Below are 72,089 nucleotides of genomic sequence, written 5' to 3'. Positions count from 1 at the left end.
AAGGTTGACATCTGCAAATCGTGTTTTGGACATTACCGAACACAAACGTCGCACACTTGTACAATGCGATAACCTATTGGTTTGTAGAGTATAAAATTCGGCTTAGAAAAAAATAAATGTTTATAAGTTGAGATATAATGAGCTATTTGGCAGTGCCTTTTTGTAGTATTTTTCTGTTTATCATACAACTATATATTATAAATAGGAAAATTGTAATGCATTCCATAAATGACTGTTATTGCTTATATGATTTCTCGGCACCAAATATGCCCTATATAACAGCTACATATAACGTGTTACAATAGTGACGAGGACTAACCAGTACACCGCTTGTCGAAAGACGAAGCAAGTTCATATACAACATGTTAATCATGTTGCTTGTTAATATGTGTGCATGGTTTGAAACAATGTTGTGGACACCTACTTCACCGTTATATCTGCCTATTGTGTCATCGTCAATTAAACACGTTATTTAATCAGTATGAACTCACATACAAATCTGATCAAATTATTAAAGCAGTAATCGTCTCAAAAGTGTGTCTATAGCTCAATGTAATCAAATGCGTAATTTTTAATCCTCTCAACAAATGGAGAGTTAATAGTATACGATAAACCATTTCTCACTCAGAGGCAAAGTTGATACTGCTATAAAGCCTTAAACATTTGTATCGAGTAAGAAAGGTTTTACATTATACATAACTTTCTAAGGCACTACACATGCGTGAAACTACGTATCAAATTGGTAAAGGGTTAAAACGTGTGTTTCCATTCCAATGATTTATAAAATATGCCCATTTGAATTGGGTATTTAATGTCGCATATATAATCGGAAGAAGTCTCGGCAAAATAGAGCTAAGACAGTTGCGCTTTCACATGACTAGGCATCAAGCCGGTATACGCTTTGGGGCATGATAACGTACACCGCATTACACCAAGTTCTACTTGTAAGAAGCATAACTATATGATTCAATCTTAGATCGTTCGTTAGGATCCGAAATTACCATTGGCATAAGTGTGTAAAAGCGATATATCACTCTAAGAAATAATGGCGTAAGCTAAATAAAATTCACATTTAATGTAATTCCGCTCCAGCAAATTTCCCGTTGACAATAAAATAACATTACGAACCAGGAAAGTTTAGTTTGAATTACTGAATTGAAAATGAAACACATCTGATGACTGACAAAATCAGTTGAATTATGTTTCATTAAGATCGTTTGTGTCCACTGGCGGAGATTTGGATACTCACATATACTATGTGTTAACGATTTTACTGACATATGACCGTCAAATAAAGACAAATACGTTTGGTTATTTGGTTTAGTGTACAATATTGTTTTAATATAAACTTACAGTCCGCATTTTACTACACCTTGACTTTAGAACACAAGTGTATAAACTATATAAACTATATATTATATATATAGAGTATATATATTTTGATTGATGGCAAAGATCATATTTGTGAGGAATGGTTAATTCAATTAATATCTGACAATGGACGCTTTGTCTATAAGTTGTATGCAGAACATAAACGAGCGTATGTGAACTTATGCAAATATAACGCATTAAAGCTACCTTATTAGGGGCGTCCTAAGTATGATGGCCATCTAGATCATTGACAAATTGCGATAATTACTCGCATAACTGTTTACGTTAAATGTGAAATCTACAGATATAATGAAACTATCACATCCCTGTAAGGAGGACACGTACGATATAATTACGTGTTAATTATGAATATTTTTATTGAATTGTCAGCAAGTGCGTTATTCATTCTTAACCATCGTACCTACTTTTCAAGATATAAATGAACATACGTTATACCAAGTATGTATCTGTTCGCTAAACATACCAATAGTAAACCCTAAATATTGAATATGTAGCATATATGTGTATATGAATACAGATAGCTGGCTGGTCAAGTTTTATTGAACTAATTTAGACAGGCCTACGGTATGACACAAATGTGTCTCCGGATAACGTTTCTGGGTTTTCATTTGTTCCGATACTGAACGCCAACATCAGAAATTTTAAAACACAACCCTTTAAATGCCTATCGGTATTTGTTTTATACAAAAGGAGCAACATCTGTCGGTTATTGCATTTGTATCCGTATTCTCGGGCATTCTATGACTTATGTAATTTTGAATCTATTGGTAATGCATGATAGTAATTAATGAAGCCAAATATCTTTATTGATATATGAGACCCAGAATTGTATATGATATTTCTGAAAATCAAATAAACATATGTACAAAACTGTGTAATTTCAAAGCCAATCACATTGTTTTCCTTTTGTAGGATTTATAAATAAGGTCATCTATGAAAACGTAATACACAAGCGCTCTAATATCGAGACATGTTTGTATGTATCGCCCCATAGCGATCTTTACACAACATGGAAACTAGCTGAAACACGTAGACGAATATCTCAAATGACCCATACCATAAATATTACAAGAAAAGACAAACTATTGCTGTTGTTTTTTATCGCAATATATAGGTTTCCATTATACCTTTTACTTTTCGTCAAAAGATGCGATGTTGTCCATCAACCATACGCAAGCTTTATTCGTTGGAATACGATATAATGGTATTTGTTTACAACTAAACCGTTTCAATATGCGTACTATGTGTTCACCCTTAATGACTTTATCATAATGTTTGCCTAAGTCGAATCAAGACAAGAAATACGCAACTTCTTTTTAAAAGGACTAGACTGTTTATTGATCGAACACTTTTCATGACTATTTGACTGATATAATATTGATCCACCCCAAACTAATGAAAATACCCTTGAACAAACAACATGTGTTGTATAAATTATAATACATATAGTTAAAACACATAATCGTCACCTTGATCGATTGTGTACATTTTAAACTATGCAAAAACACGTGTAATTAACGTTTGCTATCTTTCGAATATTGATATAAATGTGTTCCTGTTTGTGTGTGATTTTAAATTGTCCTGTAGATTGAACAATTTGAATGTGCTTTGATGGATATTGAAAGAATTGGTCACATGCGCAGGAAACATAAATATTGTTGAACAATATAAAAGCTAATACACATACTTAAACTGGTTTGGTTAAACCATCACTCACGTTCACATATAGTAGTAGTTTTAATGATTCTGTTCATGTTGATGTTTAAATTATTCGCGTTTTTACAATTATAGTACACTTGTCATATTGCCAACTCGAGCACAGTTATAAGGTAGGAGTTATCATTGTGTTGCCATTTATTGTCAACTAACGGTTGTTTTACAACATTTGGACCGTTGATGAAACTCTCTAGACGAATCATTAAAAACACATATAGTTCTAAATATGGACACATATTCTCTATCAATTCTTTGGAACGTTTTAAAGGAAAAGTGAACCCAGACAGGAGTTTACTGACCAATTGTCGCATTTCTATTTGTGTGAATGATTGGTATACCCGAAGTCTAAATGCAATTTGACTTTAAAAGGTTTCATCTTTTTAATAAATAGTTGGTCAGTGTTTGTACTCTAATAGTTGTCAGCATTTCGGTCATATAGTTAAGGAGTTGACATATTTTGTGATTTGGTTACAAAAGCATTTTTATTAATGTAACACATTAGCACTTGCTAATCCAGCAGACGTTGTCATTACTTATTTTAAACAAGAAATCAGATTATTAAGATGCAAATAAACATAAATAAATTAATAAACAAGTATATATACCGTTGGATTTGATTGCTTCTTTTCGGAAATTATGTAACGGTTGTGTATGTCTGAATAAACTCATGATAAAAGCATGTATGGCAAATACACATATTTTCAAATGTCAGTTATAAAAAATAACAAAAGGTACAAATCTTCCTTAACCAAACTCAAGCGTAACATGTATATGTGTGAGCATCCTATATAAAAACATATGCTTTTTTTACATTAACATCCTTTTATTGTCCAAATTCGAGCGGGGTAACATTTACTTATCACCAAAACATGCCTTACATTTGTACGTGATGAGTCTTAACTGAAGAATATCCATGAAAGACTAGACTTTGTATGACATCGTGTATTTTGTTGCACATATCTGAACTACGTATCAAAGGTACTGTATTGTACAACACACTAAAATGCAAACAAAACACTCGGATGTTAAACCCAATGAACAAATAATATACAAATCGTTGTAAACATCCATAAGGATTTCAGATTTTCTATTGGCATAATGGATATAACATTTGTTAATTATATTTAAGTATTATTATCGAACATATTTGGCAGTATAATCATTTAATACACTCGTCTGCTTGTATCATGTATGTTTTAGCACGAATGATAGAAGTGATTGATAATTCGTATATTTCCTTCAATTAAATAATATTTTCGGCGTGTTTTGAGTCATTTGTTGCTAATTCGACAGGCCTCATAATGAGAAAACTCATCCGAAATGACCTTGCTTAACTAGCGCTTAATTTTGTTTAAATTAGTTAATGTTTTTTTTACTTTTACCGTTTATTGTATTTAAGAGATATAACAATGGCAATTGATTTTGACCTTTTCATTTCGATGAGCTGACGTATAACTCCATTTTTACCAAAGATGGCCATGGTTAATTTAATGCCAAACACAATACTTAAAAACGTATTACACAATACTGATTTTAGCTTGAAGCTAGTAATATTTTGTTTTATTTAACTTGACTTTTAACAAGGTAAGTGTTATTATTTGCATGCACTTTTCTGTTTATGGTTAAATGCGCAACAAAATTAAACAAAAACTACAAAATATTTACAACTAAAAACGAAACTGAAAAAGGCGACCGTTATCTTTCTCAGTTATATTTTGTTTATATTTTAATTTCATAAACTAATTTTGTCAAAGTTATCTTTTGATTGAATATGAAATGTTATCTGTTAATTATATGTATTTACCAACTTTATGTTTCTTCAATATGATCACATTTTTGATGTGGAGAAAGTCTTATTTGGAGATTCTAATTCAGGCATTATCTGTCAGTAGATCTATACGGACCTCAATTGGCTTAACTTCATTTCAACTGATTACGTCTTATTTTTGTTTAAAACCATAATACCTTCAGACAAGCCAAATGGAAGATAAAAAAACAGACAGTGAAAAAGCTGTCGAGGCATAAATGATATTCTTGAAAAAATAGTTTAATAATTTACTCTATACATTACATACAAGAAATACTTAGCGTCTCTGGTAAAAGGTTGTGATATAAAAGGGAAGAATTAGAAAGCCATGCAAACAAAAAACAGTTCCCGTCTATCATACTTGCAGATGTTACAATACCAACAATGTTTGGCTAATAACAGCTCATATTACAGCCAGTTGTTGTAACTGTTACATATTAATATCGTGGGCATTATGTCTCTGGGCCATTATTCAACAAACGTTGCATTGGGCTAATAGCTGATGTTACGACATTTCAAAGCTGTTTACAATGAAGTTATGTTCATATTAAAAAAGGCCCTTGGGGCATGTAAAGCTTTGTACCTGCAGGCATGCTTATGACAAATGTTAAGATCTCTACATAATGCTAAATAATGCTAGAGACCAAATTAAAAAAATAGCGTGGATATATGCTTTCACACATTACTTTTTGTGCTATGATACAACAAATATGAACGCTACGCTTAAGTGTTCAAGGCAATATTTTTTAAACGTGTTGCCTTATATTCATTGATATTGTAGCCGCCGAGGAGAGGCCCGTTTAGACCCCAGAGACTACACTTACATAAATAATCTACAGGATCTCTACATGATACTAAATAACAACTTTGTGCTAATGTAATAAAAACGCATGTTTGGGTATTTTTCGTGTCGCACAACATGTTCCGATACATCAGTTGGTTTGATCAGATTAGCCATATTAATACTTTAATGTGTTACTATTATTTGAAAAAATGTGTAGTAAGCAATGTTGTATATTATAACATATACCACATGACGCTATCACTAAATACTCGTGTTGATAAACATGTACCCATAAAAAGAATTATAGATTTGAAAAATTACCACGATACACTTTCTGGCAGTAAGAATATCAGAATCGATTTCAGTTGCAATAAGCATCTCGTGTCATGCCATTTTTTATATTAATGTCTAATGTGGGCAACATCTATATTACTCTTTAAATTGTATTTTCGAATACATATTTTTTCTCCATTAAACTATACGATTGCTTTTATAATAATTATTTATTATGACATAACATGCACAGTGTTATAAAAAGCAAACAATTAAAATAAAATGTTAAAATGTGTACATGATTTAATGCTAATCACCACTTATAAAAGGTTGCCATAATTATGTAACTCTAGCTCAAAGCGAGTGTAGCATAGTGCTGAAAATAACGTTGTTGATTGTGTGAAACCTTCATGTATTGTATTCAATATCTCAATAACATTGATATCGTTTTTATAACATAATACTTGTGAGTGTCGTATGGTGTAGATAACGTTCGTGTTTAGTTTAGTGTTGCTAATTGCAATTATATTTTTTTTAATTATCATTACGCAGTTGGGCAGGTATCGTATAACTACATAGTATCGTGTATATACAGGCTTCATTTAACTGATATTTATTACTGAGTACAAATATGCCGTCTTTGTGGATAACAATGCCGACCAAGATAGTAAGTTAAACGGTTATTGTTTTAATTGTTGGTTACATAAAGTAAGTAATTTGATAAGATATAGAAACATACATTAAAACAATAAATTACATACATACTTTCAGCATATTATAGTATAAATCGAATTGATGATATTTGCTAACATGTCTGCTAGTTTGGTGCGTTATGGTACGTTCTGGTTTTATTGTTTTTGATATATTTGGCTAAAACCTTCAAGTATTTAAACATTAATCCGTGGCTAGTTTAGTAGATCATGGGCATTTGTAGCTACAAAGTGTCATTGTACTATAAATTCAACCCGTATTCACCATGTTAATGATGACTTCTTAATAAATATTTACTCATTTTTAACGAAGAAACTTCGTGACATTGTGTGGCCTTTATTATAGCCTTTAGGCACGCGATGTAATTTTGCTGTCAATTATTGCAAACTTACGCCTGGTACGATATTTGAATCTCTTCGCGTTGTCAAAGACAATTGCTTTCAGTATTGATCACGTGTCATTCTTTAACCTGATTCTTGACGATGTTTTAAAGCAAAGAAGGACACACGCAGTGTAAATGTCATGTTAGGTTTAATAATACAAATGTTCGTGTGTGTACATATCCATAGTAATAATATTTGAAGCAAAACTATTTATGTGTGTATGCTTTCTTGAATTATTACATGTAGCATATAGTTTGGGGTAACATTCTAAATGAGCCAAACAATATATTATACTTATTGCAATAATTTTGTAGTTAAAATTATGTTACACTATATACATAACTCTGTAACGTTAAACACCCCAAAGGTCATGGTTTGCTCCTTCTATTTAGCTTCATTTAAGTTTATGCTTATTATAGATAATGTTAGGTGGCACATATGGCATATACCTTATGTAACTGAGATCTTATTTACATAAGAGTAAATTAATTTAAAACAGCCATCTTATAAACGACTATTGATCGCTTGAGTATATAACTGAATTATATAGACTCGTATGAAATAACGCCTAATACAAACAATAAAAAGTGTAATCCATTCCAAATTAGCAAGCACGTGTATTATATTATGTGTGCAATTATATAATCCGAAGAAAACATAATCACGTGTGTACAAATATTGACCAAACCTATTATACGTGTTGCGAGGATATTCGAGGATATAGGCAAGAACAGAAAAATAAGGAAATATTTTTGATTTACGGTTCAAAGGACTATTCTGAAAGGGAATGAATGACTTAATCATATACTTATACATATCGTTTTAGTACACACGGCAACCGGGAAATAGTTGGAAGTATAAAATAAATCGTGATAAATTGTGATTTGCACAATGAGTACAAACAGGTATATGGTATGATCAGTTCGATCATAGTTTCAATTGTTTGAGTTTAACTTTTAGACCTCATATACTTTATAAAAACGTATTAGTATATCATGATACATTATACATGTACATAACCTGTTCCTATATTAAGCAGGCAATAAAAACCTTACAACAATAAACTTTTATAGAATTTTAAATTTCCATATATTTACATATAATGCGTTTGCTTTACGAACCGATCGTCTGTAGTTAGTTTACCAAATGCAGTTGCAAAAAGAATCCCAAATCATAGCATTTTTAGTCGTAATTAAGTTTAAGAATGTCACGTTTATGCCTCAGACGTGAGTAAATCAGTAACGTTTTACTAGTTTCCTTAGTTCTCTTACAAAACCAAAAACATGTAATCACACTTCCTGGAAGTTGATGATAGGCTTGGTATAGGCTTAACGGATATAGTTAGCTAATAATAATGAGTTTCGTATTTTATACGTTCTTCGTATTGGTAATCAAACTTAGATCAATCTTACTTCGGTAAGAAGTATGCATGTCAACGAACGAGGCAGCTTTTGTTCTGCGGATATATATAAATAACATGTTATTTGGACGGTGAAAACATATCATGATAATTACGTATGATGAATTTCGGCTCCGCTGCAGATGTTTAACTTGCATTTTGTATTTACAATGTACTATCAACCACTAAGCATACTATTATTTATTAATTTAGCTAAATGTATCCGTGTCAAGTAATTAAGAAAAGCGCGTTACTAATTCGAGCTGTAGCAGGTGTTGTTCTTGTTATTGAACGTCAAATGTAGAATAGTTGTTTCGTTATTTTACCAGGTCATTAATTTTCCGACTCAATCCTTGTATACAATATCGTATTATTAATTTAATAGCTACTATTTTAATATGTGAATTACGCCAAACAACTTTGCGTACGAGGCTCTTGGTATCCTCGACAGTCGCTGTGTTCTTTTTTACATAAAACAATACATCATCTTATTATGATTACTTCTGTAATACTCAATCTTTGAAAGTGTTTTTTCGCGTATGATTCACTTACAATTAACGTTTTACAGGAATCTAACGATTACATGTTTATTTCGTTCTTATGAGCGTATATTGCAAGTTATAAAATGACCAGGTTTAAAGACGAGATGAACTACATGTCTTTAGATCAGAGTCGGTTTTGTTAGCATGTGTCGTTTGCACCAAAAACGTGACTTTTCATTTCATAATTTATAGCTTCACGTGACCTGGGAGTCATGTTCTGTGACATTTTACTAAAACAGCCGATGCAATAAGTGGTTTTTTAGGCTTCGTTTTATGCAAACGTTAATCAGAGTGATGACGCGAGAGACTGAACAAGCTCGGATTTTTTTTCTGTCAGGCAGAGCATTGAAATCTGATATTCTAATCATGGTTGGTTATCGCACGTATAAGAAGTCCGCTGTTTGACTGCCGTTAACATTCGACCTAAGGTTAAGGTTCATGTGGAGGCTTCTGTTTGAAAAATGTGGGACTCCTTGCATTGAACTCAAATTTGACTAAACGAAGAGTACCACATTGAACATGTATATATATTTGCTTAAAAGGATGGTTTTCCTTCAAACTGCTAACAATTTTGTGCAGCAACGTCTCATACCATCGACATAATCAATCAAAATACATAGCGATTATAACACAAAAATAGACATAATTTTCAAAAATCTGAATGATGTTTATTCAACGTATTTCGGCGGAAAATTATATAACTAGTTAATAATATCGACATTGATGTGGGCAAGTTACGCTTAAATAGTAAAAAAAAGTTTACATATCTAGAAATATCAAAACTCGAACACATGTCATTTCATGACGATGGGGGCAGCCATTTTTAAATTAATAAAATCGAAGGAACATGCTAGAACTCACTCATCGCCTAATTGACATTCCAAACGGTTGACGATGACAAATGCATTGAATTGTAATCTTTCCGTTGATGTGTGCAAACTGCATGGTCAGACCTCATAAACACTCCAAAAATAACTTTGTAAGAAGCATTTTACCAGTGTTTACAATTGTTATCGAATCACATGCACTTGTATTATTGCGCACAAAAAAGTACGCTTACAGACTGACAGAAAGATCGATGCGAAACTCTGTTCAATTCATCACGGTATACTATATATTGATAATATACACTAATAATTCGCTTCAACAACCTAAATGCAACCTAAATGTAAAAATAATTCTTTTAAACGGAGTTTTTAATAACGAAAGTGAAAACAACGGAAGACGGATGGATATTCTGTGAGATGCACTTCGGCTCCAGAAAAACAATACAAATACACTAAAAAAGACGTGTGGGGGAAATTTTCAGCTGGATAATATTTGAAATGGGGTAAGTGATTATATCTCTGTGTGGTCATTTCTGTTATGAAGCGCTATCTCTTCCTGATTAATGTTAACAGTTGTTTTACTAGTCGCGACCCAACTGTCAAAAAAATGATGTGTTTTCTCAGGTATGTGTATACACATACCACGTTTTCTTACTACTTCACGTGATTTCGACCGATTTGTAATGCACGTTTTTCTACGGAGCACAGCGAGTGCCACGCTTTCAAAATGGCTAGAAGAAATCAATATACAAATGAGTCGGTTTGCCAAAAGGAACACATTATTCAAAACGGTACAAGGACAGTAGTTGTTCAGGAAGGAAGAAAGAAAAAACATGATACCTAGCTGTGTATTTCTATGTAAAACTATGCTTTCTAGCGTCGTCTGCACAAAACTCACAAAATCTTGTTATTGATGAGCAATATCACAATGATTTCTACCCAGCCAAACCTATTTCTTTATATTTATTTACAATTGTATATGTCGTCTGCAATGTCTTTCAATTTGAGATGGTTTAACATTTTCCATTTGGTTATAGCAAAAATATTAAGCCTTTGAAATAGAATGGTGACTCGTATTATCCACCATATCTGGATTTTTAAAAAGTAGTTCAGTTTAGTTATTTTTAGAACTTTGTTTAGGAAAATTATCCAAAAAATGCAGTTGAATAATAACTCATTTGTTGGTTTCCGACAATAATTTTCTGTGAAATGTTGCTAACTTGACCTTGTATATGTATATAGCTTTGTATTTATTCAACTTACGGTCGTGCATATCCTTCCTATCTTTAGATTGAGATTTTGTAAATTAGTGTAAAATTGTATTGGTTTTAAACAAAAATATGAATAAAGCAAAAACATATTGAATGTCAAAAATGTGTTTATGTTATTCTATCCGTCTTTACCTTTAAAATGATATATAGTTTGACCATATTTTACCGCACTGAATAAAGAAAAAACAAAGCAAAGTTTTAATGAATTTTATCCCTCCCATGAACCTTAATCAACGAATATTCAATGAGTTATAATGGAATGTTGACTTTAAAAGCATACGCAAAGGTTAACACGAAATAATAATAAAATAAATTGTATGTCCACAAACTAATAGTAAGTTATGCAATGTTATGCAATTTAAAGGTTGTATATTGCAAAAACAGTACCAATTACGTTGGCACTTAAAATGATATGGACAATATACAATTAAAAACGTTCACGACCTTTGCAAAATATAAGCATGCGATAATAACAATGGCACGTGCGCAAGTTTCGTAAACAAAAACGAATTTCACATGAATTGTTTTCTCCATTTTAGGACAATATCTTACCAAGAAAATTACTGTTAATATTACACAGCTTTTGTTAATATTTCGGAAATAAAACACATATTATAACATTCAAATACTATATACATATATTAATTACGTTATAGTTATCGTTATGTCTTCCGTTATTTACTTGAATGCGTATTAAAGATGTGCCATCCTAAAACGAATGTATCGAAGTGTTTTATTGAAATACCATGTGAAAGTACCATATAGCATATATGATACAAAATACAGTTAGCAAATCACATAAATTCAAATGACCTAACACTAGGCATATATATAATATAGTCAGTTTCACCAAATCAATATCATGTAATTATTGGTGTTGATCATGTTTACAATTTTTCCGGACTACGGCGTATCGTTGCACAATGTGAAAATGAAAATAAAATAAGTCAATTGTAATACACATTTTACATTTAAGCAGAATATAAAAGCACGCATAGTTTAGACGGCAATTTTAACAAGTGTTCGTCTTTGCGTTTGACATATGATACGGCAAAACACAAACATTTAACTTATTCATAGTGGTTCAACCAATGGCGCTTGTAACCGTCTTCTACGATTGTTGTGTGTTGTAACAAATGCACCCGTTAACGGATGGAGCTTTTTGTGACGCAATGCGTAGCGTACCACACACATCTCATCGTTGTAACGATTTACAGATAACCACCATTATACCTTGTAACAAGACGAAATGCCTAGTGTAATCTTTGGATCCTGAGTTACATGTAAGTGACATAATTACAATAAAATGTCATTAATGTTCGTTTTTTGACACTTAAACGTTTCTAAGGACTATACTATTTCTATGAGCAACATGCTTATTGATTGACCCTTCATAATTGAAAAACGACGCCTTGTTCATTTGTTGTTTTGCGAACAATATCGATAATGCCTCGTTGGCGGCACTCATTTAAGATTCTTGAAAAGGCACTCAATCAACGTGTTAATCATTGGTCGTTGTTATGAAGGATAGTGATGTGTAACCTAAAAATATTGTTTATCTTTAATAGTGTACTATAACCATTTTAATCGAATGTTTTACTTGTGTGTGAGTAAATCGAACCAGAAATAGTTATGCTATGCTTCGAGAATAAATGGTGAAAAACAATGAAATATAGTCCTTTACCCCCACAGGTGACACTTATAGATATCCCCCGAACATTTAATGGTAGCAGAGCGAGGTTTGTGTAAAATTGATAACACGGAACAGTGAGGGGAACTCTGTCAAATTTGTTACAGAAAAAGTGTCATAGTAGTCGGACGTGAAAAATATTCGGACAAAATAGAAATGCCTGGCTCTAAAGGTGAACCTGGGGAAATGGAGGATGAGGATAGGCATCTACAAGAGTCTAGAATAGTGGAGCTTAAGATGCGAAAGTCTAGATCGAAAGCTAACTTCACTAGAACTCGAAATAAACTAAAAGAAGAAGTAAATAGTGATACTGTAGACAAAAGTGTCATGAAAGAGCTTTTAGACAAACTTGAATGTGCTATGGATGAGGCAATTGGTACAATACATGAATTATGAACAGAGTATAAAGTTCAAAAAAGAACCCAAGAAATGATTGATGTCACTAAGGAAATAGAAATTATAGAAAAATCCTATGATGATATCATGATTGAATATGAGGAAGCTCAGACCGAAGTATCAAGTACCAGGAGTGGGCAATCTGTTAAAAAAGAACGTGAAGGACAACATGCAGAAAGCAAAGTTAAGAGACAATTGGACACAGATTTGACGCGTCAAATGAAACGTGTGTCGATACCTGTGTTTAATGGAAAAAAGTCTGAGTACCAATTCTGGAAAGCGGCATTTACTGCATGTATTGACAAAACGGAAACGTCCCCAGAATACAAATTTTTGCAATTAAGGCAATATTTAAAAGGTGAAGCTTTGAAATCCATTGAAGGACTTGGACACTCGGCTTTGGCATATGAAAAGGCCAAAGAGAGGCTTGATAGAAAATTTGGAGGAGAAAGGAGGCTTGCAACTAAGTTCATTGAAGAAATAGAAAGATTTCCTACAATTAGGTATGAAAGCGCAAAGGCAATAGAACAGTTCGCAGACTTACTAGATATCGCGTTAGTGAATCTGAAAGAAAATAAAGTTGAAGACCTGCACAGCGGATATATGTACCAGCAGTTATTGAAAAAGTTGCCTGAAAGCATGATATCCAGATATGAAAGATGGTTGTTTGAAAACAATAAGAAAGAATCAGTAGAACTGTTGAATGAATGGGTTTTGAAAGAGGCAGAATTTCAAAACATTGCGGTGGAGGTAAAGCACGGCCTTGATGGCAGAAGTAAAAAAGAGCAAACCTTTTGGGTTAATTCGACACAAGACAAACCAAGACCAATTTGTTGTAAATTGTGTAACCAAGAGCATAGAATAAACAAATGTTTGCAATTTGAAAAAATGGATGTGCCAACCAGATGGGAAAAGGCGAAAGAACTGAGACTGTGTTTTCGTTGCCTTGGGGAAAACCACAATGGCCGGACATGTAGAAAAACTCAGAGGTGTGATATTAATGGTTGCACGAAATTACACCACAAATTATTACATCAAAGTACATTTAATCCAAGGGCCGAAGAATTCTCCCCAGCAGGACAAGATAGGACATTCATAGGAACACAAAATGTTCCTATGTACATTGCTCTTCGTACAGTTCCTGTTGTTCTTTATGCCAACGGAAAAAAAATCACAGTAAATGCATTACTCGACGATGGGTCAACGAAAACATACATTAATGCAGAAGTGGCAGCAACTCTGAAACTCAGTGGAAAAGTTGAGAAAGTGAAAGTGAATACATTGAACAACAAAAGCGAAAGTTTTGAAACAATGTCAGTCAGTTTGAACATTGAAAGTTTGAATGGCCAAGAGAACATAGAGATTGAAGCATCAGTTCTTGATAATGTTACTGGTTCTCTACAAACCATAGATTGGAACAAACAAACCTCAGTTTGGCCACATTTGAAAGGAATACATTTTCCAAATATCAAAGAGAATAGCAAAGTTGACATGCTGATTGGATTAGATCAAGCTAGACTGCATTCTTCGCTTTATGAAGTTCATGGCAAACCTGGTGAACCAATCGCTCGACTCACTCCGCTAGGTTGGACATGCGTAGGCCCTGTTCAGCAGGTTTCAAACCATACAAACATGTTTGCGACATACTTTGTGAAATGTGATCAGTTAGATGAACTGGTAAAAGGTTTTTGGGAAATTGACAACTATGGTCAACAGAAACAGTCAAACTCATTTTCCATAGAAGACCAGAAAGTTATTAAACAGACTGAAGAGACAATGATTGTCAACAATGACCACTATGAAGTTAACATACCTTGGAGGAAAAATCCTGCCGAGTTGCCAAACAATAGAAAAATGGCTGAGAGACGACTCAAACTAGTGAAGCAGAAAATAGAAAAGGACCCATTTGTAGCAGAAACATATAATAGAACAATAGAAAAGTATGTGGAAAAGGGTTACCTTAGAAAAGTATCTGAATCAGAAGCACAGGACAAACTGAACAAATGGTATCTACCTCACTTTCCAGTAGTCAAACCAGAAAGAGAAACAACCAAAGTCAGAATAGTATTCGATGCATCTGCCAAGTACCAAGGTGTTAGTTTGAATGACACTATAAATACAGGTCCAAAACTACAGAATGAACTATTTGATGTTCTGTTGCGTTTCAGAAAACATGACATCGCGTTGGTATGTGACATTAGTGAAATGTATCTACGAGTGGGTATAGCTGAGACTGACAGAAGATATCACAGAGTATTATGGGATGAAGATGAATATGAATTTAATACACTAGTGTTTGGTGTAAATGCATCACCATTTCTGGCTCAAATGGTTGCTCAGACAAATGCACGAAAGTATGCAGACATTTATCCAGCAGCTGCAGAAACTGTATTGAAATTCACCTACATGGATGACTCGATGGATTCAGTCACAAGTGAAGAAAAAGCCATAGAACTCTATCATCAATTGTCTGATTTATGGTCAAAAGCCGGTATGTGTGCCCGAAAATGGCTTTCCAATTCCAAACGTGTTCTAGAGAATATTCCGCAAGAAGATAGAGCATTAGAGGTTGACATAGACAGTAGTTATTTGCCATTAACAAAGGCTCTAGGAATTTATTGGAAGGCTGAAGAAGACAACTTTACATTCAAAGTGAAAGAAAAGGACACTGAAATCCACAAAATAACAAAAAGATGTTTGTTGAAAAGAGTAGCAAGCTTGTTTGATCCTTTAGGGTTTATAACTCCTTATACAGTCTTGGGGAAAATATACATTCAAAAATGCTGGTTGAGAGGATACGATTGGGACGAGGAGGTAGAAGAAGAAATGTCGGGGAAAATTAGACATTGGTTAAGTGAGCTGACAAAGCTAAACCAGCTTGAAATTCCAAGAAGTATGTGCTTTGAAGTTGAAGCAAACAAACAGTCACAGTCACACTTACACGTATTTGTGGATGCGTCAGAGAAGGCGTATGGGACAGTTGTGTATGTGAAACATTCCGAAGAAAACAGTGTTTCAGTAAAGTTTATATGCAGCAAGTCGAGGGTCGCACCGCTGTCTTCAGTGAGCATACCAAGACTTGAGCTCACAGCAGCAGTACTGGGATTGCGAATAGCATTGACTGTGTTAAAAACTTTAGATTTACCAGAAACAGCTGTTACCTATTGGACTGACAGTGCAAATGTCATATACTGGATAAGAAATGAAAGTAGACAATTCAAGCCATTTGTGTCAAATCGGATAGGTGAAATCCATGAAAATAGTTCTCCGAAGCAATGGCGACATGTTCCAGGAAATGATAACCCGGCAGATTTGACATCAAGGGGCACAACAGCTGAGAAACTTGTAACAAGCCAGTTATGGAAAAACGGTCCAGAATTTCTACAAGAAGCTGAGGATAAGTGGCCAAAGAACCTGCCAACTGATGAAGTCAAAGACACTGAACATAAGAAAGAACAAAAGAAATCCAATGTTACCAAAACTGATGAACAGGAGAAAGAAAGTATAAAAGTATTTCTGAGCATTGATGAACAAGACGACAGGTTGAATGCCTCTAGATACTCTGATTGGTTGCGTCTAGTACGAGTATATGGTTGGGTGAAGAGATTTATAGAAAATATGAGAGAAAGAAATAGTGAAAGAAGAAATAAAATGAAAGTATTGACAGTTGAAGAACTAAAAGACAGTGAAAATCTGATAATTCACAGAGAACAGGTTAAGTTCTATCCAGAAGAATACAAGAACTTGGTTAAGAAAAAGCCACTACCAGTTTGTAGTAAACTCCTTCCACTGAATGTGAAATTAGATGAAGACAATGTGATGAGAAGTGATTCGAGGTTGACAAATGCAGACTTTTTACCATATGACACTAGATTTCCAGTAGTTTTACCACAGAAAAGCCATGTGACTAAACTTTTAGTGAAACATTATCATGAAGACGGAAATCATTATGGTGCAAATCAAACCTAAGCAGCTATGTCAGCAAGATATTGGCTCATGGGTGGAAGAGAAGAGATCCGAAGTTGGGAAACTGTGTGCAATGGTTGCAAAAGATTGAAAGCTAAATGTTCCAGACAAATAATGGCCCCATTACCAGCAACCAGGGTGAAGAAATCCATGAGAGCGTTTGCATATTGCTCGGTTGACTATGCTGGACCATTCATCACCAAGCAAGGTCGGGGAAAGGCTAGGCAAAAACGATACTTGTGTTTGTTTACCTGTCTATCTACAAGAGCGGTACACCTAGAAATAGCATTTGCCTTAGACACTGATTCCTTCCTAAATGCGTTTTACAGAATGTCAAGTCGAAGAGGATTTCCAGTTGAAATATATTCTGACAATGGAACAAACTTTGTTGGAGGTCAGAGAGAGCTAGAACAGTTAGACAAGGACAGAATTAGTGAAGTGTGTAGTAAACACAAGGTCAAATGGCACTTCAATCCTCCATTAGCTCCACATTTTGGAGGTATTCATGAAAGTATGGTGAAAAGTGCTAAAAGAGCCATATTCGCAGTCCTGAAAGAAGCAGACGTTACAGACGAGGAGCTGTTGACAGCGATAACTGGGGCAGAAGGGCTCATAAACAGTCGGCCAATCTCCTACCAGACAGCAAACCCTACAGATGAGACAGTTCTAACTCCAAATCATTTTCTTCATGGTCAACTTGGAGGAAACTTTGCCCCAGAAGCAGTAGACACTACGATATGCAATATCAACAGACGTTGGCGATATGTTCAAGAAATCGTCAAACATTTCTGGCATCGTTGGCTACGAGAAATAATACCAATCTTGGGTCGCAGGAAGAAATGGCATGTCCAATCAAGAGATATGCAAGTTGATGACATAGTGCTGGTTATAGAACCAGACAAACCTCGTGGTCAGTGGTCCTTGGGCAGGGTCACACGTATCTATCCAGGAACAGACGGACATACTCGTGTTGTGGATGTGTTCATGAACAAGTCGACGCTGAGAAGACCAATATCGCGGTTGTGTCTTCTGGATATTAGCGAGTCGTAAACTGATATGAAGAACAGTGAAATTGTTGTCATAACTAACTTTGTCATTAGGGTCATAAAAACATGAAGAAAGTTGTGTTAAAGGGCATAATAACTCCCTAAAGCTTTCTTTTCTAATTTAGGTTAAAGCATTTATGGTCAATAAATATCTTTTTAGAGAGGCATAGTGTTAAAGGGCAGAATAATCCCATTGCCTTCTCAATATAAATCCTTAGAGTTTCAGGAAGAAACCAGAGATAGTAACATTTATTGCCATGGGAACGAGACTGTACAACCTAACCTGGAAGGACGTACCAATTGGAAAGACGTCAAGATTATGATTGTATACTTTGTTTTGTGTTTTTATATTACATATAATGTTCAAAGTATGGCTATTATGTTTAAAAAAAAAAAAAATAAAAAAAAAAAAAAAATTTATTGCATTAAATTGTAATTCAACTTTGGGAAATATTTGGAATTTGATTCATTAAGAAGCTACATTTACTTTGTATTAGATTGAAATGATAGTGAGTTTCAAAGAATGGCTTTGTATAATGAACATGTAAATGAGAAATTGTACTTGAATTAAAGTTCTAGTTGTTCTTGAAATTTCTTGGATTATAAGATGTGGTGTACATAGATTGTATTTTTCTTTTGGTTATGTTTAATTATCATGGACAGAGAACATCCATTTTATACTGCAAGAATAGATTTGAAATATGTTGTTGACTAGACATAGCTGAGACTCATTGTTTGTTGTTTACAACATATTTGTGCAAGTGATTGTATATGATACCTATTTGTCTTGGAAAGTCATTGAATTACATCTAAAATGACATATTTATATAGAAAATATTGAGATACATGCATTTTGTAATGGTGACAAGTTCACAATGGATATGTATGAATAATTTAAGAAAGATATTCTTGATTAGACATGTACTTAGAATTGTTGTCTAGTACTGGGTAATGTTTCATTTAATTTAGAACAAATGATGCTTATGTGATGATTTGTTGATCAAACAGGAAAGTTTGAGAAAATATACTGGTTACCTGTTGTAAATTTCTATGGATTGATTTGGATTCAAACCAAATGTACATTTTTATGCTTCTGTTGGAATGAATATGCATCTCAATAGATGTCGGCTGTCAGATATAGTGACAATTGTGAAGAAGTGAGTTAAGGTATACTTACATGTATGCTTATCAATGTTGCAAAGTAGATTGATATGATATGTACACAAGTATGTTGACATATATAATACTTGTAGCATTGTAACTTTGATGTTGAAATATAGTCATTGTTGCCATTTAATCATTATGATATATAGTGTTAATGGATATTGATATAGAAAAGTCGCAATTCGCAAAAACTTCCACTGCACTAGACTAATTTGTTTGGTATCATCGATAGTAAACTTAACCAAACTCATATTCTCATAGGTTTATCGACAATGTGAATTAAAGCAAAATAGTTGCTGCATAGTGAACATTAATGAAGATCGATTATAAATGTGGTTATGTTTGAACAATATTTGTTAGTGTGTTATTATCTGTTGTCTTGTTTGGTTGATGGCTAGGTTCCATCAACGTAGGGGGGTATGTTATGAAGGATAGTGATGTGTAACCTAAAAATATTGTTTATCTTTAATAGTGTACTATAACCATTTTAATCGAATGTTTTACTTGTGTGTGAGTAAATCGAACCAGAAATAGTTATGCTATGCTTCGAGAATAAATGGTGAAAAACAATGAAATATAGTCCTTTACCCCCACAGGTGACACTTATAGATATCCCCCGAACAGTCGTTGTTGTTGTCCTTTGCTTTTTGTTAAATTGTAAAACGCCACGAATTTTGAATATGTTCATTACGTTTGACTGTAATTTCATTAATCTAACCGAAATCCCATGAAATAAATGTACAGTGACTCATTAACAAGACCTGTGAAACTTCAGAAAGAATATCAAGATATACAAACGTGCTAACATATTGCTGGTCATGTATATAATGTATAAAGCAAACGTTAGCAATCGCATGTACACCACATTACAATACTGTGTGTACTTTATTTACCCTTTGTGTACGAAATTATATGATTCGCATACTTCTACAATTATGTTAATATCCAGTGGACAATGTGTCGACTTGAACAGCGGGGACTACTCTTATGAAAAGTCAAGTATGGTCAAGATTCTGCATTGTTAATATCGATCGGACCTTATTTGATTGTGTTTATCATACCTGGTGCCTATGATCAAACCGTTGTCTACCCGAAAAGTTATTGATTGTCGATTTTCTACTGAATAAATACCGATCGGCGTGTGTCTACACATTTGGACATTCTATGACTGTCGGCAAGTTCAGATTAAATTTCCAATGCTTTGCTTCAACTTTCGAATATCATTATATACACGTCCGTACATTCCATGATATTCATTGTTTAGTTTGTACCTATTTATTTTAGCTCAATTGCATTTAAAGTACTAAGTACTTAATAAATGAATCGCCATCGAGTCCTTTTCTTGGGTTTCAAACCCAGTAATAAGTGTCTTTGAAGAATATCTAATGAACGCTCCCGCAGTGAAGATCGAACCCGTGACCTCCCGGTCGCTAGGCGGATACCATATCAATTAAACCACGTCGACATTAATTATTGTTAAGATTCTTTTTTTTTTTTATTCAATATCATACATACAATGTAAACATGTATATGATCATACAACATAGTGATTGTACAAAGCAATAAAGTTCAGACATGTTATACAAGATATGCTAATATATATTTATTTTTTTAGAGAGAAAAGATAAGAACAACAGATGAATAGTTATGAAAAATGATGAGTTGTATAAAGTCGGAAGAAAGCATACTGGACTTGTGTGTTTTTTTGTATATTCACAATGATCTTGTCAGATTGGAAAAAAAAAAAACTATTTTAGAGAGATAAACTTACATTAGAGTGAAATGTATATAAGTGGACAAAACATTATGAGAATTTTATCCGATTCCATTTTTGTTCAAAGATTTGTAATGTGTCATTACTGAGGGCTATTTCTTTCTCAATCTGTATTTTTAGTTTAAGACTATGGACAAAACAATTAAAATTTGGTACTTGTTTTTGTACTTCATGTTTAAGATAAAATATTTCATCAATATAACCATAAATATTATTACAGTCTATTGATTTCAATGAGTTAATTCCGAAACTTACATTTAAGAATGATAGTTTAACGTTTAGTTGATGTTGTTCAAGAAAGGATATTAATTGATTCCAAATAGGCTGGATGTGTTTGCACTCCCAAAAAAGATGTTCTATAGTTTCAATGTTTTCACTGCAGAAGTCACACAGATTTGAGTTAGATAATTTGCATTTAAAGATATTTTTTTTTGTAGCTATAATTCTATGGATGTATTTATATTGAAAATTTCTCAGTGTGCTTTCAATAGTTGCTTTATATGGCATGGTAAATATGTGTTTCCAATTAAGCTCATTTTCTCCAAAAAGGACTTGCCATTTATTTTGGATTTTGGAGTTTTCTGTAGGGTTTTTAATTTGTAGTGTGTAGAATATTGTATTTGTTTTGTTTTTTCTTCCAAGTATGTTTTCTACAAATGTTGTTTGAGTACATGGTGTATTATTTGTATTGATTTCAGATTTAATATGTATGGGTATGTTTTTGATTAGTGTGTAGTACTTCAGAAAATTATTTAAAGGTATTCCGTATATGTAGCATATATTATCAAAAGAGTAGAAATCCTTAATTCTGTAGTCATATAATTGGTCGACATATTTAATGCTTCGTTCAAACCAGTCTTTATAGTAAAACGTCTTATTGTTTGAAGTTATGTCTTTATTGTTCCAAAAAATTGTTTTACTGCTGGTTTGGGTTTCTAAGTTATGAGTGACATCACTCCACGCTGATAGAACATCAGACAGAAATATGTTTTCGTTTGAAATTTCATGTAAGATAGTATTGCTGATGTTACATTCAAAGAGTAAGGAGTCACCATATTATTTTAGGATTTTCTGGTAGAATAATTTCCATTTACTCGTATTGGTATTATCTAGGTATCGTTTAACCCAGCTGCATTTGACTGCATTCAAGAATGAGTCAATGTTCGTTAATTGGATACCTCCATTTTCTACAGATTGAATTAACTGAGTTCTTTTTATTTTATCAGGCTTACCGTCCCATATGAAATTAAATATTGCTGATTTTATATCGTTAATAACATCATTTGGTGGATTTGGGAGAACTGTTAATACATATATTAATTTAGGAAGTGCAAACGTTTTCAATACTGTGTTTTTTCCGATTAGTGTAAGTTTACGATGATGCCATGATTTTAAGCAGTTTTTAAAATTCTGTAATTTAGGTAGTATGTTTTTAAGAACTGTATCCTTTTCATTATTTGTGAATGTAATTCCTAACGTTGTGGCTTCATCGGATGTCCAATTAAATTTCATTTCTTTTTTATATTGAACATTACTTTGTTTTAATTTACCTACTCGTAGCACAGTACATTTACTTTTGTTTAGTTTAAGACCCGATGTCATTCCGTAAAGGGTTAGCGACTCTATAAGGTTATGGAAAGAATCGTAATTGTTATTTAAAAAATAAGTTGCATCGTCAGCAAATAGGGATTGTTTGATTTCTTCGTCAGGTTCTAGTGATATGCCTTTTATGTGTTTATTTGATTGGATGTGATGTGATAGATACTCGATGCAAATAATAAATAGCGATGATGAGAGTGGACATCCTTGTCGAACCCCTCGTTCGATGTTAAAACTGTTTGAAAAGAAGCCATTATTAATGATTATACTGTTAATATCGGTATAGAATAAGTTGACCCATTGAATGAGACTTTCACCAAAGTTCATATTTTCTAAGCAAGAGAACATAAATGAATGATCAAGCGAATCGAATGCCTTTTCAAAGTCTGCAAACAATATTAGACCAGGATTATTTGAATTGTTGAAATAGTTTATGCATTCTTGGATAAGACGAACGTTTTCACCAATGTAACGTCCTTTTATGAAACCAGATTGAGATTTTGAAACAATTGATGGTAATATTTTTTTGTTAAGATTCTACAATGTGAATATCACTTAAGGAGCGTATATCATTGTGGACAGTCTGTGTTGTTTTTTACAACATGTTTATATCTATCGAAGAAGGATATGCATGTGGTCATAATTGATGTTGTGACGATTTTACCATATGAATATTTATGTGAGAATGCAATACTTATTCTAAAATTTTAAGTATTATTCGATGTTAATATTGATAGAGGTTTGTCTTTTATTACGGACGTGCTGTGAGCTTCAAGATAATTCCACGTCAAGATTAGTCAAAGAGAAAACCGAATATCGAATATCAATTGAAGTTTCAGAGTTTCTAAAAATAATAATATGTGAATATCGTTCGAACCGTTATCTGCCCGTGTGGATGATACATGATTGCCAAGATTTCTCCACGACCTTAGTCAACGTCTAATGAAATAATTAAGTGTATTTTCCGTCCTGGGTCACGGTATCTGTAGAGAAGCGATTAAACCATCCTGGTCATTCCGTAATGACGGCGTGTCCGCTGGTTAGTTTGAAATTGAATATAAATTGGGCCTTTTCACGTTTTGGTTAATTGACAAAATATTTTTTTCAGATTCACAAATTGTCGTTCTCGTCAACGTATTAGTGAGGAAACAGTATTACTTACCATTAACCATGCTCTAAAATAGCCATTATAGGCATCGGTTCAAAATTTAAAAAAATAAAATTATAAAGCGTTGCAACGCGAAACGATTGAATAATTTGGAGAGTTCGGTTGTTGTCGTTATAATTAGAAACACTATGAGGATTGCTTATTTTAAGTATAAAAAACATCGCTCATTGTATGAGCACGGATGGTCAAGTGGTCTAAGCGTTAGGTTTTTTTCTTCAGGGGTCAGTGGTTCAGCCCAGTTGAGGGTTACTTTTTTCTTTCTTAAGTTTTTTTTTAACTGGAGCTTTTTAGATCAAATTTTTACATTTATCAATATACAGCATTCAATGACAAACTTCATTACATACCAAAATCTTCGAAAAGGTCCCTTTAAATCAACAAAGCATATTACTTAACAGCAACAACAGCATTAAATTAACATTAGTCTAAGCCTCAAAAATGATGTGTCTGCTCCGTGTGGTACAACTGTTTTATAGTGCGGAGCCGTTATACATATTTACCAATTTAGTTTTGTTTCTGAAAGACCGATGTTAAAGTCGGTTAGACAAAAATCTGTGGATGCCAGTGAAGACAAGGGCCGAGTCGATGCTGCGCTGGAATTCCACTCCTGCCGAGAAATAAGTTTTTGTAATATTTTAATCACTTGTTTAGCTTTCTATATAGTGAAATAACATATGGCTTAGTACTTCATTAAATTGCATATTTTATATGCGTTCACGTTTGTGTATTATACGTTGCATTTGTATTGTAAAATTAATAAAATAGACAGCTAATACAGCTATTGGTGATCATTGTATTCGCCTAATATTAAAATGTTTAATTGATATTTGAGCGCGATTATTCCTATTATTTAAAATTTATAACTTAATGTGCTGTCCTTTTTTCAAACGACCAATACCTGTATATGTCCGATATCAATGAACACAAACAGTGTAAAACCTCGTTTGCAGGTAAAATATATTTGTAACAGTAATGAGTTATGTCTACTTATATTGTTCGCTCAAATACACATCATATTTCCGATTTGCAAAATAGGCGAATTGAGAATACTATGGTTAAAATAATATTCCGCTTTTAAAAATCTCGTTTCCAAATTCAACACGTCGACCCGAAAGATTTAATCGGATCAACTCCAATGTATAATTATATACTGACCACTAAGAGCAAATCCGCATAAGAGTCAGCCTCTTCCATTCCCTTACTCGTTGATTTAACTGATACCAAAGACAGATGTCCGCTAAAGTTTGCGAACTGGTTTTTGGGCTCACTTTAATACGAGGAGGCCCCCGGTTGTCTGAAATATTGCTTGTATTATACCGAAAATTGTATACGTGTTTTTGTATAAAGAAATAATTATAAATTACATAAACAGATAAAGTATTTTAACACAAAAACTTATTGTTTTCTAACAAACTAACACATCAACCGACACAATTGTGACAGCTCGAAACGGTCAACATTTGAGCTTTAAAATTTGCTAATTAGGTTACATACCGTTTTAGCTGCACTTTTAATTTCTGTACCGCTCTTTACTACTCTTTTCTTTAGTTTTGCACTTCTCTGTTCTCTATCTTCGCCCCTCGATTAAATCGTCCCCATGAGTTAGTATGTCGTGGGAACGAGGTAGAAGAAGTGAAGTGAACCTTTATAACATAAGAATGAATGGCATTTATATGCCACCGTACCGAATCAAACAAGCACTATACAAGTATATTGGCCAGCAAAACACTATTATGCAAATGAACATAAATACCGGACCACAGGCGTTTATGTACACAAAACAAAAACGTTTTACTATTGATATCAACCTTTCCTCTTACGCACGGGAGATAAACCGCTGAATGCAACTCTACAAAGGAAAACAAATGATAAAAAATGCACTCACAGCTAATATTTCTGGAGTCCAATTATTCGTAATTATATACTCAATTCTTTCACTACTTTGGCTAGTCGGAAATACAACAAATAATATATAGGTACATATTTCAAGTTTTCAGTTATAAACATCAAACTGCTTTGAAAGCATACATCACAATGCAAAGTTTCTCTACCAGGCTTTTAAATAAATAACGTGTTATTTTAGATAAATTAAAGTGTAATTGGATGTTTAAAACACATTTGTTTTATAGCAAGAAAAGCTTTTATTGAACCATTCAAAAATGGATGTGCAATCATTCGTTGTGCATGTCACTGTTTGATGGAAGTCCTGCCTTTATATGCATGATTAATGTGTTGTGTTACTATATAATAATCACGGTAGCTTAAATACGCCATAAATTAGCAAAATTATGTTAGTTTAACTATTTATCTTGAATAGAGCGATACGTATCACTGAATAGGATTGGGGCTGATTTATTGAAGTGGATTATTACCATGTGGATACTAGAACACATGCACGAATTTCATTTTGAATGAATACCGACACGATTTCATGCTCTCATACAAATTTTTTTACAAAAGAGTACTTGTGAGGAAGCCATTACAATTGACATAATTATATTACACATGGTTCAACTACAAAAGCCGCAATAGATTCTAAAACCTGAACCAAAGCTAGCTTATTTGGTACGATAATACAACACGTGCATTCATAAACTGCAATTACTCATACAAATGATTCCTATGTATTATCAAAATATATCGTAGTCTGACAGTTGTATTTTCCTTGTAATATTAGATAACACTTTAATACTGAACTTATATAGTTAAAGCATATTCGAATTTCCGACGTTAATACCTGGTGAATAACGATCTAACTACGAGAGTGTGTAATTTTGAATATTTTAACAGAAAATTGTACTTTTATGTTTTTCAATAACAAGTCATTGTTGTATTAAATCACTACATTAATATGCATTGTTTATAGAAATATAATTTACTTTACATTTTAACTGCTGCAAATAAGGTTATTTATTTGAAACCTTTGTCAAAGAAACAATGCTAAAAATAAATAGTATTGTACGGGCAGTCATTGTTTTCCACGTATATTAACATATAAAAAAACGAATGTGACGTACATTTGACGTAAATTAAGAATTTTCGCCCGTTTTGCAAATGCAAGCCGATAAAACAATCTTCATGTTCTTTCATTTCGAATAAGCCAGCAGACATACCTCATGCTTATATGTATATGGTTTTGGTATAAACCATCATCACACGTTTATATTGTAATACGTATGTATTCTTCAAGAAAGTCGCACTATGCAACCATTTAAAATAAAATAATAAATTTGTATACATAGTCTTTCAATTTTCGTACACTTATGATTGCATTTTCATCATATGCGTACCTTTATGTATTGCAAACAAGGTCTAGCGTCTGGCCTTTACCGTTTGCATTTGTGATTTTCTATGTGCTTTGTATTGCCATAATGGGATACTCAGCGATGTTTTATGAATTACCAATCCTTGCTTAACACTATAATAGGATTCAAGTAACGTATATATCAATAATAATTTACAATTCGTGATTAAAATGTGTCTTCTGTTTCATTGCGATTGGGCTTTTCAAACAGAAAATGTTGATATTGGAAATAGAGCCACTCGATATTTTAATTCATATACGTGTGACAAGACTTAAACATCGGAAATGTTTACAAATAGCCAAGTCATGAACATTGCGTTTATGTAAACATTTATATTTACAAATTAAAAAAAAAGTATTTAAAGTTATATTTTCGAAATTCAAATTGGTATTGTTAACAGGTCCTTATCGAGTTTTTGCGACGCAAAAACATAAATTCCATTTATGTTTAGGTTGTTTAATCCCGTATTCTTCAACACGGGACCGGTTTTACATTATAATTGAGAATATACCAACGTATATCAAACATTGTGAAACACATCCCAATCATGGAATAAGTTTACCCATAAAGGATATGCAGTGCAGTGGAACAGTACATGCATGTTTTGTTAAGTAGACTAACTTAAAATAAATTTAGATATAACGATGTTCACAAACAGGCGAACCAATATTCTAATAAATCGGCTGGTAAAGACCTGGTTCACAAAAGCAATTCGTTGTAGGCTTTTTCATTTCAATTCATGCAGAAGTATGATGAATTCTGCAATGGAACGAATCAATATCTTTTTTTTTAATCGACGTGCTTTTTACGTTGCATTTGTGTGTCAACAGCAATTTTCAATATGCAAATTCCGATTGCGACTCACGTGTAAAACACGAGTCACTGAACGTTTCATTGGTGTAAAACCTATTATTTTTTCTATTACAGGGTTTTATTTAATAGAAAATATGTTAATCAACAGTATTTGGGATACGGTTGTCCTTTAAGGCGCTCAGAAACATATTAAAATATGTGCACACGGAACTTATTGGGCCGTCTTCTAAACCCGCTCGTGCGGACTGTCCTTACAAAACATTACAGTATGTTTATGCGTGTCAGACGTATACATATTAAGCATAATAATTAATTATATGATTGAATGTTTGGTTATGCAGATATATGTGTGTGTGCTCGACAAATTAAATACAAATATATAATACAATTTAACTATTGACACCTTATCCGAATATACATTATTGTGCTTTTTATCAACTTGTGTATGGAACAAGAACCATAAACATAGAAGGATTTAAACAAGATTCAATGCATTGGACGAACAATGACAACACTTGGGGTTTTGTCAGGATAAAAGGCTAGCCGGACCTCGAACTTGTTATGTCCTTATTTAGACGGGAAACGAAATTTCAAAACCTGACGCATTAGTCAAATACTTAACACACAATTGTATATAGAACTTAAATTGTCGATACACGGTTGTAACGGTATGTTCTACACACGTGAAACATGGTTATATCTTGTGGCTTATGTAAACAGTATATAGTAAAGCATCTTGTGGCATATGTAGGTTAGTACAAGTTTTGGCCAGGAATGGTTCCGATTCGTCTTAAGTATTCACATGACTTAAACGGTCAATCCCCGGAATATAATTCGGCGCATTTCAATATGCAATAGATGGAAAGACTGCAGTGAATCTAAATTTATAGCAGTTTCCTAACTGAGAAAATTAGAGTGCGCAAACCTTATGTATGTTATTAAATGTGTTGATTATTATCATTACCGTTGTTTGATATGATCTGTAATCAAACATTTTGATTTATAAGGCGTTCAGGTGCAGCATTCCATTTTGTTTAAGTGATATACAAGTAATTTATTTTTTATGCAAACATATTAAACTAAGTCTGCTTAATAATTATTTTAAACTTGTTCAGGAGCAATACGTTTCTTTAAATTACGTGATGTATGCTATATTCGTTGAAGTCATTATATAATGGAAACGTACAATAGTTCAATTGCATATTGTTTAATTTATATGTATGTGTATATAATAACTATTGTGTAGCGATACTGTGTGGGTTAATAGTGAATTATAATAGTGTATGTTATAATTAGAAATGAAATGTATCAATTTAATTCAAAACTTACACCCATTTCACTGCATCGTTCTCTGACAGTTCCACTGTTTGGACATTTGAAAACCTGTAAGAAAAATGTGTTCTTCTATTTACCTTAAATAGTTCTTAAACAAAATTATCGTTAATGTGTTTTTCGTATGGATATAACATGAACTTTTTCGTAAACCATCAGAAGCGACATGCGATATCCAAACCACCAGACATTTTCATTACAAGATGTAAGTGACGAACTGATGAACAATCTCCTAAAAGCAAAGGCATACAAAAAAAAGAAAGCACGCAACCAACACTAACATAAATGGAAAAAGGGTCGCTCAAGAAAAGTAGCTATTGTACAATTTACTTGACATCCTTCATACATTAAGTGACAACATTGTAGTGCTTTTAATATCATTATATGATGATGATTTCTTATTTACGTTCAATGGAAATTGTTGGGACTTGATTCATGGTGTAAGAGACCCGGTTTAGGCTATACATCACATGAGGTGAAGTAGGCGCAGCATATACTGTCAGTGTTGGACGTTAAATAATGATAGCGTGTCACGAAGTGTATGTTACTTCCGTGAATTAAATACTGCGGGAACACATATTTGAGATGCCATTGATTCACTTCAATAGACATACACAGCTATAATGGAGACATAATGCAACTTTAGACACATTATAAGATGAGAAATATCCGTTATCATCAGCTTGTTCTGTGCATGGCTTGACAATAAATACAATTATACGACACTAATAGGCTGTTTTAGATACAAGTGTGATGCTTAATATAACTTCGATGTAACTTACGAGTAAGAGTATAGTTGGGCGGTTCTAATATTTATATTTATTCGTATAAATCAATAAATAAATATAGTTAATTCCGAGGAACATGAATTGAATAAATCGTTTAGATGGCAGCAAAAGAGTGTTACACCCCAGATAAGAAGACTTTTAGCCTTGCGATTTAACAGTATAAATCTGTTATTGTGCTATATGAGTGTATATTAGCGTTCTTAATCCCTCAGTGTGGACACGTTTTACCCGATGCAAATATTACTATTTTAAGACTGTTACGTACCAAATAATGCGTATGTGGACCTTGTGGATCAACAAAAGTTATTTCGCTTATGATGTGTATTAATAATTTTGAAATGTTGAATGTAGACTGAAATAAATCGCATATGCAAACCTTCATATAATACAGAGATGTGTCAACACGTTCAAATGTTGTATGTTTGATAGTGAAGATGGACACCTTTTGATCTTGCTTTGTCCTCGGAGACACAGAATACATACGGTCAGACACCCATGCTGAATCAAGTATACACACCTCACTTCGTAGCGAGGATATAAAATACGTGTTGTTAGCATTATATTCTATTCAGACCAGGCAGATGATATTTATGTTCACATCTGCATAGTTGAGTGGTATAAAGTAATACATTCAGTGATGCGTTTTCATCTGATTTTAGCGACCTAAGTAGGCGTTAATTTGAGTGACAGCATCGCGGGTGCTGACGTTATCGGAATGGTATTATGGTTGTCTATACGTTGCGAGGAAAACACATGCACACATATCGATAAACATAAAATATTAAACTAAGAATAGGAGATAATACAGTTTGGATTAAGTTACATATTTAGTTTAAGGATCATTTCGAATGGCAAGATCATACACGTGTTTTCGTTGCTTTTGGGCGAGACATTACACTACGTCTCGATATATGTTGATACGAAACAATTGTGTGCACTATGGTGTCATTAACGACGATATATATATTAAATTTATAGTATGTGATGTATTTCAATTTCACAAGGCCGATTCTAAAAAACGCAATAAACGTCTTAAGGTAATTTATGTTAACGGTGTACATGTGAATGATACGAAACACTAGTTGATAATTGAAATCAAGTAATCAATACTTTACTCGTGAGTTCACCCTAAGTTGTTTCGACAGGTTGGTGTAATTTTTATTGTTTTGTGTTGTGAATTAAGTGTAAAACACAAATTTGTGTATGTGCAATAACCGTCAATAAGTTATGCTTCAAATGGGAATCATACTAATAACACCTGACTGTAACATTACGTAGTTTATCATGGGCTAAAGTTGATTCATATTCAGGCAGGTTTAACAACAATTTCTTTGCACAACACTTTAAAAAAAAACTTCCTACGATGTACGCTTTTTGCTAAAAGACGCAATTAAAGTTAAGAAATATAATTTTTCACATTTCCAGAAGATACGTAATCTGACATGTATATTTATATTTAAACCAAGCTTTACCTAAACAGATTAACCTTAACTACATCCTTACTTTCATATTTTAATACAATCTCAAAGAAAGGAAATACGATCGAATCCCAATTTTCGATCTTAAATGATCTTAAACAAAGATATTTGTATTAGACTATTTCAAATCTTAAGATTCGGTTTATTACACTTTAAGTAATTCAAACTAACATGTTCCGGCTTGTAATGTCCTTTTATTGCCTACAGTAAAATGCATTAAAGTAGAATTACGTAAAAATGTTGATTTTCTTTAGCTTAAAGTAATTATTTCTAAAAGCAGAATGTCGCAATTACATAATCAGCGCCATATATGCTAAATCTAATAACAATGTTCTAACATTTACCAAAACATACTATATCAATTGCTTGGAGACATTTGTCTACTTTAAACTTAAATTGATTAAGAGTGTATATGATAAGTCGTGTCCTGAACAAAAAATTAAAACAAAACACGAATAGAGATCGCTAGAAAATATCACGATGTAAATTATGTGTATCGTGTGATAGCTTTTTATTTACCGAAGGTGACCATAATATCTATATCAGACAGGGCAATAAAACAACACATGTTTGCACATACACAATAATGAAAGCTGTTGTTACTGTCTAAGGATGGGCTATTTACACCATTGAACATACAGTGTGTTGAAACACATACTGTACATCAAGTTTATCCCAACAAGGACGCACTTCAAAATACATTTCCGTTTAATTTATTATAGATTATTAGTATTGTTATTACAATAAGGGAAAACATTTGTTTTTTAGTAATAGCTAATAGTTGATATGCAAGATCATGACTTTTTACATGTGACTGTTGTGAAAGATTTTACATTTTCCAGTGATTTAAAAAATGACATTGTGAATTGTAAGATACAAATACTATTTCTAACATACAAAGGAAACGTTAATATTGTTTTTAATTAAAACAAAAGAAAAATGTTTATCTTATAAACGAAACTTGAACTAGTTTGCTTAAACTATCAATCGCATTTACCGATAACACTAATTTGAACGACTATTCGTTTAGCTGTTTAATTGAATGCGTTATTTGACTCTTATAGTAAACTTGTCACATTGCCAAATCGATATATATTCAAATGTTCAGACCGCGCTGGACCGGCCTACGAAATGATTCGATGCTCAAAAGAAAGTCAAATCTCACACATAGTGTGGTGTATTTTAGTAGGGTAGCGCGCTGTCTGAAGTTCGCAATAATTATAGGTTATTAGACGTTTCACTGTACAATACGGAGATATATTTGGACGAGAACACCGTATGAAGTGATATTGGACGAGCCGTCAGGCGAGTCCAATATGACTTCAAATTGGTGCGAGTCCAAATATATCACGTATTATACAGTTTAAACGTCTAATAAGCTTTTTATTCTATATCCTTTTCTTTAGCTTTTTGTTTCATTTTAATGCTTCAATATGCATGTTTACTCGTTATTTGCAGCACGAAAACCTGTGAAGCTCAGTGACTATATTCTAGTCGTAAGAATTGTGTGGATTAGCAATTGCATTATACTTAGAGTTAGGATCAAATGCATACATTTATTGTATTTATATATTTAGTTTACTGGGTCCAAGCAATCATTCTACTGATCATCTTGTTCCGTTGTACTTTATTTAAGACATACAATCTTAATATCAATTACAACGAAGTTTGGACATTTTTTGTTTAATAATAAAACAAAACAGAAAAACAAGGTTTCAATATTTTTTACTATAGATTCTCTATTGTTAAAACAACACAAATGTTTCATGGATAATGGAACAACAACATAAAAGTAAATAATTTGTACAGGTTAATAATTTGTGTTAAATTAAATAAATTTACAAAAAATGTTGTACATGTCTTATAATTGTTATTAAATTGATGCAATAAAACATTCATCAAATGAAACTCCACTGTAAGTTATCAACACTTTCTGAAAAAAGGAACATGTTTAACAAATTTAATTGCAACTATTCAATGAGTTTTCAGTTATTCAACACATTAAAAACTTCATCGTATGCACTTTAAGTGTGAATTTTTGACACAAAATGCAATTGCAACATAATAAAAAATAATTTAATGTCAGACATATCCAGAAACTGTCAACAAAATGTTATCAAATTTATAAAAGTTAACTTTAAAATTGACTTTTTTTTAAACATGTTCACTTCTTCAAATAAATTTCATTTGTTACTTGGTACCAAAGTTGATATTGATTGTGAAATTACCACCACTGATATTTGCGCCTGAAAGCATCGAAGTTGCCATTCCTAATGCCTTATTCAGTGTATGAGAAGACGAGAGCTGAATTTCAGAAGATTTCGGGTTGTATGAGACGTTTTCCTTCTGTGATTGCTCAACCACTTCGACAAAGCTTAACATTTCTTCTTGTTCATGACTCGGAATGTCTGGAATGACCAAATTTTCTTTGTTTTCTTCGATCGCCTCTGCATTGTAGGTGGTTAATGTTGCTGACATTTTTTTCATGATTTTCTGGGGTACGGTACAATATGAGTTTAAACTTTGCACATTCTTGTGTCCGGTAACTTGTATTATATCAGTATTTTCAAAGTTGGCTTTTTTAAGTCTTTTTACTGTTGTCTTTCGACCTGAATGATTGGTTTTGTGCCCAGATAGTTCAGCCTGATGAGCCACCTGTTTCATCATATTGCCAAGGCTGTGTTCTCCCAATGGCTGGTTTTTAAACCACACTTGAGTTGGTTGCCCATTCACTTCCCTGTCCCACGATGGATGAACCTGTAGGTAGAAAGGTGCTTCCGGCTGGCACATCTCTAGTGGTCTCCTTAAAGATAACAAATTATTTCATATTTATGGAGAGTTAAGAATACTATTAAGGTGATTCTGATCCCTGCTCCATTTCTTGGATATGTATTTACAGATCATAATGTGAGATTGTAATATTATGCTTTCCTGCAGTTTATATGATAGTATTGATGATTTAAATTTGGTTATTCAAAACAGTTAAAAATAACACAGACAGTTACCAATAAAGGTTCACTGTTTTACTGTGAAATGATGTTATTATTTGAATAAATGATGTTAAAATTTTTATAAATCCAGCAAAAGTACCCAATTTTTACTTTCTTAATGTAAAACAAACAGAATAAAAGACTTATACAAACACATTGTTGGGTTTTCAATAGATTATTAATATCAATTGAAATTTGCTCATCAACAATAATTATTAACTTCTTCACTCTCAAGTAGAAACTTTTCAAGAATGAGTTAAGCTGAACTGCAGGAATGTTCTCCAGATTCCGAGTTTCTGTTGGCAGTGTTTCTCTTAAACAACGAGTGAAAATTCCCACATCCGATTTTGTTTTACTTACATTATGTTTTGCCTTTTGGCCTTCAACAAAATCCGAAGTTTCTTTATCCGTCAACATCTTACCAAACGACAACATAAACAGAACGCTTCCCTGTAAACAGACGCTTTTATTCCATCTATGCTATTTTCAAAACAAGCGCCTGTGTGAATCGATAATAGTACATTAGGATACTTTTTCTCGGTAACGGCTTTTATCGTTATAAAACAATTGTTAAGTGCACTTGTACTCAACTGTCCAATATGGAAAAAATACAGACTTTTTGGATCCAATACCGGAATATATTGGACAGTCACGTGGTACATATGAAGAATGCCCATTGGATGAATTTATTGGATATAGAATAATTAATCATTCAGTACTGCTCGTCAATATGTGACACTAAATCACGGTTTAATAGAGTCAGAATGTATTTAATTGACCGCTTGAACGAAATGTATTATATTTGTGCAAGGAAGTATGATCATGATTATGATGTGTAATATGTTTGAATGTCTTAATACACACATGATAAACCCTTTTTTTTTAGAAATGCACATATTTGCAAATGTCAGTATTATTTAAACAAACAATAAATAAATAACTCCCTTAATCAATCTCGAGAGTTTAAATATGTACATGTGTTACCAACTTATATATACATAAGTTGTATTGAAATAAATCCCGTATTGTGAATATTCGAGTGGGGAAACAATTATTTTTCACAGAAACTATAGATTTGTATTCTATTTTACCAATAAGTGCATACCTTTAATTACAAACAGGTAACACTTGATGTGTAATACATAATACGAAAACAGAACACCAGGTACAAACATTTATCAAAATTGCGAAAATATTAAATTAATCTATACATTTGACACATTTATATTAATATGCTTTGTTCATACAGGTTAAATATGTGCTATTGAAAAATATGGTATTTATTGCAGAAATATGCGCACAAGAAACACAATGTTATTAGCCCTGGGGCTATTGAAACAGTACTATATAACTAAATTTAAATTGTACAAATTTTAAATTGTTTGTTACTGGACAAAAGCAAACACGACTAATCCGGTCGACATCAGTAGACACATGTGTTGTTATATATTTGCTAAACTTGTGAATCTATATATTTTTATTTCCTATTTTGCTGATAGTTTAAGCTAATAATTGACCTATATTCTGTATTTTGCATGATATTCAAGCCAACGGATGTTATGTTATCTTAATTATCCACTCATATCCAAGCAAACATGTTATAAAAAGAAATATATATTATGACACATGGATAAACTGAAAGTATACATGATTGTCATGATAATTGATAAATGTGAACTTTTTATGAACTCATTAATGCAGGCATTGTACAATTAGCACTAGGGCGGAGTGAAAGACATATTGGTTGTGAAATTGTATCAACCTCCGGTAGTGATTGAATTCCCTTAATACAATATTTGACTTAAATGAAGGCTGTCTGCAACGAATTGATTACGTTCAGAAAATCTGTAAAGCAACGTTGATTGCCTATTAACCCTAAATAATCTTGTACGGATTGTTTACCAGGTTGGTTTGACAAGCGTCATTTCTTATTGATGCGATTAAAAATATCTTTTACCATAAAAGGCACGTTGCTTTAAATTAAGTTTTAATTTATATTGTTAAAATTACTTGTCTCTAGTTGTGAACAACTTGTTTCCGAACATGTATGCGATTGGAAATTGTTGTTTGCTTAACTATGTTTGCTTAAATGTATACTTGTTTCGAACGTAAGATACGATAAGCTTAATATTGTGAATTAGTAAAAAAATTAAATATGTTTAAATATTTTTTAAGAACGTTATCTTAATGACCATTTTCGGGGTAACTAGCTAGTTATAAAAAAAGATAGACATGGAGAAAAACAAACCAAATTCTACAAATGTCTTATCTTTTATTCATCGCTTGTTAAACCAGCAATCCGTGATGTAAAATTTATAGTAAGGTACCAATCCGATCAATCAGCTGTAATAATGTCTTTACATCTTTTTTTTATTATTCATAAAGAAAGAAATATAATACAAATCTTGTGTGTGGCTCCCGTTTATTATTTCGATAACATGTTATATTTTAAAGATGAAAACGATTTATAAACAGCGATTGTCCGTGTATTCCGATGTCAATATAATTTTAAAAGATGCTCGATTCTTGTGGACGTTAAATTATTATAGCACGTCATTCGATGTATTGTACTACCTTAATTTTGTTCATCGGAAACAGATATATAATGATGCAAGCTACATTCAAGACACTAATTGTATGTGTGTTGCGAAAGCTGGTTGTGTGAATTGTTCTAACTCATATTGTTCGAGCACAATACATATACTTACATGAGGCTAATATAAGCATAATACGAATAAGACCAGCGTCTTGAACAATAGATATGGTAAAAAAATCGCACACCGCCATGTCGCTATTGCACAGGTCGATATTGTCTGAAACATCTGCACTGCATTGTTTTTCTGTTGTAAGTTAAATGTCAAGTGTTCTGTGTAAGAAAACTTCTGTATCCTATAAAATATTTGTCATATTCGACCAGTGGATTTAAAACAAGAGATTTATCTCCTGATAATATATATGTTATTTTTGTATGCATAAGTTTTATAACCGTTCATGCAGACGAAGAATAATAGTTCATGTTCATGGTGTACAATACCGACTCATACATGTTATGTATAAAGATACTTTGGATGTTGTCTTAATAATATGCTGCACAAATTGGACCACTATACTTCGTAGAATCAGAAAGTTTAATCTTCTTTATTTAATGCTTTCAGTTGGTTCATGGAAAAATATCAGTGAAGTAAAACTGATAATTTCACTTTTTCAAACAGTGAAAATTATCAGTGAGAATTATCGATAATTTTCATTGTTTACTGTGAAATGACGTCATTTTTTTGACGAAATGACGTCATTATCCCAGCAAAATGCTTTAGTTAAACTCTTGAACAATGTATATAAACTGTGAAAAAAGGCATTAAATAAAAAGAAATTTCTTGGGTTCGGTGGATTATCGATTTTATCTCACTCGTGATCATAGAAAATATATATGTTTTCACTCGTGGCAAAACATTATTTTCTGTGATCACTCGTGAATTAAAATCGATAATCCACCGGATCCAACAAATATCCTCTATTGTATTGTATATTTGGTATCTCTGTGAGATCTTATAATCATAAGAACTAAATGAAATCGACATGATATATGATCGTTATGAAACAATTGTTTACATGTGCGCACGTGTATTAAGTATTAAGTAGGTTAAGCAAGATACGTAACAACAAGTATTATTTTAACACATCGGTATAGACCATCCCGTTCAAGCAAAAGTACGTGTCACGCGGCAGTTAAATATGCTCAAATATATTGAATCACTCGTTTTATTTCAAAGTACATAAAAGGCACAGAACATTTAAAAGGTAACACAATTTTCAAAATAAGCCCTTTATCTGCCAGCAATCAACTAAATCTTGATAAAACTGGTCAAGATATTTATAATGACAACCTAGTTTGAATCTTTGTAGGAAACCCTTGTAATTTAGTGAAGCCCTTTGCAAAGTGTGTTTCCACTCGAAAAACAAACTAGAAATACGCACTTGTAATGAAATTTGGTCTAACTGTTTACATTTTTAGCTGGGCTCATAAACAAAGTCAGGATGTGATGTCTTTAACACTATTGATACAACATACACTCGGGCCAGGGATTCCGGGAAATCAAGGCACTCTTATCACTTGTGTGACAATTCTAAGTATAAAATAATTTACATAATGCTATACATTACATGATAATTTGACTAAAATATTAACTTTATAAAATAATAATGTTACATAAATGTGTTCAACTTAAATGCTTTTATTATAATATCATTTTGACTAGCAAAAAATGTATAAATAGTAATTGTAAACAAATTAAAATAAATAATGTCATCGCAAATCATTGTTAAAGGTAAACTCTTGGAGACTTTTGTAACGCAATACTTTTCAAATTCGAATATCTCAGTAATGAGTTAATGATATTGTAAAAACAAATTTAACATGTGATAATTTGACTCACTTCTGGGCAAGCTCGTGATTAAATCGTTCATTTGTGACGAGCAGATGCTTTAGCATGTTGGGTACGCATGGTTACATTTGTTTGCACGTGGATATGGTGAAACGCGTAATTATTCTAAATTTATTTTTAATATCATTTAAGGTATATTCTTACGTCAGGATTTTTTTGTTATTGTATGGCTTATATGAATATTAATATGCGCACTTTTTGGCGAAGCGCAGGCTTCCTGGCCCACGTGCTTAAGCGTCTGACCGTCACGAATGAATTAATTGTTGTTTTGCACCGAATGTAGTCAAATGATCGCAGCTACGATTTTATGTAAAAACCCACTTCAAATGATGAAATTTATGTTTTAAGAAAACAATTGCGTTTCAGCATTTCAAAGTGCACAATTCTGTTAATTGTTTAATCATAGCGGTAAGTTATTACCGACATAATAAAAATTTAAAAGTTTTGCGTTTGATAAGTCATCAAGTGTATATATGTGCTCTTGCATGTTATCTGAAACGTATGGATTGATTGTAAACATGCTGTGTGATGACACAAGTTCGTTCAACAAAAATATTACGTATTTTGTATGATTAAACAGTCCAGCATTATGTTAAGAAAGCATTATTTCAGATGTCGTCTTTAAAGGGCATACTACTGATCCACACACGAAATAAGACTTATCTATCTAAGGGCTTCAGTCATGTTTGTCATTGTGTATTGTTTGTTTTATGTACAGACTATATCGGATGGTGCTTACATTCATTTGTGAACACTACGTTTGTAACCATGCTTGTGTCAATATAATTCATTCAGAATATCGGGTCATTTGTATTACTTGTTTCTTTAATAAGGAAATATCATTACAGTTTGTTTTAGACCTGACCGGAATCGAAAGATAAAAGTCAGTTTCATAATGTATAAATGAACTTTAAACACAATACATATAATGCAAAATTAATACGAATGGTTGACGTTTTAGGAGTAGTACCGAAATTATTAATGTATACATGTACACATTTCTGCATCAAAGGTGCGAATTGAGGTGCACTTATCCATCCTTATTGATCATCAGTTTGATTATTCTTTAAGCACGCATGGTATGAACGCCATCATGCACATGCTCTAGGATAAACATTAATTCAGATGAGAGAGTTGGTTTATGCAGACTTTTAAACATAAAAACAATATTGTAATAAAACACATATGGTGTAATTTGTCTTTACAGCGTGGACTTAGTTTTGAAGTGTCAGTTGGATTCCTTTCTGATTTATTAAGACTGACCAGTATTCTAGAATTGTGTTCAGTTTTATGTTTGTTAATATTTGCTGCTCTTTAAAATATATATATATAAGTTAACATATTCACATCTGTATTCAAAGGTGTTAAATTAATAAATAGTGCACGTTATTATGTTGTATTTAACAAAACGATTTTGTTTCTTGACATGTAGCTTTGCAATATTAAACGATAACTGAATGTTTGGTAAAAACAGATACCCTTTTTAGATTGTTTAGGTCTAAGATCAATTAGTGCAATATGTGAATATTCGATAAACGTAATTGTACTTATTCAAACTATTGAAACGGATTAACGAATAGTAATGTATCAAAATAACCTGGTTTCTAGAAAATGTGCTTCCTGCCGACGGCATAATTTGACATTTTGTATTTTTGTTACATTTTGAGTCTAGTTTGCCGTTTTAGCATCGCATTCTAAACTAACGAGTAATTCACATATCTTAACTCGATGAAAGTATGCATCTTAAAAAAACACACAGACTGAAATGAATATATATTTTTTGGTTATAACACACCAGGATTTCTACTTCTTATTCGAAACACCATGTTGTTTGAAAATGTTGTTTCGGGTTTGATGAGATCGAATTAAAGTACAACGGAAATCTAATTATATAAAAACTCCGAATTAGTTAACGAAATATCCTTGATTACCCGGAAATTAAAGTTTGCATTACAGAAAGGATAATAAAACAAAATTGAAAACATAGTGTAACGATCCTATAAAAGTTCTTCCTATAAGTAAAAATGGGGAAATAGTATTGGTTTACGATAGCATTTACGTTAACAGATGGTCGTTGCAATATAATTAATGAGGTTTCTTTAATGAGGAATCGTTTGCTAACTTGTTGTTTAAGACGAGTTCACATTAAGTGAAACTAAAGCTGCACCAGTCGGAGAGACACCGTTTAATATAATACCGTTCTTAATGGATGGAAAAGGAACGATTGCCGAACAGTGAGTCACGAAAAAAATGCTTTTTATAATATAGAAAAGAATTAAACTTGGGCCAGAGTCATTCATTTAACATAAGATTGGATATTCTGATTTACCTCAAAGCATCGTACTGTATTAATTAGTTAGTAGTACAAGAAAGTAAAAGCCCAAATAAAATAAATAGGAAACTACGGTATGCTTTTATACAAACCAGAACACAATATAGATGCATTTAAGAGGCACGATGAACTAAACTCAAAACGTTTATTGACTACATTGGTATTAAATTGTTGTAGATAAATTGAACATTGTTAGCATAAATTCACGAAAAAAGCCGCAATCAAGTAAACAACAGTACAGTATGTATTTTGACTATGCGCATGTATTATTTACAAGTATCCTACACACACACACTGTTTGAATAAGCATATTAACAAATGTAAATTTGTATTTAATCCTTACCCTAACAAACGGTTTGCTCTGACAAAAAAGCCTTGTTTGAAAATATAATCCAGTAGTGTTTTAACATATTGACTTATGTTACATGGATAATGTTCAACAGTAATAAATAATTATATATTGCATTTAGTTCGATATTGTTGTGTATGTGGGTTTAAGACAACGCAAGAACACCGGTCTGTTTGATGGCTAGTTTAATACTACACAGATACAGCGATAGGCATGCAGCAATACAACATGGTAGGCGGGGTTTATCATGACTGACGTGATCATTATACATAACAATTCTCCCCTTTTAAATGTGTTTATTATATAATTATTCATAAAAATCAATTCATAATGCATTTAAAAAATAATATGAATAATCATTTTCAAACATAACATTTCTTGTTCAAATATCAACTCAGTCAGTGTTCTTATCTAATAACTGTGAAATTACGCATTAATTGTCCATTATTATATATCGTTACTACACAATGATATAAAATCATCACAGCTCATTAGCATTCACAAGTACCAAAATGTCCGAGGAAAAGTACTGCAGCAATTAATCTGATTAGTTACAAATTACTACTGATAAGACAGTCGTTCAGGCTGTCGCCTGTTTCTCAATGGATACCAACGATCCTTTGTTAATTGCTCATTTGAAACCAGAGGATCATTTTGAAAATCATTATCATTCTTATCTTTGTTCTCAATTAGTACCGGGTGGTCTGACATTAATTGGCTATGACACGGAGTATCGGTAGCAGATAGCGGTTCGCACGGTAATGGGATTGTGTCATTTTCATTTGAAGCGTTTTGCACGTCCGTAGCGCGAAGCTGATCAATGTGCCTTCTCCACACTGTATTACCGATGTCCACTTTGTACATAAGTGGTCCGTCGCGTGAAACAATAGTGCCCTTTATCCATTTTTCCTTAGAGTTAGGCCTAAAATCTCGGGCAAGGACACTCTGACCTAAATCTATTTCGCGAAATTTATTTCTGTCCGGAACTGACATTTTCATTTGTCGGTCATTCACGTGCTGCTTAGTATCAGGTTTAAGCAAATCTAACCTACTTCGCAAATCACGACCTAAGAACAATTTTGCTGGTGTTTCGCCAGTTGTAGAATGCGGCGTGTTACGATATGTATGCAAAAAGCAATTCAGTTTCTGGTTAAGGTCATCCGTTTCGCTGTTCATTGCGCGAATGCTTGATTTGAAAGAAGCATTGAAGCGCTCCACAAGACCATTTGTGGATGGCTTAGCGACCGCAGTCCTTATATGGAGAATTCCGTTTCTTTTCATGAACAGTTGGAAGCTTTCAGATGTAAACGCACTTCCATTGTCAGAAACAATTTCTTTCGGTAACCCATATCTTGCAAATACGGTTCGCATGACTTGAATTGTTCTTTCGGTGTTCGTTGTATTCATTTAAATGACCTCAGGCCACTTAGAGTGAGCATCAACCATGACTAAGAACATTCGTCCTAGAAACGGGCCTGCGAAATCAACGTGTATCCGCTCCCAGCTAGAGCTTGGCCATTCCCACGGATGTAATTGGACATGCGCTGGTAAATTCTGTTGCATTGCGCAACCATTACAACGTTTGACCAGACTTTCAATGTCGGCATCAATCCCCGGCCACCAGACATAGCTCCGAGCTAGTCCTTTCATCTTTACAATTCCCGGATGGCTAGCATGTAACAGATCGAGCACACGCGTTCTTAGTTTAATGGGAATGATAACCCTATTTCCCCACATCAGACACCCACGATGAAGTGTTATCTCGTTTCGGCGGAAATAATAGCTTTTGAGTACTGGGTCATTAGCGTTTGAAGCCCAGCCCTTTTTGACGTATTCTAAGACGCGTGACATAATTGGCTCGCGCTGCGTTTCGCGGCTAATTTGCGAACTTGTTACAGGGAGTTGCGCGAATTGTGAAGTGTAGAATATTTCAGAGTTATGATTATGATTCGGCGCGGGTAGTCTGGACAACCCATCAACATGTGTATGCCGTTTTGTGCATTTGTACTCTATGTCGTAATCTAAACCGGATAAGTACAAAGCATATCTTTGTACGCGCGCAGCAGTTGTTGCGGGTATGCTTTTGCTTGGACTGAAGATTGATAACAGCGGCTGACAGTCCGTTACTAGGCAAAATTTTCGACCGTACAGGTATGGGTAGAATTTCTTTACTGCCCAGAATATAGCCAACGCTTCTATATCAATCTGCGCGTATCTTTGCTCTGTTTTGCTTAATGACCTTGACGCGAAAGCAATAGGTTTTTCAGAACCGTCTGTCATGACATGAGACAGTATTCCCGATATTCCTACCGGAGAGGCATCCGTCGCCAGTCTAACAGGTAGATCTGGGTTATAATGCGTAAGCACGGGCTCAGAAGTGATCAGCTTTTTTGAATTTTGGAACGCGATCTCACATTCTTTTGACCAAATAAACTTACTATTTTTTCAAGCATCGCGTTTAATGGTTTAATGACAGTCGCGAGATTCGGCAGAAACCTGTGGTAGTAATTGAGAACACCGAGATATGCCCTTAAAGAAGTAACATCTTTAGGTGTGGGTGTGTCCATCACAGCCTGCACCTTGTCATTACACTTCCATAATCCACCTTTGTCGATCTCGTGTCCACAATACTTACTTCTATCCTCAAAGAACACACATTTGTCTTTGTTTAGTTTTAAACCAAACTCGTTCAAACGACAAAGCACTTTCTCGAGATTATCCAAATGAGACTGATCACTGTCCCCTGTCACGATCATGTCATCAAGAATGCATTGCACTCCAGGTATTCCTTGAAGTATCTGGTCAATTGTGCGTTGCCAGATTGCGGGAAGTGACGATATTCCGTACACACATCTGTTGTACCGAAACAGCCCTTGATGAGTGTTAATGGTCAACAATTCCTTGCTGTCGTCGTCGACCTCAAGTTGGAGATACGCCTGGCGAAGATCCAGTTTCGAGTATTTCTGTCCGTGTGACAGATTCGCGAAGATGTCCTCGATCCTTGGTAGGGGGTATTTGTCAACTTTAAGTGCTTGGTTGACTGTCACTTTAAAGTCTCCACAAATTCGAACATCCTGTCCGTTGCTTTTCAATACTGGAACGATTGGCGTTGCCCATCTGCTGGTATTTACCTTCGAAATAATACCTTGCCTTTCAAGGCTGTCGAGTTCACGCTCTATTTTCGGTTTCATAGAGTACGGAACTGTCCTTGCTTTCAAGAATCTGGGTGACGCGTCTTCTTTCAATGTTAACCTGGCTTTTATGTCCTTCATTTTTCCGATACCTTCATCGAAAACATTTGCATTGTTTTTCAAAATCGTGTTTAGTCTGTCTTTAACAATATCTCTTTCGATCACGTTTACGGGAACAATGCGTTGCCAGTCTAACTTGATAGCCGTAAGCCAGTCTCTCCCGAACAACATAGGACCTGTGCTTTGAACCACACAAAGCCGTAATTGTGTTGATTGTCCATTGTACTTTACTAATACAACCTTGGTACCTACTTGTTTAATGATTTCCCCGGAGTACGTCTTAAGTACTGATTTCGCGGGATCTAGTGGTACATTTCCGAACCGTTTTCGGAAATCAATTTCCGACATTAATGTCACTGCCGATCCTGTGTCAACTTCCATTCTGAATATATGTCCGTCCATTTCAGGTGACACTGTTATTTTGTTGTCTCCACGGTTCACAGAATTAATAATCAAAACATTGTCATTATCTGTGGTGTTCATTGCATTGACGTGTTTCATTTTAAGACATATTTTCTGAATGTGTCCTTTTGTCTTGCAGAAGTGACATACGGCATTTTTCAACCGACATTTTTGTGACACATGGTTGTTTTTCCCACAGTGAATACAGTTCGGTTTGGAAGTAACTTGCACCGTTTCCCTTTTAGGCGGTGGTCTTGTCTTTGTGTGTTTACGGTTAGCAATCCGGTGTACACTTCCGGTAGCTGTCGACGACTGAAGTTCTGCGGCGTCTTTGGTCGCTGTTTCCATAGCGAATGTTAGGTCAACTGTTGAAAGCAACTTCCTTTGTGTTGTTTCCTCATGAAGACCGCAAACGAATCTGTCCCTTAATGTGTCGTTAAGGTTGTCGCCAAAGTTACAAAATTCCGCCAACTTCCTTAATGTCGCTACATAGTCCTTGATACATTCCCCGTCGCCTGATTTCGTTTATGAAATCGAAAACGTTCGGCAATGATAAGCGGTTTTGGACTAAGGTGAGTGCTAAGCAAATCACACAGTTCATTGTACGTCTTCTCCGACGGCTTTGCCGGCGACGTTAAACTCCTGAGAAGACAATATGTCCTTTCCCCTAGGAGGGTAAGTAATCCAGCCACTCTCTTTTCAGCTGCAATATCGTTCACAATAAAATATTGCTCCAGGCGTTCTTGATAAGAAGTCCACGTTTCCGTGTTACTCTCAAACGGATTAATGCTTCCTATTAACGCTGTTGCCATGATTATCACAGATGTAATATCCAGAATTTTACGCACAATACTTCATTTTGAAAGAAAGGATAAAATTCCCGAAATAAAAACTCTGCTCAATCCTCGTCGCCAATTGTTGTGTATGTGGGTTTAAGACAACGCAAGAACACCGGTCTGTTTGATGGCTAGTTTAATACTACACAGATACAGCGATAGGCATGCAGCAATACAACATGGTAGGCGGGGTTTATCATGACTGAAGTGATCATTATACATAACAGATATATGTATAAGCACCGACGAAAAAATAGAGACTATAAACCAACACACACACAAAACACATTAAAACGTCGTGTTCGTAATAGAGGTCATATTGTAAGAAACGCGTTACAACATATATAAGTAAACACATATATCCTTTCAATTTGCAAGGCACGACTTTTCCGGGCTAACGTTCAATTACGTATAACAGCATCCCTGATTGATAAGCATTATACAATAGATCCTTGCCGACTTTAGCGATATCACAAAATGTCTTGATTGTAATCCTCAAGGGTATACTCGTTTTTGTCGGCCACAGTTTCAGTGAACAAACGCCGTGTGAAATAGGTCAGATGTGTGTCTACTGTACTGCAATATCAGTTCATTTACGAAATTAACATTTTGCACGCAAACTGAATATGGCCTGTGAATTGTATGGATTCAAGCGATACAACAAATTAATACCAACATCCGTTTAAACTACACACTTAATTATGGAATAGCGTGATGTATAATGGAGTATGTATCTGAATAGTTGGTCCGTGGTTAATGCTTTAAACAATGTTCATAAAAAATCAGTATGTAAATATAATTATGATTGTTTGTTCTAAAAGTCGCATTGAATAAATAATCAATGGCATCATCCGAATGTAAGTGCATCCTATAGTCGTTAATTTGGCTGTTGCCTTTTGTTTTTTTAATTCAAATTATATAATTCGACAAAAATGAATTGTATGCAATATGTATTGTGCACACGACTTTCGAATGTTCAAATAAATTCCTCTCATGATAATGTTTCCAGAGTTTCTTAATCTCTTTGTTTGATATCAGTCTGTTAAGATAAAGAATTAGTATAATGTTTTGCATATTTCGTTTAAGACAAATATGGTGTTTTGCTAACATATTTTTTTCGATTAATTCTAACTTATATGCTGCACCATGTGGTTTACAATGACAATACAGCACCGTACCGTTTTACTTCGTTCTACTGAATTAAGTAAAAAAACTACAAGGGATTTTTTTCCAATTATTTTCTTAAGCTAAGAAAAACCATAGATCAAATGTTTATCGTGAGACATTGTGGTCGATCTTCAATTCCACTTTCATAATATGTATTGTGACTTTGAATCTGAGTTACGTGCGCCTCAAAATGTCGGTTTAAATAAGTTTTAACTGCTTCGAAAACCGGTAACACCACGTTAATTACTTAACAACAACATTGAAAACAATCTCGAAGACAAATACAGTACTAAATACCGATTCAACGTGATACTACTACTGACAATACTTGAACAAGTTTATTTACACTAACTTTTTGACACATATGCTACTTTCAATACGAATCTCGTTTAACAAGCATTGCGTGTATACAATGATATATTTTATGAAAACAACCAAATAAGCCAAATAAAGTCTGATTTTATATAAGGCAATGAGTCGTGAGATATACAACCCAATAAATTATGATAATTTGGTTGTTTCTATAACTTAATTATTGCAATAGACACTATCATCATACTATGATAACAATGGAAGCACCTAATACTGGTCGAAACCAACACTAGTTTGAATAAAAAATAAAAATATCTGTTAACACATTAATACATTGAAGTAAGTATATGCTTTATATTGTATTACCACATCAAAGCGCATGTTAACGAGGAATTTACATATTATAAGCTGAATGTATGCTGTTGTTATTTTAACATGTTACAGAACTACAAAACACATTTAAATATGTATATGATTACGCTCAGAACATAAATGAACACGAAGATGCATAATATGATGCTATTTCTGTATTTATCAATATCACATAACTTGTTTAATACATTGACTTCAAAGTCTTGCATATGCTTTCAATCTAAGGAACAGGGACACTTCTGGAAGTCTTCTGTGACTACTCATGCAATATACCAGCAAACCAGACGAAAACCATATTCAATCCTCTTATGACCTTTTATCATACCACCGCTTTGATATCTGCCTGATATAACGTTGCCTGATATTTTTTATATCATGGTCAACAGGAAGTTCCTATATCAGTCCATGTTTGGAGTTACGCGGGGTTTGCAATAGAGTCAACAATTTCTATCAACATGAATCAGGTTTAACAAAACAAACAATTTGATACCAAGAACGTACACATTTTTTTCTAGTTTAAAGTCATACATAAAAAAACATTTATTTTTTAAAATTCACCACAGCCCGAACTACAGAAGTTAAATTACGTCATCAATGGGACAATAAATCTTAAATACCGATATAGTGATTGCACTCGCAAATGTTGCACAGAAAGTTAAGAGGAATGATAACTGTATGCTAATCTTAAACTTTTTAAACAAACGATTTAACACGCGTATGTCAATATTGACACCATCATCAAAATGTCAATTTCAATGTACATCTCCAAAATGGCGTCTCCAAACTATTCGGTGTTGTGTGTTCTTCGATTAAGTTTGTCGCTGCAGTCCATTCCTGATATCCAATTTTATACGCTTATAATAAAAGCGGGTGTACTCTTCGCATTCATAGTGAAAACAACTTTTTTTCTGTTTACGATGTTTAAAATAAGCGATTATTCTTGTCGTCTTTTCGAACGCCGTTGCTACATGTATGTCAACATGTAAAAGCCGGATCAGCAAAATCAGCGGGGATTCGTACATTTTAAATATAACAAATGGATTGTTTTGCAGATTTTTAGGAAACTGTGGTATGATAAACAGAAAAACAGGTTACTATCCCATCGTTGTGTAATATATCAGGCTCGACACGAATAAAATAACGGCTCGGCAAGCCTCGCCGTAATATTATTCTAAGCCTCGCCTGATATATTACAAAACGATGGGACAGTAACCTGTTATTCTCTCTATATCGCTATTTAAAAAAACATCGATGTTTTGCTCCGTGTGATTATCTTTAAAATAGTTACAAGCCAAAGATATATACAGAGCATGACTTAACATGTTATTGATCGTTATTTATTAAGTCTGTATCACTTGATTTAAAGGGACTGTCCAATGGATTAGTTTACTGAATTTAGAAGGCTATTATTTTGAGATTAATTAATAACATTCGTTAATTTGAACCATATCCAACTCAACCTTTTGCTAAAAACTACAAAACTAAAGAGCAACAGCCAAATTGTATTACGACGTTTGCGTCTACCTTGGGAAATCCCTTTTTATTTGTATTTCGCGCTTCGTGTCACGTGATTCAGACACAAACAAACAAAATGGCGGAGGCTTCGAAATCTACAATGAGCGAACCAGTAAGAAAATATGGTTTTATTTATTTAATAAAATATAATTTATTAAGATTCCGATCTGATTTTATTTAATTCAACAAGATGAGTTTATCTGCCGTTGAATGGTAGCGAATTGTTGGTCTTTACCTTGCAATTCGATGCTAAATGTCGCTGGTTTACAAATTAGACGATAGTAGACGACTCCAAATTGGAGTCCAATGCATGAACATGAGAATCAATTTAACGTATTTTGATTTTATGATTTTGTCGTTTTGACTTTCGAATTTTGTGTAGTTTATTTTGCAATGTACTTTTTTCATTAACTTTTAAATTTTGCTAATAGAAGCCAGTGGATTCTTCCACAGTAAATTCGTACCCAGATCCTAAAGCACAAATAAGTCGGTGTATTTGTGTTTATGTTTTTTTATTTAGGCCAAAACAGAGGGAGACATGAAAAGAAGTAAACGCGTGAGACAGCCATCTAAGAGAATGTTGTTGTATTTTCAGGACACAGATTCAGTAAGTTCAATTTAATGCTGTTGTGTGTACACATGTTAATTATATGCCAGTTATTTGATAAATTCTCCCACCTGGTCAACCGGAGGGGTATAGTGAATTATGTATATCTATTTGTGACCAGCCGAACTAAGAAGAAATAATAATATCACCCTTGTCCGCTCTGTGTTGATAAATGCAGGTTTGACTATAACCCATTATGATTTACAAGTTAGAACTATTATTGTAAAGGCCTGAGAGTTGAACAGCAACCTTGGCTTAGTATAGTAGGACTTTTTGCTTTTCTTCACAATATTTAGGTCCGAAATCTGTGGAAGTAGGCTGTGGTTGCAAATAACATGTAGTAAATCAAGAAATGCACTATAACTCATGTGATTAGGTCATGACATTGACATCATGTTTTTGTCATTTTAGGGTTACTCATTTTGCTCTTATTTATTTCATTTTCTGCATTACTTGGTTTTTATCAAATGCATGATGTTTTATTTGTTACACTCAGGATTCAAGTCTACAGAAGGGTAAAGGAAAACGTCCTGCCAGAAAGATCCAGAAAGTTGATACATTAGCAACAACTAAGGGGACACTGGAACGCCATAGCACGTCTGACGATGTAAGACTTGCTTTTATTTGATGATTAAGGGCAGTTAGTGAGTTATATTTTATACTTCTCATTCTAACATTTAACCTCATCTTTTAAGTGATTCACCTGGAACTAAGTGGTTGCTTAGATTACTTTTTTGTTTATTTCAACATAACGCTTTTATAAATGATCACAGCAGAATATTTGCACTAATTATACTTCATATCTTTATAAGGTTTTCTTGGAAATACAAACTTGTAACAAACTTTCACTAGCTGATAAAGTTGGAAGTCCAAACTTCTACATCTTTTTCTGATGAGGTGTTATTTATTTATATCTTATTACTTGGCTATTTATATTTGTTGCATTGCAATATGTAACTCCTGGATGTTTATTTATACTTAGGAACCTGTACTGGCTTTTGTTCCTTCAAGTTCTGATGAGTCTGAAGGAGAACCACTCAGTGAGAGAGAGGTAACTTAAATTATTTGAATTACAATTATTTATAAAATCATAATTTTACTGTTTCCTCTCTGTGTTTTAGAGAAACATATATGCATAGTACTGAAAATGTTTCTTGTTGAATAATCAATATAGTGGTATGGCTGTTTTAAATCCTAAAAAGTCAGTTCATGCATAATCATAAGTGTCAGTGCTGTTTAAAATGCATCTTTCATTTTTTTCGCTCCTTCGTTTGTCCGTTCATTCATTTACAGTATTATATGAAAACAAATTCTATGCAGTCCATATGATATGAAGTTACTCGTAAGATAAACTTGAAACAACAACATACCTGAAATGCATACCTTACATCTTTGTATATGTTTGGACATGCTTATTGAAATTTAATCATGTATTTTTTTCAAACATGTCATGTTAAATCTTTTTTAGGATGATTTAAGAACCAAACGAAAGGGAAGGAAAAGAGGAAGTAAGAAAGTGAAAGGGCGCTGTTATGACCATGAAAAACAAGAAAGAATTCTTGAATATAGAAAAGAACAAGAACGAAAATCTAAGGTTTGTTTTTCGTGTTTGTTGAAAATATAGACAACAGAATTCTAGTTCAAAGCTTTTAACAGATTAATAAGCATGCATGTAGATTGGAATAATAACAATACATAATTAAACAATCAGTTGGTCATTATGTCTCCCCCATTCTTGCCCTCAAGTAAGGGCTACTTTGGAAAGGTAGCACTGTATTAAGTATAATTTCAGTATCACTGAAGTCATTTCCAATAATGTTATATGCCAAATAGTTATTTGTTCACAATAAATTCTGCTCCTTACACCTAGTTTGTATGAGACTCTAATAGAAAACTGGCCATTTTGCTCATGAAGAACTTTGTGAGGGAGACTTATTTTTTCACAAAAAAAACTGCAAGTTATTGTTGTGTTCACTTCCCTAAAATTTTCTGTGGCAATGTAGATTTTTATTTAAACATTGTCAAAAACAAAGCTTTTTTGCACCGACTCACTAGAATTTGCTTTAATATCATTTAGTGCTGTTTTTTTTATTCTGATATCAAGTCAATACTTAATTGAGGGTAAATTCTGAAATAATCATAAGTTTATTTTCATGTGGTCATATTTTTACCCTGAGGATTTTATAATTGAATTTCAGTGACAGTAATGCACTAGTTATTAATATCCAATCTCTCAAGATCAGTTAATGTTTAGGGTTAATTGATTACTTTTGTGTTATACTGATTCTTGAATTTGGTACTTAGTTTAACTTTGTAATTTCAGGAAATAATTGAAAGTCTTACAGTCACCGAAAGGAAAGAATTTAGATATTGCTAGAATGTTATCAAAAAGGAAAGAGAAAAAGGAACAAGACCTGTATCCAGTCCGGAGTGGTGCTCTTGTCACAGATGCCCACAATACGAGAGAGTGGAAGATCGAGTTTGCTGTGGGATGGTCCCAGAATTATGCTCAAGTCAAAGACCTGTGAGTAAGATTCATGTATTATGAGTTTCTGTAACTGAATATCTGAAGTTTTGCAGCGTCATATTGGTTTATAACAAGGGCTAAGTAATGGGCCAATAATGTTCCACCATGCAAACCTATTAAATATCCCATCTTAAAAATTAATCCTGCTATAAAGGCAATTTTGTCATGTGGGAAAATCATAAACTGAATCATTATTGGCTTATTAAAATGAATTTCAGCTAATGCCAACAAAGATGCTAAGTTCTAAGACATTGTGTAGTTGTTTCTCATCTTGCTATTTTATTCAATACAATTTATGTTTTTACATGAGCAAAGAAAGGAACTGTTTTTTTTGCTTAAAAATTGTTAAGTTTGCATACCATTTCAATATTTTGTACTCCATTGATCCATTGCATTGATACCATCAACACCTTTCCACCCCTTTATATGAGTCACGTTCTTAGAAAACTGGGCATAATGCATGTGCTTTAAGTGTCATCCCAGCTTAGCCTGTGCAGTCTGTACAGGCTAATCAGGGTCGACACTTTCCGTCTAAATTGGATTTTTGCTAAGACGAGACATTTTAACGAAAAATGTCATAAAAGTGGAAGGTGTTGCCCCTGATGAGCCTGTGTGGACTGCACAGGCTACTCTGGGATGACACTACGCTCATGCATTATGTCTAGTTTTCTCAGAACAAGGCTCATATAGTCTAGTGTGCTGTCTCACTGACTGCTGATTGAAGTTACATTTGCAAGACATTTATAGTAAAATCTGCAATAATTTCTTTGAAGGAGATGACTATCGATGCTGGATAGGATGACCCTCTACAGTCAGCAGCAGTATCGACAAGATGTGTTTTCCTTTTATGCAGAGACACTAGAAGATGTCAATAAATCTTTCAGACATGCTGCATACAGACAATTTACCATCTTAATGCATGGGAAACTTACTGCTGGAGACAGAAGAACTGTCCCAGCATGTTGTGTTAAATTAATAAGCGAGAAGTTTCCTAGTCTTTCAGGCCAGTATACAGGCTTCATACCAGGTGAAGGCCCAGTGTTCTAACAATTTTGCATATTTATGCCCCCCTTCGAAGAAGTGGGGGTTTATTGTTTTTGCACATGTCGGTCCGTCTACCAGATGGTTTCCAGATGATAACTTAGGAACGTTAAGGCCTAGGATCATGAAACTTCATAGGTACATTGATCATTACTGGTGATTCTGACTGGCAAATGACCCCTATTGATTTCAGGTCACTAGGTCAAAGGTCAGTGACTAGAAACAGTAAAACGGTTTCCGGATGATTACTCAAGAATGCTTACGCCTAGGATCTTGAAACTTAATAGGTAAATTGATCATGACTAGCAGATGACCTCTTTAGATTTTCAGGTCACTAGGTCAAGGTCACAGTGACTCGAGCCAATAAAATGGTTTCCGGATGATATCTCTAGAATACTTACGCCTAGGATCATGCAACTTCGTAGGTACATTGATAATGACTGTCAGATGACCCTTATTGATTTTCAGGTCACTAAGTCAAGCTCACAGTGACTCGAAATAGTACAATGGTTTCCTGATGATAACTCAAGAATAATAAGGCCTAGGATCATGAAACTTCATGGGTACATTGATCATGACTGACAGATGACCCCTAATTATTTTCAGGTCACTATGTCAAAGGCAAAGGTCACAGTGACAAAAAACGTATTCACACAATGGCTGCAACTACAACTGACAGCCCATATGGGGGGCATGCATGTTTTACAAACAGCCTAGTTGCTATTCTTTTTCATTTATCAGACATAGAACTTTCTTAGTTTTGATTATTTTTTGTTCTGGCTCCTTTTTTGAAACATTTATATTTATGCAAATCATTTGAATTATGCTTAATCATTTGAATTTTTCAGTTCGATGCATTTTGTTTTGAAATACCAATTTGTGTGAAATGTGCTAGTTTATTAATTAAACTTGCACAGCAGTTTTTACATTTGTATGCTTACTTTGGTGTCATTTGAATGAAATGCCAGGAGTACTCTGGATTGTAAGATGAAAGAAATAAAAGAAGCAATGACATATTTCTAAAGAATACTATGTAAATAAACTAATTGAATATCAAAATTCATTTCTTGTATACTTTTTTATTTTCTTGTTTGAACTTAATAGTTTGATTTTTACACTTTTTAGCTCACCTGAGCACAATGTGCTCATGTTGAGCTTTTGTGATCGCCTTTTGTCCATCGTGCAGCGTCTACATTCGTCTTGTTAAAACTCTACAGGCCACATTTCTTGTCCAATCTTCATGAAATTTGGTCACAAGATTTGTCTTAATGATATTTTGGATGAGTTCGAAAATGGTAACGTTTACTTGAAAAGACCATTCATAACAACAGTTAATAGTGTATTACCTGTTTGTATTCTGATTTTTTTATATCTTTTGCTTGTATTCAATTTTAAGTTTGCATTTTGATTTTTTTTATTATGCCCCCCTTCGAAGAAGAGGGGGTATGTTATTTTGCTCATGTCGGTCCATTCGTCCACTGAATGGTTTCCGGATGATAACTCAAGAACGCTTACGCATAGGATCATAAAACTTCATAGGTACGTTGATCATGACTCGCAGATGACCCCTATTGATTTTCAGGTCACTTGGTCAAAGGTCAAGGTGACTAGAACCAGTGAAATGGTTTCCGGATGATAACTCAAGAGCTTACGCCTAGGATCATGAAACTTCATAGGTACATTGATAATGACTGGCAGATGACCCCTATTGATATTCAGGTCACTAGGTCAAGGTCAGTGCCAAAACAAGTATTCACACAATGGCTGCCACTACAACTGACAGCCCATATGGGGGGCATGCAAGTTTTACAAAACGCCCTTGTTTATTCTTATTTCGAGTCATTTTCTTTCCAACTTGATATTTTGTTAGATAAGGTTTCTTAAAATACATTTCAAACTATGACATATGCTAATGCATGATTAAACATTTTGAAATCAATAAAAAAGCAACAAGTTGCTGTTGAAAATTTGAAAAATAGTATCTTATTATTGTTCAACCATGTTTTGTATCGTGTGTGCTTTCTTTATGCAGTAACCTGTGCAGACCGTCTATATTTTAGCTCGGTCGAGTCTTTCATATCTATTAAATTGATATACAATTGAGGTATTTTATTCAATGTGATAAGAACTTGTTGGCCCATGCATGGAAGTTTGATTTTTGTTTACAAATTTTGTATTATATTCATCTGGTGTCAGAAAATGGATCGAACTCAATACATGCATATAGAAATGTGACAGGAGTTGGTTCGAGTGTACATGTATGATGCTGGCATTTAATTATTTAGGTGATTTGCCTTTCAAATGAATATGGCCATTAAAAAGAATTAAATGTTAATGTGTAAATAGAACACTGAGGCATATCTGCATACAATATCACATTCATAGTATCGATAATTAAAGAAGAAACTACTCTCGAGGTCAATTATAAGAGGCTTAGAGACATTGACTACAATGGTTTATTAAATACAGGCTATAAAGAAGACAATGAAAAATACATATCAATAATCAAATAAAAAACGAAACTTTTTGTAAGAAAAATTGTGTTCTTTATATGTGTAAAAATGTATTGATAAAAATCGCACAAAATATATTAAAAATAAACAAGATGTGTTTGTGAAACACAATGTCCCCCTATTATGACGTTTGACCTTGAAGGATGACCTTGACACTTCACCACTCAAAATGTGCAGCTCCTTGAGATACATATGCATTTCAAATATAAAATTGCTAGCTTCAATATTGCAGAAGTGACATTACATGAGCAATTTTGACCCATATATTTGACCTTGAAGGATGACCTTGACCTTTCACCACTCAAAATGTGCAGCTCCATGAGATACACATGCATGCCAAATATCAAGTTGCTATCTTCAATATTGCAAAAGTATTCATAAAATAAGCGATTTGGGCCACATATATTTGACCTCTGACCTTGAAGGATGACCTTGACCTTTCACCACTCAAAATGTGCAGCTCTATGAGATACACATGCATGCCAAATATGAAGTTGCTATCTTCATTATTGCAAAAGTATTCATAAAATGAGCGATTTTGGCCATATATATTTGACCTCTGACCTTGAAGGATGACCTTGACCATTCACCACTCAAAATGTGCAGCTTCATGAGATACACATGCATGCCAAATATGAAGTTGCTATCTTCAATACAGCAAAAGTTAAAGTTGGCGCAAACCATCCAACAGACCAATCAACCAACCAACAGACCAACCAACAGACAGGGCAAAAACAATATGTCCCCCACTACTATAGTGGGGGACATAAAAAAAATATTTTATGCTAAACTCAATATCAAAACTTCCTGAAAAATGTCATTGCATTGTACAACCAAGAGCATTCATTATTTATAACATAATGTAAGATTGTACATTTTCAAAACACTAAAAATCTAACAAAGATAACTTCTGCGTCAACTTCAAATGAATATCAAACACGTCTTGTGCAATAATTCATTTTTTTCGCTTTTCTCAATCTAGAGACATGCTGATCACTAAGTATCGATGTAGGTGGAGGGGTGACAGAGGCTATAGTTGACCTAATTCTTTCGGGGTCTTCAGACAGCTGTTCACATTTGCCACTTATTCTTTTCTTGCCTATGGTGAATTCATTTGTAACTTCAGTGATCAAACCCTTTATGTATGTATACTCCTTGGTTTTTTTCATAGGTCTTTTGCTCCAATTACCAGAAGCTTTTGAGTGCACTCTTTCCCCTGAAAGATTGTTTTATAACTGACATGATGTTTGGAAAAATGAAATGACAATTGCTAAATCAAAACCGAGAATTACGATCTATAAACAATATATATGCCATAATATAAATTTTTACTGATTCAGTGCATACTACAGTAGTTATTTTATGCCAGGAGCATTGTTTGCAAAATGTATACTTATTATTCATATCACATGAATGTGTCAAATTTGAGCTTAAATACATCATGTTTGTTAATTCAGTTGAATTGTTAATAATAAAAACTTTCAATAAGTAAACATAAATCTGTAAATTGATCCTTACAATTCAAAATTTAATAAAAACAGGAAATGTGTTTCTGACTAAAAATATCTCCCCTAGTGCGCCACTTTGATCTTTGTTTATCATTTGACAGGTTCAGATGAGCACTTTAAAGCTTATTACTTCTCTTGATTTTTTTTTTTACCTTTGACCTTGAAGGATGATCTTTACCTTGACCTTTCACTACTCAAAATGTGCAGCTCCATGAAATACACATGCATGCCAAATATGAAGTTACTATCTTCAATATTGCAAAAGTTATTGCAAAATGTTAAAGTTTGACGCAAAAAACACACAAACGAACAAACACACCAACATACAGGGCAAAAACAATAATATAAATACCTCTAATTTCCTTCTTTGTCCAACAAAACAGGACGATTCAAGTGTTTTGAATAATCTATTGCTGCTAACTGACACCTGCATCTATAAACAGCATAGCTGAAAAAAATCATTTAGAAATGAAACTCAGAAAATATAACGCAACTCGTGTGAAAATCTGCCTTTAGGACTTTGATGATATTACACTAGATATGAACTAATTTAACACCAATGACTTGAAATATTCATAAACAGAATTCATTTTTGATTTCCTACTAGTTGTTTAAACATCCTGTGAACAAATACAAAAATCCTGTTCACAAATAATTTTACTATCACATGATGACACAAGAGCACCGCATAATGGGTGCCATGCTCGGCTTCAAAAGCTTGTCAGATTTTTTTTTTAGAGGCCACAGTGACATTAACCTAGTGACCCAAAAAAGGGTGTGGCATGTAGAACTCATCAAGGTGCATCTACATATGAAGTTTCAAAGTTGTAGGTGGAAGCATTTTGATTGTAGAGCAAAATGTCAAAGTTTTAGCACTAAGTAGGCGGACGACACGACAACGACGAGCTGGCTATGACAATACATCAGGTTTTCTCCGAAAACAGCCGAGCTAAAAATATTCATATTTTAGTCATTCAGGCAGTTTATTACAAGACTTGTCACAAAGGGTACATCATTTTTACATTATTAAAATGTAAATCCTCAAAAAGAAAGAGCATAAATTCCTTTGTTCAATGAGCATGTGTTCATGAAATAAAAAAGAAACACTTTAAACATAGAACTTTTTATTTACCTGAAAGCATATCGCTTTGGAGCATACATCAAAAGATGATTGTTGAAGCTCTCTAGTTCAGAAGTAGTTCTGAAATTTAAAAGCATATTACATTTCTAAAACAAATCTTTTATACTTAAAGGGTTTGTGTGTGTTTTTAAGTCAAATCGTGTTCATTATGTAGCAAAATAATTACGGGAATTTATAGAAAAGTTGCTATGACACACAAACTGAAAATGAAGAAGACTTACGCATCAATCAATATTTCCATCATTTTCTCGTCCTTTTCAATCCCAGTAGCTTCTTTAACTCTTCTCCATCGATCACACTGAATACCAATGTCTACTATCCTTTCCCTTTTATTACACCTGTACCTTGCATCTCTTGTTTTTTTAGTCTTTTCTTAGCGCTAGCACTTGTTTATGTCTGAACCATCTTGAATTCTGATCGCTTTCAGTTTTCGACCGCATTTTCGTATTTGTGAAAAGTGATTTTCCAATAAAAATATTGATTTAAATATGAAGTATATGTTATTGGTTGATCAAAAATACTCAATGAAAATTAATTATTTGCTCAACAAGCTAAATCTCTTTCTTTAGAAATAATGTAATTTCTATGCCAAAAATAAATGACGGTACCATGTACCACGTGACTTGTCAGCTGATTTTTCAGCTACTTTTATTTTTAGGTCAAAAACGTCGAGCGGCGTTTTTGAAAAATAATATGGAATTCCCAGCCGCTTGGGCTTATGTGTTGGTTTGTGTTATAATTCCTTTTGTCTGCTTTGAGCTTTTATATCCTTAAATCAAAGGCGATACTCGTTTTTAATATCTAAAACAATAATTTTATGTTTTGTTCAAACCATAATCCATTGGACAGTCCCTTTAAGGGCGACGATAATCGGAACATTGCATATTATTAGCAAAATGTACAACGATAGTTATTTTAAATGTTCATATGGCTACCATTTTTCGAACATTAAACGAATTCAGAAACCAACGTTTAAAATAAACAACACAAATTCGGACGATTGCAATAAAACTATAAAAACGTGATATAACTACTGGCAAATGCAAAAAAAAACAACATATGTTAAATTGTACTTCCTTCTGATATGTTAGTTTGATTCCCTTTTTAACTTAATGTGATCGACCATCGTTTTAGAATGTATGTATTCTTAACATTTGAAACAACTTGTGTCACAATATAATTACGTCAATTAACGACTGCCTAGTACATACAAATGATTCTAGGTTCTGCGACTTTGTATTTTGTTGTTTCATGTTGTGCGATATTGATGATAATGTACTGCAACGAGTGTTTTTTTTATTGTATCAAATGCACAATTGTGTATCGTAAAGCTTGTACGGTAAATGCGATAACTAAAGCAAATAATTAACACTAATTAGGAAAGTACAATTTGTTTAAAACAAAAATAAGTACATAAGTATACTTCGAAGAAGAAGTATAACACAATATTTAGTGTGTTCCTAGTCATATAATGCCCCATCAAAATGTTTGTTCATCTCTTTAAACGTATTGAAGTACTACATATTCATGTTCTCTACGAATCGCTAAATCAATACTCTAGCAAATGCTTATGTCATGATGAGCTTTGATGCTTTGGTGGGAAAATACGTTTAACAAAATAATTATAAAAACAAATGTATGTAAGAACTGTTTGATCAAACCTTGCGTAGGCGGATGTCCATCTGCACACACAGAAAGTAGTAAACAAACATAATACTAAAACACTGTAATTTTTTTATAACTACTTACTTATCAACGGTAAAGGTAAAAAACATATTTTGTACTGTGGCTTTACAGCTCGGAAGTCGTTATTATATGTCAGTGTTATTTCTTGTTAGTTAATGTGTTTATCAGTGTATACAATTTATTTCAGTTTAAAATTTGACACTGTGTGTGTCAAAATATAATTCCGTTCATGACAAAGAAGTGGAACTGTCGCGTCCTCATCATTGTATCAACTAAATATTTGTAAACATATGTATCATTTGGACATTTATTTTGCATTATTTAACTTGAATTGAATGTTCGTTCCAAAAAGTATTTGCGTTAGATGGTCTGTGTGATATTCTTAAGTGTGATTATTTAAACATGTTAACGAAAGGATCTTGTACCAACATTAGTAAGATGTCTTCAAAATGCAATAATTCAAAACATGTTATTTACACACTTCATCTTTTGAAATTAATGATTTTGTTTTAAATCTAAAAGTATGTGTATGAACGTTTAACATTGCATACCATGCCACTAAGTTTTTCATATAAATAAACTGCATATTAGCCTCTATTGTCAATAACCAACATGCACTTTTGCACATTTGTGTTTGGGGTTAATGTGACAACGCGTCAAGATCACTAATTCTTATTCTAAACGACAGGTTGTCTGCAATGCCATGTCGGGTTTGGTAGATCGAAAATGCACAATGGATGCGCTGTAATAGGTCAAAGAAAATACATACATACATAAGTGGAAATTGGGAATTGTTATTGGTATTTCTTTTTTTATTCAATATAAGACATACATTGCATACATGCATATCATCACACAAAAAAGTTATATCATGTAGCAGCAACAATGTTCAAACATGTTATACGAGATATGCTAATATATAGTGTGTTTTTAATCTACAGAATAGTTGCATAAAGTTGGTAGAAAGCATTCTGAACTTGTTTATAAAAGTTTAATGTGTTTCCATTTGTGTTCAAATATATGAAGTTTATCATTGTTAAGGGCAATTTGTTATTCAATGTGAATCTTCAGTTTAAAATAATTGATAAAACAGTTTATTGTGGGTATTTGTTTTCTGTATTTCATGCTTAATATAAAATATTTCATTAATATAATTATGTAATTCACAGCGTTATTAACCTCTTGTATTTTGAAGGTATTTACTCCTAAGCTGACCTCAAAGAGAGATAGTTTTACATTTAATTGTTGTGTCTCTAGAAAGGTTGTCAATTGATTCCATAGAGATTGAATATGTTTACACTCCCAGAAAAGATGTTTTAGTGTTTCAATATGTTCACTACACATATTACATAGATTTGTGTTGGATAGGTTGCACTTAAAAATATGTTTGTTTGTAGCTATGATTCTCTGGATGTATTTATATTGATAATTTTTAAGTGAGCTATCAGTAGTTGATTTATATGGCATGACAAATATATGTTTCCGATTAAATTCTTTAACTACAATAAGGTTTTGCCATTTAGCTCGAGCTTTAGAGATTTCGGTAGGGGTTCAAATTTGAAGTGTGTAAAATATTTTGTTCGTTTTGTTTTGTTTTGCAATTAGGTTTTCTACGAATGTTTTTTGAGTACATGGTGTATTAATTGTATTGTTTACAGATTTAATATGGATTGGTATACTTTTGATTCATGTGTAGTACATCAGGAAATTACTTGTAGGTATTCCGAATATGTGGCATAAGTTATCAAAAAAAAGAATTCGTTTATTCTGTAGTCATATAATTGAACTATATATTTTATGTTTCTTTCGAACCAATGTTTATAGAAAAACGTTTTATTGTTAGTAGTTATGTCTTTATTGTTCCATAGAATGATTGTACTGTTAATTTTGGTTTCTAAATTATGAGTAATGTTGCACCATGCTGATAGGATATTCAATAGAAAAATGTTTTTGACTGAAATTTCATCTAAGATATTATTGTCGATATAACATTCAAACAGTAAGGAGTCACCATATGTTTTTAGAATTTTCTGGTAGAATAATTTCCATTTACTCGTATTGGTATTATCTAGATATCTTTTAACCCAACTGCATTTGATCGCATTCTGGAATGAATCTATATCCGTTAGTCTGATACCTTCATTTTCTACTGATTGAATAAATTGAGTTCGCTTAATTTTTTATCAGGTTTACCGTCCCATACGAAATTAAATATTTCTGATTTTATATTTTCAATAATATCATTTGGTGGGTTTGGGAGCATTGTTAGTGTATAAATTAATTTAGGAAGTGCAAATGCTTTTAACACTGTGTTTTTTTCCGATAAGTGTAAGTTTACGATGCTGCCATGATTTTAAACAATTTTTAAATTTGTGTAGTTTAGGCAATATGTTTTTAAGAATTGTTTCATTTTCATTGTTTGTAAAGGTTATTCCTAACGTTGTTTCTTCATCTGATGTCCAGATGAATTTCAATTCTTTTTTAAGATGCATATTACTTTGTTTAAATTTACCTACTCTTAGCACAGTACATTTACTTTTGTTTAATTTAAGACACGATGCCATTCCACAAAGGGTAAGCGATTCTATAAGATTATTGAATGAGTCACTACCTTCGTTTAAAAGATAAGTTGCGTCGTCAGCAAATAGGGACTGCTTAATTTGTTCGTCGGGTTCTAGCGATATTCCATTTATATGTTCATTTGATTGTATATAGTGTGATAGATATTCGATGCATATATTAAATAGCGAGGATGAAAGTGGACATCCTTGTCTTACCCCTCGTTCGATGTTAAAATGTTTGAAAAAAAGCCATTGTTAATTATTATACTGTTAATATCGGTATAAAATAGTTTAACCCATTTAATAAGACTTTCATCGAAATTCATATTTTCTAAACAAGAGAACATAAACGAATGGTCTAGTGAATCGAAAGCTTTTTCGAAGTCTGCAAAGAAAATGAGACCAGAATTGTTTGCTTGGTTGAAATAATTTATGCATTCTTGCATTAGACGTACATTTTCACCAATGAAACCAGATTGAGATCTTGAAATAATTGATGGTAATATTTTTTTATTCTGTTTGATAAACTTTTAGTTGCAATTGTATAAGGCGCCAGTCTGATAAGGATTCTAAGTTTTGGAATGAGTGATATTATACCTTGTTTTTGTAACGTTGTTAAGTTTTCGTTATTAAAATGAATAGTTAAGTGAATTAATTAAATGTATTTTACTATCATTCCAGAATATTTTATAAAATTCGATGATAATGCCATCAGACCCTGGACTTTTGTTATTTTGCATTTCTTTTCGTGCTAATCCACATTCATATTCATTAAGTAATCCGTCGCACAGTAATTTTTCCTCTTCATTTAAAGCATGATGTGTATTTTTAAAAAGGGTGTTATTTTCAACATGTTTTCGTTTATAGAGGGTTTCGAAAAATCAACGTTGTTCTTTTAGTATTTGGGTTCTGTTTGTTATATCTTCGCTATTGACTTCTAATTTGTGTATAGTTTTTTGTTCACTCCTGCATTTTTTGATGTTTGCGAAGTATTTTTTTTTCACTATGTTCAACATTCTGTGCACGTGCTCGTAGTAGTATTCCATTGAGACGTGTATGATAAACTTCTTCTAATACTTGTTTTTTATGTTATTTCATTTACAACGCCTTTGGTGTCGTTAGTGTTCCTCTCATGCAATTGTTTTTCAAGTGTTTCAATGCTTTTAATGGTTTCAGTGTCAAGTTTGTGTGCTTTTTTTGTTTACATTATGTGTATCTAATTGTTGTGTTACGTATATTTCCTTTAATTACTTCCCATAAGGTGTTTGGGTTCGCATCCTTATCATTTTGAACTGTATTAAATATTTCTTGTTTTATTTGTGTTTGATATTCTGTATCTAATAAGATGCTGCTATTAATTTTAAAGTATCCTGGGCCTCTTTCAGGTTGTATTTTGTGCAGTTTAAGTTCAACCAGAGAGTGGTCAGTCATAAATCCTGGTTTTATGTTACATGTTTCAATAATGTTGCAAAGCGACTCAGATATTAAAAAATAGTCACAGTTTTCATCCGATCTTCACCAAGCTTGGTCAGAAGTTGTGTCTAGAAATATTCTAGGTCAAGTTCGAATATGGGTCATGCTGGGTCAAAAACTAGGTTACGGGGTCACTTAGTGCATTTCAAGAATTAAGCATGGTGTCTGCTTTCTAATTGAAGTAGTTTTCACTCGATATTCACCAAATTTGGTCAGAAGTTGTGTCTAGATGATATGTAGGTCAAGTTCAAATATGGGTCATGCCGGGTCAAAAACCAGGTCACGAGGTTACTTAGTGCATTTCAAGCATTTAGCATGGTGTCAGCTCTCTAATTGAAGTAGTTTTTCATCTGATCTTCACCTCATTTGGTCAGAAGTTTTTTCTAGATGATAGGTAGGTCAAGTGTGAATATAGGTAATGCCGGTTTAAAAAAGAGGTCACGAGGTAACATGGTGCATTTCAAGCATTAAGCATGATGTCCGCTCTCTAATTGAAGTAGTTTCCATTGGATCTTCACCAAATTTAGTCAGATGTTACATCTAAATGATATCTAGGTCAAGTTGAAATATGGGTCATGCCGGGTCAATAACTAGGTCTTGAGGTCACTTAGTGCATTTCAAGCATTGAGCGTGGTGTCTAAAACCTTCGAACGGGCGTATCTTGTGACAATTTGGCACTCTTGTAATGGATTGTAATGTTTCGTAAAAAGTCGGTCATCTATGTTAGGGCGGTAAATGTTGATTAATGTTAATTGTGTTTCGTATATTTTGATATATATACTTGCTTGTCTGCCAATTATTATTTCATTAAAGTTATCGACTATGATCCCTATATTATTTTTTATCAGAAAGGCAATGCCTTGTTGATTAGTATGCTGTCCACAGAGATAGATGTCTCCGTCCCATTCATCTATTAAGGTTTGTGCTAAAGTATGTGTAAAGTGACTTTCCGGTAATAGGCATGTACTATATTTGTTTTCGTCTAACCATTTGAAAAAATTTATGCGTTTGTCTTTATTGTTTAGCCCTTTTACATTTAGAGTACATAATTTAATCATTTAAAAAAGTGATGGGTGATATAAATGATAAATGTGTGTGTGTTTGTCCAGTAAGTTTCTATTTTAAAACATGTCCAGTTAGATTCTATTATAAGACATAAGATGTCTACATATGCAAACAAAAATAGAAAACACAAATTATGGATACAAACAGATGAATATTCCATAGAAAAAGAAGAAATGACAAAAAAAATAATGAGAAAAAAACAACAATAATCGACAAGTCCCCAATAAAGACACAAAAAAGCGTACTTCCTTTCACTAGAAAATACACAAACTAATTGAAAAATATTGATCTGAGAAGCAAAAAGTACATATATAACACGGTAGATTGAATGGTAACTTATCATAATAATAATAATAATATAATAATAAGAACTACTTAATTGTGTGTGGAGGGTGGTTCGGTGCGTGTGTGTTTGTGTGTGCGGGTGTGTGCGCGCGTGTTGCGCGCGCGTTTTATGCGCGTGTGTTGTGCATGTACGTGTAAATGAGTGTGCGCACGGGTTTCTGTGCGTGTGTGTATGCGCGTGTGTGTGAATGGGTGCGCGTGTGTGCGTGTTTGTGCGCAAGCGCGTGTGTATGTGTGCACGTATGCGTGTGTGTGCGAAATTGTATGTGTGTGCGCGAGCAAGCGAGCGCGCGTGTGTGTGTTTGTGTGTGTGCTAGTTGTGTTAAAAGAACGCGGGTGTGCGGGTGTGTGCGCGAGTGCGTGTGTGTGCGTGCACGCATGCTTGTGTGCGCGAGAGCGCGCGCGTATGTGTATGTGTGTGTGTGTTGGTTGTGTAAAAAGAAAAAAAGACGCGTGTGTGCGGGTGTGCGGATGCGCGTGTGTCTGTGGTTGAATGCGCGCGTCTGTTTTGTGTGTTTGTATGCGTGTGTGCGCACTTGTGTGTGCGCGCGAGCGAGCGCGCGCGTATGTATATGTGTGTGTGTGCTATTTGTGTAAAAAAAACGCGGTTGTGCGGCTGTGTGCGCGAGTGCGTGTGTGTGCGTGTCTCCTATGCGTGTGTGCGCGTGTGCGGATGCGCGTGTGTCTGCGGTTGAGTGCGCGCGTGTGTTTTGTGTGTTTGTATACGTGTGAGTGTATGTGTGTATACATGCATTTGTTTTAAACTTATCGCTGTCTTATTTTTTTCACTGTGAGTACCTGTATCTCGTAAGACACGTTGTAATAATTAATAATCTTATGTTACACTATTGCAATGACAAAAAAAGTATCCTGATACAAACATTTGTTGTGCTATTATTTGTTAAGAGGTCCACGATAGTTAAAAAAAAACCTATACAACTATTGTATTTGAAATCATCTATTAAATATATATCTTCTTGGTATTTCTTGTTAACAGATGCACTTTGCACTATAATTTATGAGTTTAATGTGATGATATATCTGTGTGTTTCTTGTTTTATGACACAAACAACATATAGTGAAATTTCAACTGTACCAGTATGAGAGAAACCTTAAAATAAAGAACCATCCTTTATGTATTGCTAGGGAACCATAAACAAACAATGAGTCACAAAACTAATATACCAGACGATATACCAAGTAATGAAATTCCAGAAACTATATCCGAATATAACACTCTTGTTCGTGCAGACGAGACTAATCAATGAAATACATTCACGTACATCAGACACGAACAACTATAAAACAAGTTTATTTGAAAAACTACTTTCTATTGCACATGGAAGTTGTATAGTAAATTTACATATGATTCGCACTGACACAATTGTTTATCGTTTGAAATAGTATCCGGCATTGTTTAATCGTATTGATAATTGAAACATTGACACTGTTTAATGGTAAAAAATATCGGTATTGCAACAAATAGATCAAATTGCAAATTAACACCAAGGTAATCGTCGCGTTCGTAATAGCAGAGTTTTCAGGACAAACACTTGTCAGCATAAACAAATCACTCAACATGTATATATAATCATTTGACAAGGTCACGAACTAAGACGGGCTCACGTTCATCTTCACGTTATATCATCCATTGTGGTTATACATAATAAAGGACATCCAAGAAGACTTTTGCGATATCACAAAATGTCATGATTTCGATTCTCAAGGGTATCATAATTGCATTCATGACGTCATTGGTGTCGGCGACAGTTTTAGTGACACAAATATAGCTATTGCTAGTTATATATGGTGTCTACTGTATTTCAATATAATTCATTTATAGAACATTTGCATCCCAAACGCGAACTGAATATAACATGAGGATTGCATGGATGAAACGATACTACGAATAAATGTCAATATTAGTTTACAATAAATAATGTGTAGACAACTTATACACGACCTGTAGAGTTAGAAATTATGTATATTGTTGCGCACACAGTAACTCTGTGTGTTTTTCAGCCATGTTAACAATCCCACTGAATGACGCGTATGAAACAAATATTACATGACAGTTAAGATATGTTTATTGCTGGCGTACATTGAAATCGCCCATAAAGGTCAGTTTACTACCATAATCCCATTTTTCAACACGTGGACTAGATATTGTCTTAAAACGGGCTGCTAAGGAGCAATGGGAGAGGTGCAAGCATTAATTACATATCACATGATAAGCATTCCCAAAATAAGTCGTTCGTTTTTTTCATTAAATAGTGCACCTAAAAGATGCTGACATTAATAAAAATAATAAATAAAGTTACTACAATCTATTGCATATTTAAAATATGACTTCCGATATGCAGCTATCTACCACATTTTTAAGTATTGTTGTTTCTTGTTTTGCGATAGTGCTACTTGTGCACAACGACCACTGTGTTTATTTTCGATACCGTTGTTCTATATTGATTGCATAGAAAATGCGATGACTCAAGCAAACTATAAATACATAAATTCAAACTATTTAAACAATATATTAGAATCAACAAATCACATGATATTGAATGGTGTTCGACACAACATAAAAATAATTGTATCGCCTTTATTACGCTTTATTCCCTTGATATACAAGCAAAACAAATTAAAATGTTCTGGCATTGAATACGTAATTCACATGCTAATGGGTGTATGGACGGTACCTGCCTCGATATATGACATTAAAAAACTCTGTATTCGCCAACTGCTAATAATTGTATAACAAATCAAGTATTATATAAACAATTCAATTCTACATTATCTTTTTATGGGAATTGTAATACTACAAAACCATGCAAATACATTTAAAACTTCTTAAATTATTACTGTTAAACAAACCAAGTTTGTTTCATATTCTCAACATTATTATTTCGCGTTATATGTATTTGAATTAGTTGTTACAAACTATTGTAGCAATCATTATACATCGAATTTCTCCGAAATCAACCGTAAGATATGCCTCGTGTCTTATACAAATTCAATTACAACCTTTGGTTTAAACTTCCAAAATATAAACAATGCTTTATTATATTGTGATATCGTTTGTCTAGCACACACTTGTTATTGTGTATGCAGCTGTTTTATTAGTTTAGTGTTTCTGTTTTTAATTTGATTCTTTACAACATGATTTGGTAATTATATAATTAGCAATGTGACGTATAATTACCTATTATCGGGTCTTTGCAGGCCTACATCAACAGGCGTATATTACTAGGTACAAATGTTCACTTCTTATGGATTATTAGGGCGACCAAAACATTTAGATACACGATTATGTTTGGCACTGTTGGTTACATAAAGTTAGTAATTTGATCAGGTATATAAGAACATTAATATACTGTACTGTGGTATAGCATATAACTGATAATATTAAAAAACAAGCACATACAAACTACTAGTCACATCACCCTCCACATACTTAAATGATTAAATTATGTACTTTAATTGTTAAAGGATTAAACAATAAAGACAAACGAATAAAAATCTTCAAATGGTTAGACGAAAAAAAATATAGTATATGCCTTTTACAAGAATGTCATTTGACACCTACTTTAGCACAAACCTTAAAAAACGGCCACCGGAAAAACTTTGCGAAACCGAAATTTCGCAAACTTAAGTACCCTTTTTCTTGAAGGTTTGCTTATTTGTGATAAAGTATAAGATAAAAGTCTAACTTGTGATTAATAATTGGTTATTTTTGCTTGTTAAATGCGTTTTCTTCACTATGAACTTTATTTGCAAAGTTGGGGTTCCCATGGGATTTTTGTAATATCCCATGGGATTTTTCATTATCCCATGGGAATTTTGGTTTCTCCCATGGGATTTTTCTCCAGCTTTTTTATGGGAGAAAAAATCCCATGGGATTTTCAAAAACATAAAACACGTTCGTTTGTGCTTAGTTATCGATTTTAAGCATTGTTAAAGCATTTGTGCTTATTTTCGTTCAATTTACTTTGATAGAAAAAAAATCCCATTTTTTTATGGGAAAAAAAAATCCCATGGGATTTTTTTCTGATTTTTAGAGATTTATTCATGTAACCTTCAGAAACACTACCTTTTAACAAATGATGAGCATTTCTCGCGATTTCAACGCGTTATATCGTGTTTTAAAATAATAAAAAAATCCCATGGGATTTTATTGTCCCATGGGATTTTTTTGTCCCATGGGATTTTTTTTCCCATGGGATTTTTTTTTCCAATGGGATTTTTTTTAAGGTATAAGTTTCTAAAAGCTATATAATAATAATAATAATAATAATAATAATAATAATAATAATAATAATAATAATAATTATAATAATAATAATAATAATATTAATAATAATAATAATAATAATAATAATCGTGCTCAATATGATGAATTTGTACTTTTAAGCGACTAATATTTTTATTCGAGCCGATCGTCGAGTCCGAATGGTGAGTATAAGAGCAATTTACCAGTACAAATAAATCTCACTTGTGAAGAGAACGCTACCGTACTATAAAATAATCTTGATAATAAGTCATATCATTTCTTGACAGAAAATGAAAACAGTATCCATATTGATGTCAGCAATGTCCCCTGCTATGATAAATATTGACAAAATGAAAAACCTTGACAATAATTCCGTGTCGAATACGCATTAGATTATAGCAATCAAATTCATATAAGCATTGATATGATAATTTGCGAAAATGGGTCTTATGTCAAATACGGCAAGCGTAGCTCCATTCCATAATGTCCGGTATTAAGTCACGTCAAGTTTCGTGGTCGAATTATAGCATAATAATCATTTTCACATTACGCGAATCATATGAGTTTCCCTACATATATTGTGTTAAAATTTATGTTACACTAATGTGCGATGATGAAAAGGGGATTTCGGTAATTCTACATTCGCCCGCCTAGTACCGAAATCCCCATATCTACGCCTTAAAGGGTCAATAGGTCATCGGTATGAATGGTTTTTGACTTCACATGAATGTTAAGGTGCAAAAAAATGATATTAATTTTAATTATTAAGCACTCTTGACAGCATTAAGTTGCCTCTCAGTGGGGATTTCGGTTATTCTACACTAGAACTTAAACGCGCGCCGGTACCGAAATCCTGCTGTACAAACCTTCAAGTGTCAACAAAATTATTATAGTGTTTTTTTTTCATTAGCAACCAGTGACATGTATTATCTCCCATTCGGTTACTTCTTTTGGAAAATAATGAGCGGGGATTTCGGTACTGCTACATTCGTACGCCCAGAGCCGAAATCACCCATGTTTACGCCAATCCCCCATATTACGCCTTAAAGGGTCTATATGTCATTATGGTTGGGTTTTGGCTTTGCATTAATGTTGATTTGTACACAATCATATTAGTGTTAATCATTTAAACACTCTTATCAGAATATTTTTTCCATTATTAAATAGTTTATTAATGTGAAAAATGTGTAAACGAATGTAAAAAAGGTAAAATGTACATTTAAAACATTGGTTACACAAAAGTATATGTAAATATAACATGACATAGTAATAATAAGTCTTCAGAAAGTATTTTCCAAACAAATCTGATGAAACAAATGATATCGTACTACCTTATTTACAATATGCTATACACTTTTGCAATTTAGTTATCAATGTTTAATCAAAGCATAAATCAGGATAATATGTTGCCTCTTAGCGGGGATTTCGGTAATTCTTAACAAGCACATAAACCCGCGCCGGTACCGAAATCCCCGCTGTACAAACCTTCAAGTGTAAAAAAATACTGATTTAGGTTTAAATAAAGGGAACAATAGTATTTTTGGCCACCAAAAAGCACTTCCGCGTCAACAAAACGATTGAAATTATGTCAGAAATCCAGCTTTTCATTGTATATATTGCAATACACCATCGGCCGCCGAGAGCGGAATACTGCGCTTGGCCGCTAAACAATGTGGATTGCATCAAATTAAATGTCAATTTTCGATTTTATTACAAAAATAAACACTGCCTTTTTATAAATATGTCAAGCACGTACACTTAAC

The 72,089-nt window shown here is 33.3% G+C and overlaps 4 protein-coding genes across 4 annotated transcripts; 2 read left to right on the top strand and 2 right to left on the bottom strand.

The window, feature by feature from the left end:
* The first annotated feature begins 12,951 nt into the window (after positions 1-12,951).
* Positions 12,952-17,160, top strand: LOC127831345 (uncharacterized). The gene is made up of 3 exons (XM_052356313.1): positions 12,952-13,171; positions 13,574-13,966; positions 14,330-17,160. Exons 1-3 carry the CDS (start codon positions 12,952-12,954, stop codon positions 17,158-17,160), a joined length of 3,444 nt encoding a protein of 1,147 aa, XP_052212273.1.
* Positions 17,161-33,713: 16,553 nt separating this feature from the next.
* On the bottom strand, positions 33,714-35,078 carry LOC127832029 (uncharacterized). Its single transcript, XM_052357164.1, has 2 exons — positions 34,975-35,078; positions 33,714-34,427 (listed from the first exon to the last, which is right to left on the bottom strand). Coding segments are annotated over exons 1-2 (615 nt in total). The 5' UTR covers positions 34,977-35,078; the 3' UTR covers positions 33,714-33,814.
* A 9,040-nt stretch (positions 35,079-44,118) lies between these two features.
* LOC127831344 (uncharacterized protein K02A2.6-like) lies at positions 44,119-45,738 on the bottom strand. Its single transcript, XM_052356312.1, has one exon. The coding sequence runs from the start codon at positions 45,736-45,738 to the stop codon at positions 44,119-44,121; it is 1,620 nt and encodes a 539-aa protein (XP_052212272.1).
* Positions 45,739-50,029: 4,291 nt separating this feature from the next.
* Positions 50,030-54,826, top strand: LOC127831646 (uncharacterized). Its single transcript, XM_052356654.1, has 6 exons — positions 50,030-50,199; positions 50,696-50,806; positions 51,182-51,250; positions 51,668-51,793; positions 52,523-52,723; positions 53,500-54,826. The coding sequence occupies exons 1-5, from the start codon at positions 50,131-50,133 to the stop codon at positions 52,574-52,576; spliced, it is 429 nt and encodes a 142-aa protein (XP_052212614.1). The 5' UTR covers positions 50,030-50,130; the 3' UTR covers positions 52,577-52,723; positions 53,500-54,826.
* The last annotated feature ends 17,263 nt before the right edge of the window (positions 54,827-72,089 follow it).

This window comes from Dreissena polymorpha, chromosome 5, assembly GCF_020536995.1.
Source record: "Dreissena polymorpha isolate Duluth1 chromosome 5, UMN_Dpol_1.0, whole genome shotgun sequence".
Lineage (NCBI taxonomy): Eukaryota > Metazoa > Mollusca > Bivalvia > Myida > Dreissenidae > Dreissena > Dreissena polymorpha.
Note: the sequence above shows the minus strand (reverse complement) of the source record. Positions and strands in the feature narration are given on the sequence as shown.

Coding starts and splice junctions, on each gene's coding strand:
- LOC127831344 (XM_052356312.1), bottom strand. CDS start 45,738: ATGGAAACAGCGACCAAAGACGCCGCAGAACTTCAGTCGTCGACAGCT.
- LOC127831345 (XM_052356313.1), top strand. CDS start 12,952: ATGCCTGGCTCTAAAGGTGAACCTGGGGAAATGGAGGATGAGGATAGG. Junction 13,172..13,573: donor TGCTATGGATGAGGCAATTG/GTACAATACATG, acceptor AATCCATTGAAG/GACTTGGACACTCGGCTTTG. Junction 13,967..14,329: donor GCACGGCCTTGATGGCAGAA/GTAAAAAAGAGC, acceptor CTCTTCGTACAG/TTCCTGTTGTTCTTTATGCC.
- LOC127831646 (XM_052356654.1), top strand. CDS start 50,131: ATGAAAAGAAGTAAACGCGTGAGACAGCCATCTAAGAGAATGTTGTTG. Junction 50,200..50,695: donor ATTTTCAGGACACAGATTCA/GTAAGTTCAATT, acceptor TGTTACACTCAG/GATTCAAGTCTACAGAAGGG. Junction 51,251..51,667: donor AACCACTCAGTGAGAGAGAG/GTAACTTAAATT, acceptor AATCTTTTTTAG/GATGATTTAAGAACCAAACG.